Source organism: Physcomitrium patens, chromosome 1, assembly GCF_059467195.1.
Source record: "Physcomitrium patens ecotype Gransden chromosome 1, ASM5946719v1, whole genome shotgun sequence".
Taxonomy (NCBI): domain Eukaryota; kingdom Viridiplantae; phylum Streptophyta; class Bryopsida; order Funariales; family Funariaceae; genus Physcomitrium; species Physcomitrium patens.
Genome location: NC_143410.1, coordinates 12,081,289 through 12,153,377, shown reverse-complemented (window position 1 = coordinate 12,153,377; position 72,089 = coordinate 12,081,289). Strand labels below are relative to the sequence as shown.

The window sequence follows — 72,089 nt, the reverse complement described above, 5'->3', positions numbered from 1 at the left end:
TGCTTGAATATGAAAATTCAAATTGGTGATGTTGCAATGGAAGAAAATGTTTTTATATAAGATATAATATCTTATCTTCTTATTTTAAAATAACCATACATTACTCCAACATGGATCAAAATGAAGATACTTGATGATAGTTCAACTTATGAACAAATTTGTGGTGAAGACAAAAAAAGAGTGGTACAATTTCTAACAATACTTCCAAATTACAAATGATTTTGAGTATAAGGTTAAAAATACCTATTGCTAAAAAGTAAGTGAAGATTTTCAAGAGGCAAGATGGATAAATAAATATAGAAGATCTTATTAAAGGATTCAAAATTTTAGAAGAAAAATATAATATTGAAATGGATATTAATAATCATGAGAGTAGATAAAATATCAAGAATGAAGATGTGATGTGATGCAAGCCAAATTCAATAGTTTTATTCGTGCATACTAAAAGATGCATGGATTTAAAAAGAGTAGATGTCATATTGTAATACGACCATATGATAAAAATGTGAACAAATATGATATTATGACTTGTATTCTATCATCTTTGTTTAATAATTATTCTAAACATTTAAACAAGGCTTTTATGAAAGCTTTTTAGTTTATTTTTTTGTTTTAATAGCTAATAGATTAAAAATTGATTAGCAAATTTACCTTCTAAGTTATAAAAAAAATTCTAATGCCTTAGAAATGCCTTAAATTGATAAAAATGAAGTAAATTAGATAAACATTTAGTACAATCAACTCTAAGATGAAATTAAGGATGAATCTGTGCTAAAAATATTCCTAAAAAAGATTAGATTGATACTTGAGAAACAACTACTTGTGGGTTCAAGTCAAAATCAAATCTCTATCTACTAAAATAGTGACTTAAGAAAAAGTAGGAAAGATTTTTTAGATTGAAGAGTTGAATCAAAGAATTAGATTTAAACTTCTTCAAGAATTTATATTTGTGACTTTGGATTTATGTAATAAAATTAGAACTAGCACTAATAGTTGATTTGTGAGATATGTACAACACCTATAGTTCAAATTTTGTCAATATATTATTGAATAGATGTGCTAATTATTTATAAACTTTTATATTATTCTAACAATGCAATAGAGAGATATTTAGTTATTAGTGTAAGGAGGTACCAAAAGTTAGAAGTTTACGATTAAGTAGGACTTTTGTGATATTTGAAGATCTATTTATTCAAACAAAGAGAAATTTAGCATGGTTTTAGTTGACTAATATATCAAGCTATATATCAATTTAGAGTTAAATTTAATAGTTAGAGATAGAAAAATTATTGCATGAACTTCATCATCAATCTTCAAGTTGGTGGCTGAGCAACACTAGTTCAATTCTTTTGTATTTTTTCACAATTTGTAAGTTAAATTGGATTGAAATTTTTTGAATATATAGAAGATATGTTTTTTAACTAGTATTCAAAATTTTGCACCAATTGAATGATTAGATCAGGAATTATAGCTAGTTGAAGCTCACAATCTAAGATTAAAATTAGGAGAGAAAATTAGAATTTTTCAAAAAAGACAAATAACAAGACAAATATGGTTTGTATTAGCTTGAATTAATTAAGAAGATTAATTTTGAGTTTTTTTCATTGGCTTTAAATCCTTTTGCATTAGAATTCAAATTGCTTCTTTTTTAATAGTTAAAACTTAAAAAATTTCTTAGATAATTGTAATATATAACTTTACCTTTCAAAGCCAAGTGCTTGGTGCATTCTTAAACAAGAAGACATGTAATATGACAATACATAATGCTACCAACTTAATATTGTACTAGACATAAAGCTTTATATATATGCCAATATGGCAGCTATAGATATTACCAATGAAGCTCTTTTTAGAGAGATTGATAGTTTATATTATAATAGATATGAATAAAACAATAGATTAGAACAAAAAAATTATAATACGAATATAATGTCATCAAAAATAGAGCCAAAAGAAGAGTCTAATACTTGTTACAAAAATCTTATACCATAGCATAGATACAAATTTAGGAAAATAGCTTTTTGAAAAGAAAAAAATGCTTTTTTTAGTAATCCACAATAATTCATTTACTTGCTGCATTTTCCCAAAGGTATCACTTGCTTTCCATACTCAAGCACATTATTTTTACTTTTATTTTAATCCCAATAGAATATTTTACTTATTGATAAAGTATGTGGCTTTTAACCATGTAGTTGTAGATTCGAGTTCTATAATTGGGATCCATACATTATCCATTTTAAACTCTTAATTTTATAATGTAAGTCCATAAAAAATCATAACATCAATTATAATTTCGATAAATAAATTCATTATATAGTTATTTTTATTTTCTATGTTATTTAATTTATCTAATATTTTTTAGTATTTTATTTATCTATAAAAAGATTTTAAAATATGCATAAATTGAAATTGTAATAAGTTGTTATGGAATTCATAGATATGTCATTCTTTCTACAGTCAAACCCCACATTATTTTATAAGGAAAGAAAGACTAAATCTTTAGAATCTACATCATTCATATTATTTATTAACCTTTCAATATTTTATATTATTTTGTAGTATTTTATTTCCACAAGCACTACAATATTGATGGCTATCATTCATACACGTTTCTTATAAAAAATAATTAAGTGCTTATTAAGTGATAATTTTGATGGCATAATCTCCTCTTTCTAATTGCCTCTTTCACTTAAAAATATTAAATGTTAAAAGTATTCTATATATCCGGCATTCTCTATGCTATTTATTGTAATCTACAATAAATATTGTAGCTATAGTGTTTGGAATGTAGTAGAAGAAGTTGTTTATCTTCTCCCCTTTTCTTTGTATATGAAAGATAACCATATCAATATATTCTCTGTTAAGTGTGTATATGTGTGTATTTTTACATGTGTATGCACATTACTTCTAGCTATTCTTTTCTCTTTCTCTTTAAAATATTCTCAACATATTATCAATATGATTGCTCTTATGCAATTGTCTTGGTTCTTAAAAACTTATGTATACTTTATCTTTTTTTTTCTTTCATATTTTTTCCTAATTTATTGTTGTTGTTGTTGTGTTGTTGCTCTTGTATTGTTTAGCTATTGCTGTTATTATTATTATTGTTGTATTGCTATAGCTACGCTATTGTATTATTGATGTATCATTGTACCTTGTCAACAAATTATCACATCTTGTCATTGACTACCGTACCCTACCATCATCTGTTACATCTTGCCATTAACCACGACATCTTACCACAGACTACTACAATTCACTACAAACCTTTATTTTTGTGAAAAAAAAAAAAAAAAAAAAAAAAAAAAAATCCTCAAATTTTTAACATTTTTGATTTCAAGTTTCAACTTCATCATTTTATTTGGCTTTACATTTTAAGGTATAATTTATTCAAAATTTTTACTTGATCTTGTATTTTTTTTCACAAATTTATTTATAATGAGTGCTTTAATATCTTCAATTACTTCTACTACATTTCTAAATATCACTACTATATTCCAACATTTTTAAGTACTTTTATTTCTACCATTAACTGCTAATAAAAATAATTATCTATTATGGGCAAAAATAGAAAAAAAATTATTTATAAAATAATTCTCAAATTTAATTTCTTTTAAAAAATCTCTTATTGTAAGTACTTCAATTCGTCTTGCTATTTGTTGGAAAATACTTCTTTTTTTTTTTTTTTCATCATCTTGTACCTCCATTGCAACATCAATATTTGGAAACGGAAAATCTAGCTAAGTTCTAGAAGAATCTTAAATCCAAGTTTAATCATCAAAAGACCATTTTCCTTCTATATGCCCGTCATGATTGGACACATTTATGAATCTTGAATTTTCCAAATTTAAATGCTTTCAATGGTGAAATATATGATATTGTCTTATAACTATGGTTATATTGATAAAACATCTCTAGACAAGAAATGATTGACAAAACTCTCACTACATTTCCTCCTGCATCTATTGACCTTACACAACAATATAGGAACATGAAATTTTAGAGCCATCTTGATCTTATATCCTATCTATTTCTTGTGGAGAAACAAAACGAGCTATTCTTTTGTAATACAAAAGCTTATTCTATAAGAACCATGGTTCCAGAATCTCATGCACTCAATATTTCAAAGTCTAAGAAAAAATTATACAAACATAAAAAAAGTCCTCATAAGTACCAAGTCAATCATAGTCGTGACCATTTCAACCTATATGAAAAGAATAAATATTCTACAACTAATTTCAGTGGAAAAAAAAAATCAGACATGAGTTCTTACCATAAATATGGAATAATTAGATATTTGGCACATACATGCTTACTTCATAATATTTTGTCAAAATATTCTAAAAAAATAAGAAACTTTGAGCTAAGGCTTGTAAAGTTTATAACATAGATGCATCTATAGACTCAATTGGTATTGATGATTTAAAAGCTTATATAAATGATAAAATCTCTAATAATGAGTCAAATAATGCGCTCATTGATTCCATGATAATACATAATATCATGCGAGATAGATAGTTTTTATTTGAAAAATCTTCAATTGATAAATTAAAAATTTGATGATAATAGTTGGAGCAAATGCATTTTATTTTCAAAAAGAAACAACAATGGTAAAATTGCATACAGGATCCATCATAAAATATAAACATGCAATATTTGTATCCTCAGCATATTGAGTCTAATTAGCTACCGAGATGTGTATGCCAATAGTTATCACCTTTCAATTATAATTTTAGATAAGCGAGAGGTTTTAGTTCTTGAATTGAATCATAAAGCTGTAGAAAAAATCTTTATTAAGACAAATGGTTTATATTAGATTACAATCTCACCTTTTAGTATATTTAATTTTGCATCATCAATCACAAAGAATTGTATTCTTTTTTAGCATGGACTATTAGAACATTCAAGATTTATATTATTTTGAAAGATATTTTTATATATAATTGAATATAATTTAAGACCTACAAATACAGATTCAATGGAATTATATTGTGCATGTGTACAATGTAAGATGATTGCTCGGCCTTCAATTTAAAAACTCCCACAAGAGTTACTACCAATGCTTAAAAGGTTGTATGGTAATATTTGTGGTCCTATTAATCAAATATCTAGACTATTTTATTATTTTTTGGTTCTTGATGATATATTAGGCAAAAAATTATAAATTTTTTTATTATTAATTTAAAACATGGTATTTATCAATCTTCTATTTATACTTATTTGTTTTTGAAGACATTTTCCTGATTATCCTATCAAAACATTGCACATGAATAATGCAAAAGAATTTGCATCAAAGTCTTTTGAAGACTATTATAATACAATAAGAACTAACTTGACATATTATATTCTATATGAATATGTTCAAAATAAATTTATAGAGTCATTTATAAAGCATACACAATTTATTACTCGGCCACTCCTTCTTCATCTATATGGAATCATACAGTTTTGCATGTTACAATATTAATATGCTTCTATCTTTCTTCTCTTGAAATTATTATACCATAAGAACTCATTTTAGGTCGTGTTCTAAATGTATCTCACTTACAGATATTTGGTTACCATGCTTGGATTTTAATACCAAAACCTCAATGCCATATCATTGATGTGCATCAATAAAAAGACACATATGTTGATTTTGGTTCATCAATCATTATTTATATATTGATCCATTAACTGGCTTATTATTACATGTATATTTTCAAAATTGTTGTTTTGAAGAGAACATATTTCTATGTCTTCAAGAAATAGTATTTAATCAACAAAGAAATATAGGACTTGTATTTGGAGCACCAAAAATATTTACAATGAATCTTGATCTTAGAACATCTTTGGTTGAAATTGAAATTGCTAAGATTTTATATCTAAAATGGATCATAGATAAAACACTTAATGGCTTCAATGATGTACCTTGGATTATAAGAATTCTAATTTATGAGGTTCAAAATGAACTTGCTCAAATTACAATACCACTAATTAATATTCCTCAAGTTAAAACATCAAAAATTAAAAAGACTCCTAGAATCACATAAGCAACCATGAAAAAAGAAGGCTATAATATGTGATAATTCAAGTATTATTTCTATAAAAATTTCTTACTAAACCTAAAGAATCATTAATTAATGATAATATATCTATAAAAATTATACCTTCATTTCATGCAATAAATTAGGAAGAATAAAATCAAGTTGAGTATAAAATTATCTATTCTATATTGTGCTACAAATAACATTTAGAATAGACCATATATTATAATAAATGAATTATTTATATTCATGACTGGAGAAGTTCTTTCTTACAAAAAAGAGGATCCTAAATCTCAAACCATCTAGGAAGCAATGAATCACTTTGATTGATTAAAATAAAAAAACTGCCATCAAGAAAGAATATACTTCTTTGCATAAAAAAAAATCTTTGATTCAACTGTAAACACTCTTACTTCTCACTTTATAGGATATAAAATAGTATTAGTATGCAAGCAAGATACTAAGGATCAAATAATCTACTATAAAACTTGTCTTATTATCCAAGAATGTATTCAATGGTTTGGCATTGATTATAAATCTATATATTTTTCAATCATGGATTCTATTATATTTTGATATATTATTAAAATGGCAGTTCATGCTACTCTTGAGATGCATCTCATAGATGTAGTAACTACATATTTATATGGTTCTCTTAATGTAGATATTTATATGAATGTTCTACTTGATTTGAAAATATAAACTCTAAATGTATATATTTTAAGATAATATTATAGTATTAAATAACGTAAGATCCTATATACTCTAAAACAATCTTAATGCATGTGATATTAACATCTTCAAGTTTATTTAATTATAAATAAATTTGTAAGTGATCCACTAATTCCTTATTTGTTTATCAAATGAGATAAAACTCCTTTTTTGATCATCACTATATATGTTCATGATCTTAATCTAGTAGATACTGGATCTACATATGTTGCAACTACTAATCTACTTATCTATGGGATTGAATTGAAAATGCTAAGAAAAATAACTTTCTGCATTGGTTTTTAGATTGTGCATCTCACAAATGGCAGCATTTTTTTCTACCAACGTATATTAGATGAATCTTATAGAAATTCAATATGATTGATGTTTATCTATTGTCCACACCAATGGGTGGGAATTGTAATGATGGTCACAATCCATATTATTTATGCAAGGAGTAAAAGGAAATACTAGAAGAATAAGATTCATATCCTGCAACTATTATAGCACTTTTATATTTAGCTACATCTACAAGATCAGATATTACATTTGTAGTTAGTATTTGTGTAAGACACAATGCATGTTGTTATAATATAATATAATTAATAGGTCAGAAGGATACAAAAAATATTATATTATAAAAGATCTTACTTTAAATATTATAAAAAAATATCTTAGAAGATAGATAATAGTCCAAAAAAAGTAAAATTAAAGATGAAAATACTATCTTTTTACAAAATAAGCTTCTATTTATTTTATAAGGCCATAAATAAGGCAAAACAAAGTTGATTAGAAAAGTAAAGGATATAAGCATATGTAGGAAGAATTTAGGAATTTATTTGAATAAAAAATAACTCAAAAGAAAAAAGTTTATTATTCAAAAAGGACTGGTTATCAACCTGGATCAAAATCAAATCCTGAGGCATAAAACCAAGTACCTATGATAATTCTAGAGTTTTTTGGCAGTTAAAAAAGTAGAATTTGAGAGCAATCTTGATGAGGTTTTTTTGGGCATTAATTTAGAGTGATTTAAGTGCATAATGACTTTATAAGAGCTTTGCAAAGTCATAGTTGTTTTGGGTGATTTTGGATTTTCTGAAATAAAAAGGATATTATGTTTTGAAAAATTTTATAAGTTTGATAGTAGATCTATAGTTCAAAGTTTGAAAACTTATATATATAGTTGTTTGGAGTATATGCTATAAATTTGAGCTTAATCAAATAGTTGAATTGATGATTACTGAATTTCAAGTAGGTTGAGGTCATAGAAATTTGACTTTAAGAAGGAGTTAGAATTTCTAAGATCTTTAGCAATCTACTAATTGGATTAGAGTGAAATTTATGTATAATAGTAATGGAATTAATTTTCTCTACATATGTGAAATTTGAAAACAATTGAATAATTTGAAAAAGAGATATTGGCACTAAAAGTTCAACATTTAGATTGGAGTAGGAGGCTAGCCAATATCTAAGCGGATTTTAGGATTTTTCTTCCATTTAATAAATGCAATTATCTTCAAATTTTGTGTATTTGTTTCTAATTTAGTTATTGAAAAGTATATAAAATTTTAAGCAAGACTGATAATTTAATTGATAGATATTAAGGTTCTAAATTATACTAGGATTAAGTTGAGTTGGTTAGATTTTGATTAGGAATTGATTTAGGATTATGATTAGATTAAAATTTAGGATTTATTTAGGATTTATTTGGGATTATGATTAGATTAAAATTTAGGATTTATTTAGGATTTATTTAGGATTTAAGATTTAGATTTTGCATAGAATTTAGGATTTAGAATTTGCATAGAATTTAGGATTTAGAGTTTGCTTAGATTTTAGGCTTTGGCATAGAATTTGATTGAAGTCCATTAGAATTAAATTAGGACGACTGAAACTTATTTAAGATATATTTTTTATTATTTTAATATTTCTTTAGGATTTTTTAGAAATTCTTTTACATTTTATTGTAGATTTCTTTTGAACTCCTTTAAGATTTTTTATTGATTCTTTTGAAATTTTTTTAAGGTTTCTTTTGGATTTGATTAAAACTTGTTTAGTATCATTAAGGTTTAATTAAAATTTATTTAATATTCTATTAGAATTAGGATTTTATTGTTACAATTTCCATTCTACCTTCTTGTTAGGGACCATATGCAAGACAAAGATTCAAGATCAAAAAATAGAGTTAGCTCAATACTAGAACAATAATTGAATACAAACAAGGTCCTGACTAGATCACAAGAAGTAAATTTTCAATAGTGAGGATCCCCTCAATCTTGACTCTTATATATATTAGGTCTTAGGAAGCTTCTTGAGAAGTTTTCATGAGGCTTAGAAACAAAGCAAGCTTAAGATCTTTCTTCAACAACTTCCTAAATCATCTAAAACCTCTTAAAACCTTCTAAGATCTCCTATGGTCTTTTAGAACTTTCTTAGAATCTATTGGAATCTTTTAGAATCTTTTTAAAATCTACTAGAACCTTTTGGAACCTTCTAAAACCTTCTAGGATCTACAAAAATTATCTTAGAACTTTCTAGAACCTCTTAGAATCTTCTTAAATCTTCTTTAATTATATGTCCGTTGTCGTGTTGTAACACGAGTATACAGTGAAAATAAAAAGAAAGGGGAATTTTATTAATATTCAGTTACCTCGAATATTGGGAGCATCGACCAACTCCAGTACAAATACTGAGTGGTCAGGTTCAGTCACTCCGTTACAGTCAGCCGGGGCATACTGAAATGCTCCATTCGATTCCAATAACGGGAGTCAGCAGGAAGAGAAGGACCAATTCACACGACGGGTTCGAGGAGCCAATTGGATCCAATTTCGATAATCCAATCCGGGTCCTCTCATCCAATATGAGACCTGAATTGGCCGGTCAACCCAATGCAGTCTAATTACGGGAAATCCAGGTCTTACTACGGCTCTTAGCCAATCTGACGCGAGGACCAATTTGACCCAATTACGGGAACATCCAGGTTACTATGGGCATCTTTCCCAATATAGGACCTGAATTGGTCGGGCGACTCAATGTGGTCCCGATTACGGGGTTCGATTCTGTTTCAGGCTGTCCTGTTCTCTGTGCTGTTTCAGGGAACGTTGTTTTCGGTAAATGGATTTCTTAAAGGTAAAAACGGAGGAGAAAGCTTGACAGCGAGAGCCAATTTCGGATCCAAGCTTGAGGTGAGAGCCAATTCCAGATCTAAGACGGAAGATTGAAGAAATTCAGAGGATAGTTTTAGGGGGGAAGGTTTTTTTTTCGGGGGGAATCGGGGGGAGCGAGTTTTCAAGCTTTTGCAAGGTTACTAGTTCGGTTTTCATTGGAGGTTTTTGGAAGATCAAGGGAATTAGAGAGAGGAGCTTCATGCTTCGGGTCGGGGAAGGAAAGATATAGAATTTGGATTTTTCTTCTTCGTAGAGTTTTGGGACGATTGAGGCAATCGCTGCTGAAGTCAGTGTTGTAATGGTGAATCGGGATTTTTAAATGAAGTGGGTTTGAATACTCTTGACTGTTTTGTAAAATCGAGTTACGTCTGTGATTGAAGGATTAAAGGGGTGTCTATAGGATTGAGTATGCGGAGTGAATGAAATTTATTGGGTTAATCTAACAGGACAGTCAGTGGATACAAGATCGTAAGTACAAAGGGGTATTGAAGATTAACAGTTTGGGTTGTTCGGGGTTCTCTGTAACGTCTAGAGACCTACCGACTGGGGCAAAAAAAGGACTTCGACAAGCAGTCGAAGGGCATCAGTAAAGATTTACGGTGTATTCTTGCAGTCGTTTATATTCCAGCAGTCAAAAACTGATAGACTGCTTGACTATCGGCGGATCTCCATACTACCTTCTACAGCCAGACGCCCGGCGCGTTCTCGAGCAAGAAAGCACGTAATACGACATAAGTGGTGAACCCGACGTGAAAGCTTGAGGTAGAAGGTATTGGATTTTGGTTGATTTTATCTTTATTTTTATGGAAAACGAAAATAAAAATTTTGAAGGATCTTTGGGAGAAGTTTCTGGTGGGGGTTCTTCTAAAGGACAAGGTATGCACATGGATCTATCTATTGCTAGTATGTTTCAAGCCTTTTCATTGTCAATGCAGCAACAGCAAAGTAATGATCGAAAGGAAGCTTTGGCAACCAAAGCATTGCAAGCAGTGGTCAATAAAATTGATCAATTTGATGGGAGGAATATTTCAAGGTATTTAAGATGTTATGTTCGTGAAATGGAATTAAATCGGGTTTCTGAGAAGAAAATGGTTGCACTATTTGGACTTGTCACGATACCGGAGATAAGGGACCACATTACATCGATTACGGATCGTTGTGGGAATTCATGGGAGGATTTTTCACATGCATTGAAAGACGAATATTTCTTGGAAGATGTTGATCGCGTTACTAAGAAGCTGTTTCTGGGATGGATTGAACGGCCCAATACGAATTTGCAAACAACAGAGCTACTAAGGGAATTTGAGAGGCAGTACTCTCAATTATTGAAGGTAGAAAAATTGACATTGGAGCCGAACAAAGTTGATCTATTTCTTCAAGCTGCTGATGGAGAATTGCAAGAGAAATTAGAATCCCTTCTTGAAGACAAAGAAGAAGATAAAGGATTGACAACGAAGTGGAAGAACATTGAAGATGCGGTCGGGTTGCTTACAAAAAAAGAAAGGAGGAAGGATAGGAGCAATATTCCGAAAACAGTACAAGCACCCAAAGCTCCAGTACGTACAACACCACCGACAATGCCTACAGTTCAACCTTCGACATCCTTGTCAAAGAAAGCAGATATGGGTATGGAAGAAATTATACGAGGAATGCGAGATCTTCAAATCAAATTGGCAAGACTTGAAGAGAATACTTCTATAAACAATTCGAAGAATGTTTCAAAACAAGGATATGTACAAAGATGCATTTGGTGTGATGATGCTTCACACACTAGAAAAGATTGCAATGAATTTAATAATATGATACGGTAGGGAATTATTTGCTGGAAAGATGGGAAGATAGCATTGAAAGATAGGGAGGATCTTCTTCAAACCAATTTTGGCAAGAGAGGAATGAGAGCATTGGTTCAAGATTACTTAAAAGAGCATGAAACAGTAGTACGAGAAAGTGTAAGTTATGGTGCTAGAGTAGATGATGAAATTGGTGGAAGTACGGAAACTAGTGAGTTTTGGCTTTTGCCGTTTCTACAATGCAAGAAGGGAAATTACCTCGAGAAGCGTTATTGAGAACTGCAGCTACAATATGAGGAAGAACAGGTTGGGAGGATCCTATTGAGTCTCTTTCAGTTCATGCATATATTGCTAAGAGCCAACATAAAGCTTTGATGGAAGAAAAAAGACGAGGAAATTTTGATGATACTAGAGAAGGAAATTCTTTTAAGAGGCAAACTCGAGGAGACAAGGCTCGGGAGGCAGCTTCACAAGAATTGCCTGTAAAGGATACCTCAGCATCATTGGGAGAAAAAACAACGGAGACAAAAGATAAGGGCAAATCAATTGCTTATAAGCTACTTTCTGATATTGAAGCGGCAACAAATTTGAAAGGGGTGTTGAAAGAACGTATATTAAACGCTAAGGTCGAATTCACATTGAAAGAAGTCTTGAGAATTGCAAAGAAGGAGTTTCATGATGTTATCATTGACAGCATTAAGCGAAAGAGGCAATTAATGAGCAAAACTGGAATGAGTCATGTTATTGATGCAAGAATATGTAGAGATGAAGAAGAGGTTGATATTGGTTACAAGCAACCAACAAATGAAAAGAATGGGTATAATCAGCGAGTACGTTTCAAAGATTCTAGTGACAAGGAAATGGAAACTTTCAGCCATTATACTCGAAAGCATTGGGCAAGGGCAACTACTGAGGTATTGGTGAAGGTAGGAGATATAGAAGAACCAATAGTTGCTTTGGTGGACCATGGTTCTGAAATAAATCTCATGTCTAAAGATCTTTATAAGAAGCAAAAATGGCCAATTGATATGGAACATGGATGGGCAATACGAGCAGCTAATAACACACGAGGCGAATTATATGGAGCTTGTCCAGATGTCAAAATTCGGATTGGGGATGTTGCGATGGAGCAACATTTCTTCGTTCAAGATACAAAGTCTTATCCGTTGATTTTAGGACAATCTTATATCACGGCAACACGGATGGAAACAAAGGTACTTGACGATGGTTCTGCTTATGCAAGGGTACGGAGCGAAGATGGGAGGAAAGCTGTACAATTTCTAACAGTACCTCCTAACCATGAACGGAATCGAGATAGGTTGAGGGAGAAACCATTGCCAAAGATTGTTGAAGGATTTAAGGATTTTGGGGAGGTACCACTATAAAGCGAGATTATGGAGGTACAAAAGAGGAGGTACTCTCGCGAGATGAAGGTACCTTTGATGCGAGTTTTATTGATATATTGGAGAATGGAAATATTATGTATAAGAAAGTTGATGATTTTAAAAGAAAAGAAAGAAAAAGATTATATGATATTGAAGGACAGTTACGCAAGATAGGTACATTGCAAGATGATGAGAGGATTTTGGGTGTTTATGAAGAAAATGGATTGGAAGATTCATTGGAATTGATTACATCTATTGGGTTAGGGGATAATGATAAGATTGTTGAGATTCATTCGAGAGAGGTTTATACCATGCTTGAATCTTTTCAAGCACCAGAAGTCACAGTAGAGACGAGATATAAAACGACAGATAAGAAGGTAAAGCCTGTTGCCGGACCATTACCAGAGGATTCTAAAGAACAAATGGGAGAAGCATCAAAAAAAGCAAGTTTAAGAGATCCAATGAGTATTGGACATCAGTTTACTGAAGAGACTTTTGAAGAATTGAAGATTGGTTCTGATGGTTCTTTATTGCCGGAAGAAATTACTTGCTTCAAAAAGATGTTGGCTAAACAAGGTAGATCATTTGCCTTCAAATCTCATGAAATTGGGTGTGTGGATCCAAATATTATAACACCTATGGTTATCTTCACTGTACCACATGTACCTTGGAATCTAAGACCGATTCCAGTACCGAGGGCACATTTACCTAAATTGGTCGAACTATTGAAAGAAAAGATAAAGATGAAAATATTAGAACCTTCATTTGCGCCGTATTCTAGTCGATGGTTTACGGTACCTAAGAAGAATGGGTCACTACGGTTTATTCAAGATATGCAGCCGGTGAATGCTGTAACTGTTAGGAATGCAGGAATTGGACCTATTGTGGATGAATTTGCTGAGGCGTTTGCTAGAAGGGCGATCTATTCAATGGGTGATTTGTATTCAGGTTATAATCAATTTCAACTTGCCAAAGGAAGTAGAGATATGACAACGATGAGGACACCGCTTGGATTGGTTAGAATGTGCACTCTTCCTCAAGGCGCGACCAACTCGGTTGCACATATGATGAATGGGATGAATAAGGTATTGAGAGATTTTATTCCGGAAAAGACTATGCCTTTCTGGATGATGTTCCTATAAAAGGGTGCAGAGAAGGAGACAAGGATGAAACTTTACATACGAGGGGGTGTCGCAGATATGTTGTTGATCATATACAAGATTGTGAAAAGATTTTAACTCGGCTTGGAGAAGTTCATCTTACATTATCGGGTATGAAGTCCGTATTTGGAGTGCGAGAGGTTGTAATTGTTGGACATTTATGCGGATCTTACGGAAGAAAACCAGATCCGACTAAAGTTGATGCAATTGGAAGGATGAAAGAGGATTGTGGTTCTTTAACAGAGGTTCGTAGGTTTTTGGGTGCATGTGTATTTTATCGAATCTGGATCCCTCATTTTGCTCACATAGCGGATCCATTATATGAACTGTTACGCAAGGGTTACCGATTTGAATGGAAAGAAAGGCATATTCAGGCAATGCAAAGATTGAAGAAATTATTGATGTCACCTCCAATATTGAGGAAGGTTGATTATAAGTGCAATAGACCAGTGATTCTTACTGTAGACGCTAGTCCAATTACCGTTGGATGGGCGGTGGATCAAGATGATTCAAATGGGAGTAGATTTGCGGTTCGATTTGGGGCTAAGGTTTTAAGTATTTGTCAGCGTGCATATTCACAAGTGAAAAGAGAACTTTGGGGAGTCGTTTTGGCTATGAAAGCTGAAAAGGACTATTCGATTGGGGCAGTAGTAGTAATCGAAACAGATTGCTTGCCAATGCTTGGAATGATTATTAACTGTTCAACGCCAGATATTGCAATGTTGAGATGGATTGCTTATATTAAGTCACTAAATCCAGAATTTAAGCATATCACTAGAAAGGACAATTTAGTAGCAGACATGTTATCTCGAGCAAGATACGAGAGGGAGGACGAAATGGTTGAAGACATTGATGATGTCGGATTGAAATTCTATTCAATATCAAATCTCAACAGAGAAGACAAGCTATTTCTTGAAGAATCTTATGAAGGAGAATTATTGGATATTGGTCATTATTTGAATACCTTGTCTAAGCAGGGGAATTGGTCTACAGAAAAATTCAAACAAATAAGAAAAAAAGTATATGGATTTTTACTTCGAGATGGATTCTTATGGAAGAGACCAAAGAAAGGAATTGGAATGCCACAACGAGTGATAGGCAAAAGGGAAGAAAAACTAAAATTATTAAAGGAGTTTCATGATAGTTTATGGGCAGGGCATAGAGGAATCTGGGCTACTTTTGCTAAACTCAAGGAACGATATTGGTGGAAAAATATGTATCGAGATGTGCTCTCATTTGTAGAGTCATGTGAAATCTGTCAATCGTATTCTAATATCCGACATCGAGATGGTCTTCATCCTACGTATCCTCTGGCTATTCATTTTAAATGGGTTGTTGATTTGGTTATTATGCCGGTTGGGTTATGGCAGATGAGATATTTGGTTTTAGCTCGTGAAGATTTATCAAATCAAGTAGAAGGAAGAGCATTGAGGACAAAATCTACAAAGGGGATTTGTAGGTTTTTGCTTGAAGATGTCATTTGCCGTTACAGGTGCGTAGTAAAAATCACTGCAGATCGTGGAGAATTAAATGCACAAGAAGCTCGTAAGTTCTTTGAAAAATGTGGAGTTAAACTATCACTGACTACTGCTTATAATTCGGAAGGGAATGCGAAAAGCGAACGCGGTCACACGCTGATTGTGAAAGCATTGGTTAAAGCTTGTAATGGGAAGGTTAAAGAGTGGCCACGGCTTTTGTCATTTGCATTATGGGCTGATCGAACAACACATAGTTTGGTGACAAGATATATGCCAGTAGAACTTATGACAGGTCAAAAACCAATTATGCCGATTAAAGAAAAGGTACTTACTTGGAGTATGCTACCATGGGAAGATGGATTGACAAGAGAAGAACTTCTGGCTATTAGGATTCGACAATTGGAGCAAAGAACGGAAGATGTCCAGATAGCATTGGAAAGGTTAAAAAGAGCAAGGTTACAAAACAAGGCGCGATTCGATAAGCAACATCGATTGAGACCAAAAGCAATCGAGGAAGGTGACTGGGTACTTGTTTATGACAATAGTCTGGATAATCAACATAGTACTTTGCAGAAATTTTCAAAACGTTGGTTTGGACCATATGTTGTAACAACTGTTCATGATAATGCGACTTACTCATTACGGGAGTTAGATGGTACAAAATTGAAAATACCAATTGCAGGGAAGCGAGTAAAAATATTTAAACGAAGACACGCAGAGATGAATATGGAAGACCTTAATGAAGGTACAGAGATTCCGCAGCAAGAAGATGAAAGTGATTTGGATAATGAAGGTGACGAAGACGAACTAGACAAAGACGTAGGAGATATATTCTGAATCAAACCGCAATTGGATAAATTGGTGCATACCGGAGGATGCACAGGTTCAGAGGGGGTGGATGTCGTGTTGTAACACGAGTATACAGTGAAAATAAAAAGAAAGGGGAATTTTATTAATATTCAGTTACCTCGAATATTGGGAGCATCGACCAACTCCAGTACAAATACTGAGTGGTCAGGTTCAGTCACTCCGTTACAGTCAGCCGGGGCATACTGAAATGCTCCATTCGATTCCAATAACAGGAGTCAGCAGGAAGAGAAGGACCAATTCATACGACGGGTTTGAGGAGCCAATTGGATCCAATCTCGATAATCCAATCCGGGTCTTCTTATCCAATATGAGACCTGAATTGGCCGGTCAACCCAATGCAGTCTAATTACGGGAAATCCAGGTCTTATTAAGGATCTTAGCGAATCTGACGCAAGGACCAATTTGACCCAATTACGGGAACATCCAGGTTACTACGGGCATCTTTCCCAATATAGGACCTGAATTGGTCGGGCGACTCAATGTGGTCCCGATTACGGGGTTCGATTCTGTTTTAGGCTGTCCTGTTCTCTGTGCCGTTTCAAGGAACGTTGTTTTCGGTAAATGGATTTCTTAAAGGTAAAAACGGAGGAGAAAGCTTGACAGCGAGAGCCAATTTCGGATCCAAGCTTGAGGTGAGAGCCAATTCCAGATCTAAGACGGAAGATTGAAGAAATTCAGAGGATAGTTTTAGGGGGGAAGGTTTTTTTTTCGGGGGGAATCGGGGGGAGCGAGTTTTCAAGCTTTTGCAAGGTTACTAGTTCGGTTTTCATTGGAGGTTTTTGGAAGATCAAGGGAATTAGAGAGAGGAGCTTCATGCTTCGGGTCGGGGAAGGAAAGATATAGAATTTGGATTTTTCTTCTTCGTAGAGTTTTGGGACGATTGAGGCAATCGCTGCTGAAGTCAGTGTTGTAATGGTGAATCGGGATTTTTAAATGAAGTGGGTTTGAATACTCTTGACTGTTTTGTAAAATCGAGTTACGTCTGTGATTGAAGGATTAAAGGGGTGTCTATAGGATTGAGTATGCGGAGTGAATGAAATTTATTGGGTTAATCTAACAGGACAGTCAGTGGATACAAGATCGTAAGTACAAAGGGGTATTGAAGATTAACAGTTTGGGTTGTTCGGGATTCTCTGTAACGTCTAGAGACCTACCGGCTGGGGTAAAAAAAGGACTTCGACAAGCAGTCGAAGGGCATCAGTAAAGATTTATGGTGTATTCTTGTAGTCGTTTATATTCCAGCAGTAAAAATTGATAGACTGCTTGACTATCGGCGGATCTCCATACTACCTTCTACAGCCAGACGCCCGGCGCGTTCTCGAGCAGGAAAGCACGTAATACGACACCGTGACATCACATCTTCTTCTAGCTTCAAGGTCTCTGAGAAGAATTATTGCTACAAGTCAATATATGCACAAGAAGTTGAAGATCTGTTGTATGGTATCTGTTTTATATTCCAGTTGTTTTTTACATGGTAAATGATTCATAGGTCCCTATAGCCATTGATAGTGTCCCAAGCCTTCTACTTATGACCAAGCATGAACTTTGATATCTTTGTTATGGAATTATCTTACAAACACTCCTTCTGGACATCCTTCATAGGCAAGTTCTATGTCAAACTTAATTACCAACAATCTATTACTAAGTATCTTTTGACATCTTTGTGATTTAAGCAACTCTTCATCTCAAGGCCGTCTCTGCAAGCTACTTGGTTGAGATGGTATGACTAACAGGGTGTCTATCTCTTGGCTATCTATATCACATAAACTAAACAAAACCAAAAGAATATAAATAAGCTATAGTCGTGAACTTGAACTACTGACTTATATTGTTCTAAATATTTGAAAAAATTATCTCTTAAGAGAATGTCTCTTCTCCTTCTTTATGAGGCTAAGAACTAAGAATCTTCATAGTGAAGCCATCTTACCAAGCTATTGTTCTTCATTTTGCCACTTTTGATCTGGATGGATGTTATTGATAGAACATTTAAACCTTTATTTATTCATTTACAAGATTATTAATTGGTTCCTACATATGATTATTGATATCATATCTACGCCAATGGATCAGATATTTAAGCCTTTCATATCTTATCTTTGAATTTAAAACCTCTTCTACCTCAAATTCAACATGATCATTGATTTCAACTATAGGAGGTGGTAGTTATCTTTGACTTAGTAGATTTGATTCTTTATACCTTTTCAAAAGTAAAATATGAAAGACTAGATGAATCTACATGGATGAAGATAATTTCAAGTGATAAGTTACGTTATTGATCTGTTTTTGAATCACAAATGATTCCAATCTTCGGTAGTCTAACTTATCACATAGTCTATTGGTTTTTATATTGTGCCAAAGAAGTCTTACTTTGTTACCAACTTAGAATGGAGGATGTTCCTTCCTCAATTCATCTACTACTAGCTTATAACATAGTTGAGCCCTTTTTAGGTAAGACTTTATGATTGCTTGAAGTTCAGCAATCTTCATAGCAAATTCTTTTACTGCTAGATTTGCCAACTTTAAAGGCTCTATCATATCCATCTTTGGATGATGATCGTACTTTGAATAGAATGGCATTTGTTGCATAGATGCATGGATTATGTTATTATATGCAAACTTCGCCAATAACAAGTAAAAAGTCTAGTTGTCTTGTTAATAGTTGATGGTGCACCTCAAATATTCCTCAAGAATTTGTTTGACCTGCTTCATTTGGCTATCAGTTTGAGGGTGGAAGGTAAAAAAAATATTGATGTCAACCTTAAGAATCTTAAAAAGTATCTTCTAAAATCTTGATACAAATTATAGCCCATAATTCGATACAATATCATCTGACAACCAGTGGTAATGATAGACATTATCAATAAATAATCTTACTATCTGTTTAATAGTAATTGACTTCTTGCAAGGTATAAAATATGCTATCGTAGTCAATCGATCAACAACTACAAAGATAGTGTCAAATAAGCTTGATGGTAGAAGATCTGTAATAAAATCTATGGAGATAGATGACTATAGTTGTCTTGGAATAAGAAGGGATTGAAAAAGTCCATATAGCTAATGTCAAGGGTTCTTTGATCTTCAACAAATATCACATGATAATTCAAATTTCTTAACATCCTTCCACATTTTAGACTACCAAAACTCTCTAGACAGAAGTTCCAAGGTCTTGTTGAATCCAAAATGTCCGAGTTCAGGGAAGTCATGGCATGTTTGAAGAACGTGCATGTGAATTGATTCTTTAGGAATGAACAAATGTTCTTTAAAAAATAAGAGGTTGTCTTCATACTTGAATTTAGAAGATTTTTTAAGAAGTTTTTTAGCAAGACACTTGATATTAAGAACAAGAACGTCCATATTTGAGGCTTTACAATCTTGATCAAGAAATAATAAATCTACAAGCATTGATACATTGATTGCTTAAATATAAAATTCCTCAGGCTTAAGAAGGTTGTTTGTTATTGATCATATGTTGCCTTGATTTTTTTTGGTTCAAGGTAGGAACATCTTGATAATACATCTGATAATCTTTGTTGGCTCTTGGATTGATACATTGTCATATTGCATGGTTTTCTATTTGAAAAAATACTAGGTACTTAGCTATTGAGAGTTTAATTTTAACTTATTGACCAAGCTCCAATAAGTTATTGAATCTTTAAAATAGAAGAAAAATAAATACTAAAATATTAAAAAGATATTATATTAGTAAAATCTTTTATATTTAAGAAGGTTTGTACATAAGGCTTTTTAAAATATCTAGAAGTTTTTTAACATTCTTAGAAAAAATCAACTACAAAATCCATGATAAAGAGTTGCTTGCCATTGTGAATTCTTTCTAAAAATAGTACCACTTTTTTGAAGGCACCTATCATCAGGTGATTGTATATACAGGTCACAAGAATCTTGAATACTTCATGTCAATCCAAGTCTTAAATCGTCTCCAAATGCATTGGAGTATATCTTTAACATAATTTGACTTTTGCATCACCTTGTTGTATTGTGGTTCAACTACAATGTACAAATAATGTATTTATAAATTTAATACTTAATATATTAGAAAATATGGTGGAAGCCATGTTACTAGATTTTAATTGGTTGTAGAGTGTGGTTAAATTACTATTTTAAAAAAAGGTCGTTTAAAAAAATTACTATTAAAATTTTTGTAACTTTATTTTCTTTTGATAGTGACTTTTGAAGTTGATTTTATTAATAGTAACTTTATACATTTAGAGTCACCTTTTTTTGACATTGGTGACCTTTAAAGTTTTATTTTGGTTCTTTAATTTGATGTTTAAGGCATATAATATGTAAATCTTATATGAAAAGAGATTGAAGAGGGATTTTGGTAGCAAAAAAGGTAGCTAGGGCACCCATATGAATGAATGGAGATGGATGATATAAATCTCTATTCCTATTGGTCAAAAATCATGACAAATGGGCTTCAAGAAGGCTACCTAAGGCCATATTAGGGATTAGGGTTAGTCTTTTGAAAGGATTCAAATATCAAAAGCTAAGGTCATCAAGTTCAAGTTTTTGGCAATAGTTTTGGTGCAAAATTTGAGTCATTTGGAGTTTTTATGAAGAAAATATAGGCGCTTAAAGTCAAGGTATTGGTTTTGTACCTACTATCACTCTTTAGGATATAACACACGTGTATAGAAAGCAATGGAGAATAGATCTAAGATTAAAGAGAGCACTTTTTTGGCTATACTTTGTGTATATTGTTTGATGAATTATAAGCTAGAATGAAGAAGATATTAGAAGTTGAAGTCAAAGCTTGGAATCTAAGGAGTAGTAAGTGACCCAAATTACTAGTAGTTGTATTTGGAGCAATATCTTGTGTAATTTGACAAGATTTTGGCTAAAAATTTCTAAAAATATATATTTTTATGTTATTAAATTTTATACATAAGTTTTGTGACATTTGGATTTTGAATTTGTAAGATATGAAGAAAATAGTACTCGAGTACTTGTGAATTAGGATATTAGAGTACCTATTAGGTGGTTTAAGATGCTAGATGATTGGTAGCAAATTTATAATTGAATTTTTTTAAAGTAAAGATTAAGAGTAAATTCTATAATTTTTGTGAATTTGACAAAAATTGAATAGTTAGATCAAGAAATATGAATTTTTGAAGTTCAAGAAGAAATAATCCTTTACAAGAAAAATATGTTTTGAAGGGGTTTTATTATAATTTAAGCATTTTATACAAAATAAAGAGGTTTTTTGGAAGTCATGACTTTACATATATATTGAAGAAGGATATATAGAGCTTTGGTTAAATTTTGATATAAAAGTGAGCTTTTGAGAAGAGATTATGGATTTTCTTTGAAATTATTGAAAATCTAACTTACCAGCAAATGGTTAGTTTTGATTTGATATAACCAAGAGTATTTGGAAATTTTTAGATATTTTAGAAAGCCTTATATACAACCTTCTTAAATATAAAATGTTTTACTAATATAATATCTTTTTGATATTGTAGTATTTATTTGTCTTCTATAAAGGCTAAATAATTTACAAGAGCTTGGATAATAAGTTAAAATTAAACTTTTTACATCTAGATATCTAGTGTATTCTCAAATAAAAAACCACACAATACAACACTGTAATATTAGATAGTAGCATAAGACTTTATATTATAGGTCATGTTCTATAATTTTTGAAATCTAAAGCATTGACCCTCGCTTGACTCTAGATTTCAAACCTCGTAAGAGTCGATCCTTCATCTTTGCCTCCAAAATATTTTCAATTTGGAGACATAAAGACTTAAATTTAGAGTCATAATCTTGCACCAAGTTAACTTGTATAAGATTTATCAACTAAATGCATGCTATCTTTTATGCATTGATGGGCCAAAATTGATTCCTAAACTCAGTCTCAAACTCCTTCCAGTCACAAAATCCACCTTGAGCTTAATAGCTTTGAACTCAATGTCACTACCAAATGGCTGCCATTCTCTCAAATAGCTGACAGCATATATAATCTTTCAATGGTATTTGCCCTAGATATTTAGAAGTATTGTTACATATTGAAGAGCCATTAACATACATCTTCTTGTCTTGAAGTTCCAAAGTATGTACTAGACTTATTCAATTTCAACTTAGCAAATGTCAAATCTCTTATCCTCAAGGCTTTTATTTACGTGTTCAAAGTAACTATGTGACCTAAGAGGTGTTGTTTTTTAGCCTTTATCTAAGATTGCTTTACCATATCTCTTATACTATAATTTCTTTGCTGAATTCTATTATTATAATATCTTTTCATCTCTTGATTGATTTTTTAAAAGTAGCTCATGGTAGCCTCAATATAGTACCAAGTGTGACTACAATAATTGGCGTTGGATTAAATGATGACTATTGATACACTACCAAAAGTAAATAATTTAACACTCACTCTGATATTAATGAAACAGGACTAGACTATCTCAAAAATCTAAGATCCTTCTATTTCATAGCAATATAAAATATCATTATAAAATGGAACGAAACAAACCAAAACAAAATTGAACGGAAGTAAACAAAATAGGATATGAAAGACAAACTAAGCAAATGGAAACATAACAAAACTGAATTGAATAAAAGGATGTAAAATCAAATTTTACTAAGAGAAAGGATATGAAGCCTCATCTGATTAGATGCCCCAAAAGACCTTGAGAAGTCCTATTTATACCTTATTCTACCACCTTGTATTTTCTAAAATATTCTTAGGTAGTAGGCTCTACCTAAATAACCACCTTAAGTCTTTTTTTAGAAGATTCTATAATAGATTCTATCTAAATAATTACCTTAAACTCTTTTTAGAATGATCTATGATGGATCCTATTTAGTCCATTAATATAACCCTAATTCTAGAAACTTCCATGGTTCTAACTATCTATATAATTATCTTATTTATACCTTTTTACAGAAAGCCATTATAAAATATTTAAGGTGCTATGTAAAAGAAATGGAATTGAAGTATGTTCCAAAAAGAAAGATGGTTCAATTACTTAAACTACCTATTGCATCACAAATAAGAAATCAAGTAAGTTTCCTTATAAAATATTTTGGAGGTTCATAGGAGAAATTTTTTCAAGCTTTGAAAGATGAGTTTTTCTTGGAAGATAGTAAGATGATTAGAAAGAAGTCATTTTTTGAATGGATTGAAAGGCCAAAAAAAGATCTTCTAGCAACACAATTATTAAGGGAGTTTAAAAAGCAATATTCTTATTTATCAAAAAAAGATGCAATTATTAGATCTAAAAAAAGTAGAACTTTTTCTTCAAGCAGTTGATGGAGAGTTACAAGAGAAGTTGGAAATCCTACTTGAAAATAAAGAAGAAGATAAAGAATTGATAAAAAAATCGAATAAAATGGATGAGGCATTAAGATAGCTTGCAAAAAGAAAAAGAAGAAAAGATAGGATTTACTTAGGATTTAGGATTTAAGGTTTGCTTAGAATTTAAGATTTATGATTTGCTTAGGATTTAGGGTTTGGCCTAAGGTTTGATTGAAGTTCATTTGGGTTTCAACTAAGATTAAATTAAGACTTGGTTGAAATTTATTTAAGATATATTTGTGATTATTCTAATTTTTCTTAAAGATTTCTTAGGAATTCTTTTAAGATTTATTCTGGATTTCATTTGAATTCTTTTAAGATTTCTTATTTTTTCTTTTGTAATTTCTTGAAGATTTTATTTGAATTGGATTAAAGATTACTTAGAATTAATAAGGTTTAATTAGAATTTATTTAGTATTCTATTAGATTTAAGATTTTTTTATTGTAATTTCTATTATACTTTCTACAACCAAGTACTTGGTGCATTCTCAAGTAAGACTTTATATAATACAACAATGTTCAATACTACAACATTAAAATGACATCAAACATTTATTACGTTATTTAAAAGGCATTGAAGATTTGGAATTATACTACATATACTCTATAGATCAAAAATTAGTTGGATATTTTAATGTAAGATATAAATCTAATATTGAAACACCTAAATGTCAAAGAGGCTATATATTCTTTAGACATGAAGCTGCATTATCATGGAAATCAGTGAAACAAACTATAACTATAACTTCATCCAACCATGCAAAAATTATTGCCTTACATGAAGCCTCTCAGAAATATATTTGATTGGGATCAATTAATAAATTCATTCAAATAACCTGTAAACTTTCATATGATGATTTTCTAACTATCTTGTATGAAGACAATAATGCTCGTGTTGCATAAATGCAAGTTGGTTTCATTAAAGGCGATAGGACAAAGCATATTCATCCAAAGTATTTTAGTTATATCCATGACTTAGTTACTAATTAAGTACTTAAGATCAAGAAAATTGAATCTGCAAATAACCTTACTCATTTCCTCACCAAAGCTCTTCTTTTGTGCAACCATCGCCGACTTACTTATGGCATTAGCATGAAGCGACTTACTTTCCTTGAATAAAAAATTTAATGAACTCTTGAAATAATGTTGTATTCTTTTTCTTTCATCTATGGTTTTGCCCTTAAATATAATAAAATTTTCTCAGATAAGGTTTTAATGAGGTAGTAGTTGTTGATCTTGTGACATTATAAAAAAAAAAGTATAGATCATAATTCTATACATATAAATATTATGACAAGTAAAGATGAGTGTTGAAAGCATTAAATGTAGCCAGCACTCTCCACATTATTTACTATAATCTATAGTAAATATTGTAGCTACAGTGTTTGGAATATAGTAGGAAGAAATTGTTTATCTTCTTCCCTTCTCTTTGTATATGAAAGATAACCATATCAATATACTCCCTTGTGTGTGTGTGTGTGTTTTTACATGTGTGTGTACATTACTTCTAGATACTCTTTTCTCTCTCTCTTTAAAAACATTCTCAACAATAAGAAACACAATTAGTGGTCGATGTCCTGCAAGATCGTATTCGAATCATTATTCTCCACGTGGCATTCACTTTTGAGAGCTCTTCCCTGGGATGGGAACTGGCTTGGACAAAACCGTCTCAGAAGCGAAGGTCGACGAGATATCGAACCCTCCCATCGACGGCTTCGGTAATGCAATGACGGGTCCATCCGATTTGGCAAATATGTGAGCTGGCATTAAAGAATCATACACGTGTCAACATTGGATTGCTGCGACCCGATTGCGCGGGAAAGCGATTCCGTAGGGGCGGTGATTTCACGGCGATCGTCACGTCAACAGAAGGGGCCATGCACCGCTCCTGTTCAACCCTAAGAATCTTGCCTCGGATGACGCTTCGACTATTTCACTGTCACTGCATTGGATGTTCCTCCCGAAGAAAACCAACACATAATAGGATGCATGCCGAGGTCGGGACTCTCAAGTGTGGACCCGATTAGAGCAGGATTAAGGCCCTTTTTAACTGACATTGGTTACATGCCGACGTTGGCGTTACGTTGCACTAAGCTGCATGCACGTTCAAATTTCTAGCCTCGTCTTTTTCAAGATCCATATCTTCGTCACCGCAACGTCTGATGTATGGTTCAAGAAACGCAGTGGCGTGAGATTGGTTTCGAGTTCGGGAGGCACGCTTGAAGAAATAGGATATATAGAAAGCCGGACGAGGAGTGAGTGAGTGGCTGAGTGGTGCAGGCTGCTGATGACGACGGCGACGACGACCACGACGTGGCGTGACGCAACGCGACGCAATAAGGTTTACGAAGGAATGCTGAATGGTCTCGAGGAAGTGGATGTTACCGGTGGTGTGTTGTTTCCTCAAGTGCACTCCATTCACGAAGCAATACTGCGCTCTGATTGGTATGTGAAATGCTCCCACTCGAAGGTCATTAACCAATATTCTTGTGTATATGCTGGTTCTCTTAAACCACCAGAAGGTTTCGTACAGCGTGGTATGTAACGTAGAATGCGTGTGGTAGCGGTTACCCTAGAAAGATAGCATAAGATTGGCGAAGGGTTTTCAGGGTGTATCACTCCGCTCCTCTCATGGATTATCAAAACGAAGCCCTATCGATGTTCCGCATCCACACATGTGGTCTTTGCCTCTTATCATGGCCTGGCTGCACAGTTTCGAGGTCATGCATATTGTTTTCGAGGTCCTCGATCCATACAGAACCTTACAGTTTTAAGTTTTGGCAAGGGTTTAGAAGAGGATGGAAATATTCGGTTGTCCCAATGGTCACAGAGTTGTGTTCCGACTTCCTTCAGATATATATACCATGGGAAGCTTTTAGACCGATTACATTCTGCATACTCGAGGCGACTCTTATCGATTCTTTGAAATCTACACAATAGACCAGTTCGAGTTTCGTGCTCGCAAACATGCATGTCCTGCACTCGGGTGATGATTTCTTCTTTAATCAATTCATTAATCAATGTATTCCACAACCGTCTTCTGAGAAACTGTAACATGTCTCCTCAAAAGTTTTTGTCTCATATCAGCCGGAAATGCCATGAATCTTTACGTGCATAGTGTGTTCATTAATGAACTTCAGAACCTGCTGCAACCAACTCGCTGCTCATATTCTCAGCATATTCTCCATCCCTCAATATACTACTTTATATTTCATCGTTTGCGCGAATACAATGGTATTCTTCAGAACTTATCTGGATGAAATTACTAATAAAGGATTCATCCACTCATTCATTGTATGTTTTGAGTGTAAAGTTACTGAGAGCTCACTGGAATTGGGATAACTCTCGCAGATCAGCGTAGGACCTGGCACTTTTCAGCTGTATGTTTCATGCTGCTTTGCCGACTCAAAAACTGGATTTTCTAAGACACAGTTACACCTTCCTAAGTGTTGCAGTTTATTCTCACAATTTAGCTCCCAATCGCACCTCGTTTTGGAAATGTGTGAAACTTGTCGATTTACCTTCATTTCATGCGGCATAGTAATGCACAGCTGATTGAACTACTCGGATGCCTTTTGTCTTGCTTGATTGTTTTATGAAGGTTAAAGGCCGTAAATACTTTAGACTTGTGATGCCTGCTGGGCTTGTTAAAAATTAAAGACGGTCCAGCCAAGAGTGAGCGTCGGCACCTCCAAGTATTGGTTGAGAGCAAGGGGTGGCAAAAGGAATGGTGGAAAAATATTGGTTTCTATAAACTCCCGGTATAGCATTTTCAAAGAAAACCATGTGAGATCGTCGGCGAAGGTGGCAGCGCCTGCACCCTCTGCAGCCACAGTCTCCGCCATTACGGTCAGCCATTATCCGTTAGCGGATTCCTCATTAATGCCTACCATCCGCAAAAGTGGCCGCACAGTCGCACGGTTGCATCCGAGGAGGTCCGCTATACTGGCTACGAACTAAATTGAGAGAGAACAAGCGATCGCTCTTAGTGTCAGTGGAGTCACTATATCCTTCAGGTGAGAAACTGCGGCCCCCACTTCTGCATCTCTGCTCTTGTATTCCAGAGAAAACTTTTAATTTCGAATCTCAGATGTAGAACTGTAACAAGTTGTAGCTTAGTCGGTGATTATCACGTATAAATCGGCATTAATAAGTGAACGAAATCATGGGTTTGCCGATTGAATTCCAGAACAAGAAGATATCAACAAAGATGATGAGAACACAAAGCCTTGCAGCGGTTGCAGTCAGCACACCCCGCAAAGGAGGAGCGCCCGTTTGTTTGAAAAGCATGCTAACTCACTATTGAGTTGTCAGGCTGGAAGATTCACTGGTGTTCGGCCTCAGAGCTCAAAATTCAAAAGGAAGAAAAAACATATACGCTGGCTATACAAAGGCACTCCTTGGTTGTGAGACTGCTATCAATCTAAATGGGCTTTGATGAAAGAAGTAAAGGACTTAGTGTAAACTGTCATTCTGGAAGCAAAGGTATAATAAATTGCTGCTAATCCAGGTACATTTTCATAAATTCTATGTTCTCTGTACCTTCACCATTATGTATAGTCAATGCAGACTGTAAATTAGCCTTGTAGATGTCAAATTAAATTACTATTTTTCCTGTGTCAGATCATGGCACAGATACTGTCAGTCCCGCCAGTAAGCGATGTCACGGTTCTGCGAACCAGTCAGTGTTGCAGCGTCTCACTGACAGTGGGGAAGAGGACCTGATGCAGAGTATTCTACAGAAGCTACCGCCTGCCAATCTTCTTCAAGCTGCCAGGGTCATTGCACAATCTTTGTATTTGGAGATGTAATTTCTATGTTGCCTGGAATCATCGCTTTAGTCAAGAGTTACTGTACATGAACATGGATCACATAATCCATCATCCCTTCCTCTGCAAATGTGTATTATTGGGATACTATTGAAACTTGTAACATTGTGGGGTTTTATTTATACTTTTAACTTAACTATTTTCTCAAACCACCACATCACCATGTTTTGAAGTGTGCTACAATAAGTATTCATTAGGATTTTTCAATAACTGTGATATCTGAAAACGACTAGTTATCCTAATAAAATACCCCTTCATTGAAACCTAACAGTGGAATATAGATTTTTGTGAGTGGGGTCCAAATCCTGACTCATTCAGGCATAGAATTTAGTCCTTCATCAGTGTTTTGATAGCTGTGCATCAATAAATTGTTGCACATGACTAATGCCATAGTTAACAAAACAATTGACTTAAGCAGGCAACCAATCTGCTACCATATCATTAAATGCTGCAGATAGCATGTGGATTTTTTCAATTCTAATTGCTAAAGAAAAAAACATTGAAGTGTTCAAATTCACCAACTAGTTCTATAAATTCTTTTCATATTTATTAATAATCTTTCAATTACCTATTGTATCATAAATAGAAAGGAGAACCTACATGACCTCATCCCAGATTGTCATATTGACTTTGTCTTACACTGGGATAAATAATATATATTTCTGTTAATATTTTATATAGAGTTGTAGTATAAAAATTGAAAATTAAAAATGCATACGTACCTGAGAGTATGCATTTGAATATCAATTATTGGAGCATGACTTTGACTGTTTTCAAGTAAGTGCAATTATAATAGATAGAAATATCCTATAAACAGTTTAGAGACTAGTGAATATATTTAAATGTTGTACTATTTTTAGGTTAAGGTGATTTAAATATTATTACCATCAAGTACATTTGCATAAGTTTTAAAGTGTAGCTTAATTAAATGCATGGTTTATTTCCTAATTTTGAAATTTATCCAGGGTGATTGATGTGAATGAGAGTATGTTTGAACCAGCCAAAAGTGGATTCTGTGTACGGTATAAATGTTACTAATCAAGATGGATTTTTAGTACTTTTTTAAACATAAATAACTAGATATTCTGTATGTATGTATAGAAAAATATATATACACACACATACACACACACACATATATATATATATATATATATATGTATACATACATACATACATATTGGAGGTCTAGAAGAAATATAATGTTATTAACATGAGAAAGAAGTCCAGAACACCACACACAAGTCTAAAATTGGTCATTAACAAAATCGCCAATTGAGGTGATTCTATTTGGAAGAAACGTCATCTAAATTGAGAGTGATTGAAATAATATATATGTACCCCAACATTGCTAAGCACCCTCCTCTGAAGGACAGGGGAGCTATTTTGGGTCAGTTCTACCCCCATCATTTTAATTACCATTATACATGCATATACATATACATATATCTATATTTGGAGAGGCTCACCGTAATTACTTTATGAATTTTTATGATGATTTTTAGAGGTTTTTCTTTTTTCTTTTTTCTGTTTAGGTAGTAAAACTTCATTCAATAAAAAGATACAGCTTCATATAGAGTTCATTTAGTGAATATGAACGCTGAAATGAAGCTGTAACTTGAAACGAAGCTGCATCCAGAGCGCGGGGATGGGGGGGGCCTTCCAAGACAACACACCGTCCCTATAACCACGACGTGGGCTTTCAATGCCGCCTCTTCTTTCAATTCCTGCTCCGTTTCCAATCCCCGATTCAAACGCGCTACTGCATTCAATCCCTGCAGCGTCGCCATTACACCATCCAACGGTAGCAGGGCTGTCCATTCACTGGCCAGAAGGTTGGGATCGCATTCGCTGCTGTGTAGAAGCATCCGCTGCAATTGAAGAAGAGCTTCTTCGTGACGTCCATGGGATTTCAGTCATGGTTACCCAACAATTGGTGATGCTTTCTGCGACAGGGTGGCATCAATGCCGCAGAGGAGAAATTGAACCAGATAAAAAGGGCAAAAAGGAAAAATAGTTAATATTCGAGAGGGTTTTGAACCAGGTTTTGAGGTGGTGAACAGCATTATCTGCGTTGATTGCTCTCTTTATGGCCTGGAGTTATGACTACCTGGCTGGGAAAGCTTGTGACCCCCCTTTGCTCCACTACCCAGCTGCTTGTCTCTGTCTTCCGTTTACAGTCTGCTTGCAAATGCCTCTGACAGTGAATGGTCGTCAACCTAGTTGAATGCGAAGATGGTGTGTACAGCTGAAGTTGGATTCATTTCTGTCGTCGTTGATAATCACTCAAATCTGCGTAAATTTGCAACGGTTAAGTAGGTGGTCGAACTAGAAGGTAACTTGGTTCGAGAAGCATTTTGATGCGAAATCCGTTGGAGTGGGTATATGTGATTTTTAATCAGGTTTTCGCCAATTGAAGAGTGCTTGAGTCTCAGAATGTAGCTTTTCTTTTGTAATTTTCACGTACCCGCTTATTTAAAAAAAAAAAAAAAAAACAAAGTAAAAGCGGAAGAACAATCATCCTTCGAATAGGGACAGATGCACATTTTCAAAATGGTTCATTAAATTGATATGTCAGCCATCACTCCCCTCATACTATGGCGCTGCTGTCTATTGCGTGGAGGTGTAATAGATATCGCATCCATGAACTGAGTTAGGTTACAGAGGTGGTAGAAGGGTGCATCATTGTCATTCTGAGTTGAGTGACTGTTATCCTCACTAATGTAATGCAGTCATAGTTGTAGCGATCACCTGCAGTACGAGTCCGCAACTATCAAATTGTTCATGGTTTCCTTGGCTCACGCACTTCCAAGTGCTTAATCAGCAATTCCGTGGGCGCACAGTATGTGCTCTGTAGGCTGCTGCAGATCTGAGTTTCTTGCGTTTTGTCTCTATCGAACTGCAGTTTAGTCATTTAATACCGTCGTTGTATCTGTTTCTGTGACGAGGACGCGGAGTTGCGTAGCTGGCCGATGAGCTGATGTCGAATTACCAGCTTGATTTTAGTTCCACAACTGGACTGCTTGCTACACTGCGTGCATTTCTTGTCAACGAGCTTTTCGGTGGTCTTCTCCAGTTCTTATCTACAATTCCTACCGACTAAACTATGAGCACACATTTAAGAGGATTTCTCCTGCTAGTACCTATTGTTCCCAAATGAGACCCGCAGCTGAATTTGATTAGTTCCCATGAGACATTGCTGAATGCAAGTCTCCAAGTGGTCGCTGGAGAAGTGATGAAGGTACATTCTTTCTGAAAATCCGACAAATATACATCACTTTCGTAGACTCTTCGAAGCTTTGATGTGCACGGGTTCTTGTGAAGACGCATTCAGAGATCACTGAACCAGCCAAGATTTGTCGCCCTTACAATGGGTTCTACTGATGAGATCTATCTCAAAGTTGAAGTTCTTTACCTCTTTAGCCAGGGGAGCGGTCAGGCTGATCATCCGCACTTGATTCAAGTGCACTACCCTGCCCACCAACAAGCCCCTACGTTGAGAGGTATGTCTAGACGCTTACACCAAACTCAAATCAAGAATTTACTGGTGCTGGTGCAATGAAATTCACTCAGCATCCATTCTCCCTAATACTTTCAGCAGTTCTTCCTTGACATTCTGGAACTTCTACCTGCTGATGTTTCTGAACTGAAGTTTCTTCTCCATACGCAGTAAGGTGATCCTGATACATAACTTATCATTGTGAGCTCTTCTGGCTGCTATAGAAATATTCTCGGTAACATTCCATGTGGAAATGAACAGATGTGAAGTTGCGTTTGACTGCACTACGCGGAAGTGGCATGTCGGATTCTTACTCTTGGTCCTACAAAAGGTAAGTTCATTCTCTAGACTGCATATGTATTTTTCAAATTCAATGAGGTTCCTAGGTTGCCTGTAAGGTTGAATCCACAAATTCGATGATGATACTTCTAGAGGCGACGTGCGTATGCTTTGAAACAAGAACCTGGGCTTTGCAGATGCAGCTGAAAATGACACTGGAGGTGGTTTCCGGTGATCATAGATTACCAAAATTGGTTTGTTTCTAAGAACTGAGGACTGCCCCACTTCTGATTTTCAGGTGCTACAGAGGAGCCTTTGTTTGGTGTGACGTGGTTGACGATGACTTTATTCTTCCACTCAGCGAAAGTGGCGAATATGTTTTAAAGGCTCTTGAGGTTGTCGAATCTCCGAGAGGTACTTGCCCGAAACATGAATTGCCCAGAATGACCTCAACCACTCTATCCCATGGAGGCGATCAAGTTGCATGGGCAACTTAGTCATTTACGAGAAGATTTCTGTAAGTGAGATTAGATGTTTTTTTGGCCGATTAAGAAATGTGTGCTAGGCTAACCAGACATCATCCCCACGCTTGCAGATGCCTTGGGCCGAGAAGCAGTGCAGCCAAGCCGAGTGGCGGGAACAGCATTGGTGAATAATGTCCCCAGAGACATGGATCCTATCCCCAAGCTCAACGAACTCTGTAAAGTTGACAGACCCAAAGAAACTTCTACCGATTGGTCGGAATGGAAGCAAGTACCCGTGAACGGCCCCGCTGTCAGTGATACTGCAACTAATGCGTGTCGCATTGAACCCAGCGATGTTAGCAGATCCAGATCAAGTTCATTTGTACCTGAACTTTTTATTGAAAATAAGAGATGCCTGGAAAGCACGAAAGAAACTGATTCATCTACAGACGACTTTTCAACAGATGCATCCTGTGAGTTGTCCTCCGAAGAGGATTCGCACGTTGAATCTAAGGAGATGCCGGCAAGCGCGGTCATGCAGTCGACTAACCATGGTGGAATCCTCTCCTTCCCGTTGCCGTCATTAGAGGTATCCAGAAAGGAGTGCGTGAAAAGTGAAACTTGGGTGGTGGAGGAAGAGGTTAACCCTACACCAGTTAAAGGTAGGACCTCACGAAGGTCCAACGATGAATTCTATGACTGCAGTTCCACGGCCTGCATCGGCGATATACCATCTAGTCCGGTGACTCAAGCATGTTTTCCAGGGTATGCGTTCACGTTTATGCTGAAGAAAACAGCCAGGTTTCCTAGGTCACAAATCTGCAGGAGAGTGGAAGTCGTGGAAAGATTGCAAGCTGTGACGGTGGAGAAACCTATTTACTCTCGATACATACCATCAACTAGACATGGATCAGGGTCCACTATGGAACCCCGCCTGCCTCACTCAACTAAAACTGGAACCCTAAATTGGAGGCTTCAAAGGAAGCAGAGACCTGCTGTAGAACCAGGGAGAGAGGTCAGAAGCCTCTCTAAATTTCTGGAGGATACAAAGAACCAAACAATCTTACAGGTGATTGATAAAGAGGACATCAGCCGAATTCGTCGTGCTCCGCGTGTCCGAAAGGTCAGGAATGACGATTGCGACTATGCAATGTGCAGAGAAGTGGCTCTGGATGTCCCTGAAGCGCTTGTGCAGTCAGGAAGAGGCCTAGGAAAGAATGAGAAAATTGTTTCCGATCTATCACTTAAGAAGACGGATTTAAAGAGTTCCAGGGTGCTAACCCGACCAGCTGCGCGGCAGTCTTTTAGGCTTGGCGCTAAGCAGTCCTCAGCTTCATTTAGTCCAGCATCTGGAAACGTCCTTAATCCCTCTGCATTTTCCGGACCCCTGGATACATCTAAAGAGAAAGCTTACAAACATCGAAGAGCTCTCATTGCAGGAATTTCAGGCTCGCATATCACTAGTGATGAGGCCTACATTGCCAGGTACGATCACTTTACTATTTTACAGAACTCATTACAAGTCGTATTGAATTCTCACTGGCAAAAATTTCGTGCTCGGGATCTTCATGTTGGGCTCTTGGTAGTTGTAGTGACTTGATCGTAACACGAGTAACGTTGAATAATGTTTTGTCTCTTCCGCTGTTCACAGCGAAGATTCCATTTTGAACATCTCAGATAGGAAAATGCTCGCAGTCCCCCAGAACGTGAGTAAGAACTTTTGTGTCCGTAATCCTGTTCGAGGCCTAGAAAAGAGGACATCTGAAAGAAAAGTATTTCCGTGGCGAGAAAATTCTGTATTTGATCCACTTGCATTGCGCGGCGATAACTTTCATGAGGATGCGATGGTGAATCCAAAACTAAAGGTTCAGACTACTCCTTCAACTGAAACAAGAATAACTAGTATAGTTTAAGAGAGCTACGTAGAAGCTGAGGAACTTCGAAGACAGAAGCGAGGTACACAATATTTCACCTGTGACAATTGTATGACCTGATGCATTCTCTTACAGCTAGGGCTGCTGGGATCACCTCGTATATAAAAGTTGTACGGAATCAGAAACCACGAAATTTATGAGTAACGATTGTAAATTCGGAATCAACCCACCATATAGAAATTTTGTGTCTTCGTATCTCATGCAAATCTTCGCATTGGGTATTTGATCTGCTAACTTGTGGAATAGATGGTTAAATGCAGGCCGCTGACATCAGGTTTGACATAGCTTTAATGGGCGATTTTGCTTCAAGACAAATTGTGATCAAAGTTGACCTCTGAAGGGTACCTAGTTCTGCTTGCATCCTAGTATGAACCTCACGTTGAAATGTGTCAGATATCTTCTCGCTACACTATATATATATATATATATATATATATATACACTCACACACACACTTATGCGTAGATATGTGGGTGTGGGTACATGTGTACACTCTAATTGTCCTAATTCTGATAAATGATAGTTGAGTGGCAAATTAGGGGAGGTAGCGGGTATTACAGCAGACCAGATCTTCCGCTCGGTCAATAGCAATCTAGCACACTTCCAGAAGAAAACAAATGTTCTTCACGCTGATATATATATAACCACTCATCAACGATGATGCAATTTCTCGGTCCTAGTCTCAATTTTGACTGATGATGGGAGCTGCTCTGGACCAAAGGTCTTGCCCAAAGTGTATGTATGCCATGCAGAACCTTCAAACTCAATTGCAGGGCAGTCACACCTCACATGCTCAGGCCATCAGTTGGCAATCGTCAAAGACATGGCCCATGTTAGCAAAACCGCGAAACCTCATCATCACAATATAATCCTTCAACACGGCATATACTTATGAGTGTCAACCTAAAGCTGCAGTTTTCCTTCTGGTTGAAACCAACACTCTTGCAGTGCTACGTTTGACTGGATTCATGTTTTGATTCTCAAGGCAAAGAGAAATGATTTCTGTTGCACCAAAAGCGACGCCCATCGATCTGGTTTTGTGGTATTTGGTGCCAGCGTGAAGCTTTATTGAATTAGACTCATTCTGCTGTTGTGACCATTAAAAACATGTATTCCAGACGCATTTCTGCGACATGTCTTGCATTTGCGGTTAACATAGCTTGCATTTTGCGTTTTACCTGTGCTAGAAAGTTTTGAATCTTCATAGTATTGTATGAGTTTGTGACTTGCAAAATGTAGATTGTGCGGAAAAAATTTAATTGTGAGAGTATGTCTATATTCTAATATCACTTCAGGAATCTCACATCAAAGATATTCAACATTAAAAGAAATGCACATATAATTTAATCCATTTATAAGATATTTTCTAAAATGTGAATACTCCAAACATGACGTATAGTATAGACCACAATAGTTAGAATTGTCCATATCAATGCACATTCATGGTATAACTATTGATTACCTTATAACTTCAAAGTAGCCAAAGACCATCTTTCACAAACATGTTTCACAAACATGTTGAGACTCCCAATATTCAATTCTACAACATTACTCCATTTCCACTACATGGAGGATACATTAAAACAATATATGTGGAGATACCCAACCTCTTATATGACAGTAGCCAAACAATTCCAAATGAAGGAATTTCAACATATTAGCTTGAAGTAATGCACTTGCCAGGGTTCGAACAGCTGACCGATTAGCTGAGAGTAATGCTGCGCGAGATCACGAACGTCGTTCCCAACAGACCAGATAGCGTTCCCTATTTCATGGGAACCAAGCTTGGGAACGAGGCGGCCGCTAAATGTGGCGGCACTGCTTGTGAGAAGCGGCGACGGTGTCCAGTGCTTGTTGGAGTCGGTCTTCCTCACCAAATCTTCACGAAAATTATCCCCCCATCTGACGATGAGGTAGCGAAATTTTGATTAGCAGCGTTTCGCATGGCGTCGTTTCCTACGGTTGCACAATACGCACCGTGCATGGGGTTGGCTGAATCTGAAGGGTAGTGCTGTTTCGTTGCCCGGCTTCAACCGGCAGATTGCTTGGCACATTTTGAAGCCTCTTCTGGGACTGATTTCGGTGGTGTTGCCGCAGCCCTGTCGACGCCATCCTTCACGTCAAAGCTGGTAATTTTTTGGTGTCCCAGCTGGACTTTTATCAGATTTTCCGCAACATGAGAAGGCAGGCTAAGTACTTGAAAGCTGTTGAATGGGTAGTACATGTGAGGATCACAGTTTTTCGAAGCCAGTCATTCGAATGATTTGAAGACCCTTGGAAGCTGCCTCTGAAAGAAGTTTTATGTATTCTGCGACCCTCACATGGCATATTAGTTGATATAACATTCATACGTGAGGTCTCGGATGTCTGTGCAGGTGCAGCTGCTGCTCAAAGTTTTTGTACATCAGTACCGAGGCATGAGTTCCTCATTTCTGAAGACATATGTTTATGTAATGAATGTTGTGCTTTTACAAGCTAGAATATTGTGATGAATTGACATTGCGATTAGATTTGCAATTTGTGATTGCAGTAAACAAGGCAAGTGAAGTTGCTAAAGAAGACGAGCATTGTTGAATATTCAGCTTAGGTCGACTCGATTGAAGATGAAGGGAGCACTGTTGAGGCAGTTGCAGGCGACGGCAGTGACGTCGCCCGGATTTGTGCATCGGCTGCTGTCCTCTGCCACAGTCACTGACAATAGAATGGTCGTCGCCTTCAAGTAAGTACTTCTAGCTACGATCGAAGACCTTTCAAACGATTGAAAAAGTGTGTACATTCTTAATTCGTGGTCTGTTCATCTATACTTGTCGCACGTTTAAGACGTGGCATATTGCACACGCCGCCTTGTAAACTTCCACAACATCGATTTGAAGTGTGTCCATGTATAGCATTGGTACCTTCCTTAGAAAAGGAGCACTTCTCCGCTTTGGAATCTCACCACGGCAATCATGTTAGGTAATACCTGATGGTTTTTTCACGTTGCATTCGCAAATTGTGCCAAGCTATATGCCGGTTGAAAATCATGGTCGCCATCGTTGACAATCGAGTGGGATTAGAATTCTCGGCTGACATGGTAGGAATATGCAACATAGCGCGTCAACTCTACTCAACGACTCATCATTTTGGGATGGTTAAACAGTACGGTGTGTTTTTATGCAGTGATTGTGGAGTGAGGGGAATGGCGACAGGTGCCGATATCATGTGTGGAAGCACCAAGGAGCAGGAGAAAAGTTCAGAGCCCGCCTCAGAGAGTAGAATCACATCTCTAGACCTCGAGGAACTCGTGAATCGGCCCGTCGTAAGTGTTAATCCAGAGAAGGTGCATACCGTGGATCCCACACCGTCAACAAAGCAGGTGAAGTGGTGGCGGCCAGATCCAGTGACAGGGGCATGGGTGCCGGAGGGGTCTGAAGGAGGAATTACAACTAGCACAGGAACGACGAAAACGCATTCTCGTATTACTCGTATTCGTTCGGAGACGACTGCTTCTTTGGAAGATAAAAGGTGGTGGACTTCAATGGAAGAGTTGCCGGATATGGACAGGGCCCCACTTAAGTAGGTTTGCGTGAGCGTGTGAAGCCATTTTTGTGTTGGTAAATGTGTTGGAGCGTGATAGTACATAATAATTTGGAGGATTTTGATTGAGCAGTGAGTTCGAGGTACTTGGTAGGGAGATGATCTATGTTCCCGAAGGAAAATTAATACTTATCTGCATGTGTCATTTTTCCTTTAACCATACATTGCAATGTTCGTAGCACCACGCAAATGTATGGACTACAGATTCTGTAAATAGCCTCTTCATTTCTCCTGTATTATTTCCTATTTTTTAGGACAAAGCAAATAGCAACTCTTCCATATATTTTTTTTAAACGATTATACAAACACTGCATGGTAACCCAGCTGGTGCGCACACCGCTTCTTGATTACTACTGGATTGAAAGTTTACACATCAAGAGCTTGTGGAGATACACATCTCTCATCACTCATTAAGTCAGATGTGCCTGCCATTAATATACTGGTCAAGATTCCAAGTTCTCTCTAGTTTCGATCAAACAGTAAAACTTGTAATTTTTCATAAGTAACATTTTGGTTGTTTGGAATCGACATTGCATCACTGAATGAGTAAATTCTCAAAGACTGTAAAATTTAAGATCTGGTGGAGTGGGCAACTTCTAACTAAAAACTGTGACAAGAAAGAAGAGCACAATCACTTCCTGTGGACACTGTCGACAAGAGGTTAGTTATTTTCATTCCAGGATACTCTCAGTCGGTGTTGCATCTCAATAAAGTCCACCTCAAACTGAAGGTCAAATACCGCGGTTAAGAAACGGCTTACTCTGCTATGGTCTTTCAATTGCTTGCACGGTAAATATTAGGAAGGGCAGACAATGGACTTTGTCTACAATAGAAAGTTCAATGACGTGTTAGGCGGTAACGTGCCTATGCTTGCGCAAAATCATACCGAATTTAATACTAGTTCTCAAGAACCGGTGGTCCGACGTCATATCTGCCGCCAGCGATATGGGCTACATTATCCTACGCTCCTAGTGAAACTGTTTTAGTTCAGTGAGCAAGTATCGGAACCCAATACGTGTCAAACACCATGCGAGACTGACGACAAAAAGCCACCTCGTCGCACACAGAATCTCTGATAAGCAGCAGCTGCACTGCACACTCAGGAATCGTTACCTTGGGCAGATGTACGATCTCTGTTGTGTATCAAGCACCTCATGAAATTACAAAATATACACAGTTACATATCTGGAGTCTCAATCATCAAACTAACATTACATCAACCAGGAACTGAGTGTGCGCATCTAAACCAACCGTGTATCTATGGCTGATAAGAGAAGAAGACTTCGTGACCTCTCGACAAAAACCAAGAGCTCCGGCAGCAATAACTGCTTCGGATTCACCAGACGCTTCATGGCATCCACTGGCTACTCTTAAGGTATTCCCTAAACATTTTTCACCCACAGCAAGGTCAAACAATCATAAATGCTGACCATCCTGCTAGAATTCAATGAATTGCTTTGATTCCAGTCCTGGAAATGTCCATTTTCTGAGAATTAAAACATATTCTACGAGAACCCTCAACACCTCTTCTACGTACAAAACTTTAAGCAAACCTTGCTGATAAGAGCCCATTGATCACCAATGAAATAACCCTGTTAGTAAGAATGAAGCTACAGCAATCCTCTTCTGAAGGTCCTCGTTGTTGCTTGATAGGTCCGAATCATTAAGCCGACACCAATACCTACACCCAGGCACATGCCCAAGCCGATACCAACCCCTACCCTGACACCTGCGTTGAACCACGTCAACTGCCCGTTGTCCTGATCCCCGTACGGGCTCCCTTCCAAAGCATAACCGAAACTTGTGATAGCTTTATCAGCATGGTCCATAAAGAGATCTGGTTGATTTCCCTGCAAAATCACATGAATTGTCAATATGTGTGCAAAGCGCGAAGGACTTTGTAACACACCTGAAACATTCCTGTTACATCATACCGTGCACTATAATTATCTCAACAACTGATAAACTGAGACAAACATGAAAAATTTCAACTGCTCTATAACGAAAGTACACCAAATCCAAATATGATTTAATGAACAACATAAATGTTCATCTAGTACAGCAAAAATTGAACATCACAAACTGTGCTTAACTCAGTTTTCCACTGATCCGGAAATTACGTCTAAAGGAGAGAAAAAATGTGCAAGTCTCACCCGTACAGGTTGATCCACATCCATAAACCTCGGTTGATTGCATGTAACCTCTTCTGTTTCGGGAATGGCATCAAGAGTGGCTTGTCTGTTAGGTCTACGACGCGCCAATATCTGCACAGTCTGTGTCAAGATCACCGGAGTCCCTGCGAAACGCCCAACCACGCACACCTCCATGACAGGATGCGCCAGCGCCACGCTTGGATAATCATGCCTTCCTTTCAGAAAGACACATCCTGACTGGCCCACCGCACAGGCGCATTCCATCGTCCACCCAAGCTTGGTGGTCTTTTCGGGCGTGCTGATAGCTTCAGATCCTTTATACTCTTCAGCATCTGCGGCGGGTTGCGACTGCTCAAGAGCACCACAAAGTAGGACCTCTTCTTTATGTAAGACTTCGAACTTAAGTGAGCCGCTAGTGCGCAAATTATCAGTGCTCAGATAGGTCGCTTCCGAAGAATCCGTGTCAACTCTGTCTCGCTTCAACACCAAGCACACTTCCTCCGAGGGGCTAATTCGGGCCCCGTTCACTTCCAGCGCTGTACCAATACTTCTTGCAGGGAATCGAATGGTCAACGATTCCGGTGCATCGTCAAGCGGACACTCCGTAACCCTAACATAGATCACCCGCACATCAAACCAAGCCTGCCCCGGCGATGCCGCTACAGTATATCCAAACAACGCCGCTCGGCCGTTCTTCTGTGCAACCGACATCTCTCCTCCGAGCCCCATCCTGTCCTCCTCGAAATCATCCATGGCTATCACTTCCCTCCCCGCAAGGTCCAACCGTCCTTGCACCACACCGGCAAACCCACGAAAATACACTATCACTCGCTAATCCCCCCGCACATCGAAAAACAGCTGTAGCACACCAATTCTAAGATCACGGCCTGTTTCATTTCTCAATCCATGATGCCACACGAGGCGCGCCAGCCCTACCACGAGAGCTTCAATCGACCCTTATCCACCACTGTACCACCCCTACACCAAACTAAGTCACTCCAAAACTCAAAACTCTGGAACTATCTTACAATACAAACCTCCAACAACAATGAACCGTCCCGATGCTTCAGAACAGATTCGGTAAGCCGAGGCAATCCCTAACCAGCAGGCCACCGTGCTGATGATAATCCCGTGCTTTCGCTGAATTGGCTAAGAATCCCCCTCCACATCAACAACCACTTTCCCCCTAGGGTACCGAACCACGACTCCTGATCATACGACCCGACGGAATCCAAGATTTGGCGGCAGTAGGAGTGATCCGTAATACCGAGAGCCAGCCACACCCCAATCCAGCGCCATCTAAAAGACAATCGTTGCGAAACCGCAACAACGCACATAAAAATGGACTCAACACAGAGTGGCAGCAGCGAAGAAGACAACGAACAAGCCTCCTCCCCCCCCTCCCCCCCCCCCCTCGCCCCTCGTAGAATCGTGTCGCAGAACCTCGTAACTACGTGTTGCAAAAACCTCCTTGGTCAATCGACCGGATCGAGACATCTGGACCGTCGGATTCCCAGATTGAATCCTGGCCGTTACAGGGTCTATTGAGAACTCATGGGGAAAGCAGAGGGGGGGGGGGGCAGAGGATCTCGGGGGAAACTGGCAGCGCGGGCAAGGGAGCTTGCGGGAAGCGCCGAGGACGGGTAAGGCGGGGGAACTGTGGAGATAGGGATCGCGCAGGGAACGCGAGACAACTGGCTGAGCACGCGGCCCGGCAAGGGAGGGTGGCAGCGAGTCCCAGCCACCGTCTCCTCGCGCCAACCATGCACGGCGGGACAGCATGGGTGAGTGGTCTTCCACAAAATAAGTTCTCAAAAGTCGCTTAGTGGAGTAGGACGGGGGGATGGCAAATCCTACATACTATGAGGGGAGTAGTGCCCCCTCATAGAGAAAAGTGGTGGCAATCACAACAAAGGGAAAAGGAAGGGAGGGGAAAAAATTTAGCAAGTAAAAATGGGTAGTGATTGTCACCACCAAGACATGGATTTGTGTGAAAAGGATGGAAGTAATAAAAAATGGGCATGAATGGTGACCATTTTTCACCACTAAGGAGAAATTGGTGGTGAAAAATGGATGGAAAAAATTACAAATGGATATGATTAAAGACCATTTTTTTACCACTAAGGAGAAATTAGTGATGAAAACTATATTTTGTGTGGTTTGTATAGGTGAAGTATTACTCTTGCTTCAAAATGATTTTTTTGTTGCCATAAACAACAGCACTCATACATACACATGATATTTTTGCAATAGAAGAATTTTAACAATACACATTCATTAACAAATAATTTTTTTTCAAATACAAATATTTTATAAATATAGATTAATTATTGATTATATTTTTTTGAAAGAAATTAAATATAAATTGGATACATTTTAATTTAATTTATTTTTATTATATATTTAAATTAAAATAAGTTTATTAAAAATGGCATAAAATTTCTTTTAAAATATTTTACACATCATAAAATATTTTCTACAACCATTATGTATCTAAATAGTTTTATAACTAATATAAATGCAATAATTATAATATTGAGGTCATAAAAACCACCATTAAAATAAGTCTTTATTATATATAATGGTAATTATTACATATGAACTATCATCAAATTAAATCAAATCTTTATTCAAAACACCAAATTTTGCATCTTCATTCTTAATAAAAAAAAATTTAAATCTTTGAAAAAAAATTCTACATCTTGGTCAACATTGCATCCTTTTTTATGTAATGTAATATTATTATCTACTTTTACAATCATGTATTCATTCCTAAGAATATGAACTCCATTATCTCCTCCATTGCTTAGACTATCATTTGGTCCATTATTTAGACTATCATATGATACATCACTTGGGCCATCATCAAAAACAACTTTTCAGTTGAAGAAGCCACTGTCTTTGTATGCGCTTTGATAATAAATCCAATAAATATGAATATTCTTCATTGATAATCCATTTCATAATCCACATATATTTACATATTGGACCATAATCATTACATTCACACCATTCATGAGATAAACTAACAATACATTATTTTATTGAAATATCTTGACTTTAAAAGGCAAACTCCATATAGCATGTATTAAGAACTTTCAAATTTAACAATTGATCTTATTTGTAATGTTCAACCAACCACTTGTCAGGGACATACTCATGTAAGCTAGTAATTACATATACAAATATGTGGAAATAAGTAAAAATAAGTAAAAGTAAATTAATTCTATAGTATTTAATATAGAAGCTTCCTAGAAGCTTTATACACGCTGCTTTGACTTCATAGGTGTCTTTAATTGACTTTTCTGATTAAAAACGTGGTAAACAAGTTAGCCATGTGCCACACATGTTGTTAGCTTGAAGACCAAGCTAACTATGTGGCCCACACATAGAAAAACTTGCTTTGTAAGTCAAGGCATGTGTCCTACAAAGTCAACATATATTGGAGGTCCTATAGAACGTCGCCACATAGTCCCTAGTTAGATAGTGTATATAGAGACAAGAGTGAAGCCTTCTTCACTCTTGTCAATTTTTTTCTTGCTTCCAGTCTAATTTCAAGGGTCTCTAGTTTTCTTGTCTTTTGGCAATATCCATTCCAATTTCTCTTTTAATATACATACTTGTTTATTTATATTTTGTTACCTTTCTTTGAGTGAAGGCTCACTTGTCCGAATTGCTTTTTCATCGAATTCTTGTCCTTGACAGATGTCACGGACATACATATAATTACCTATATGAATAGATAAAAGTATGTAAAAGTAGATAAAAGTAAGTTAATTGTGTAATATCTTCTAGAGAAGCTTCTTAGAAGCTTCATAGACGCTGTTTTGACTTTATAGGAGTCTATAGTTGACTTTTAGGCTAGAAACTTGGTCAACAAGTTAGCCATGTGCCACACATGTTGGAAGCTTAAAGAACAAGCTAACTACGTGGTCCATCCATAGAAAACTTGCCTTGCAAGCAAAGGCATGTGGCCTAGAAAGTCAACATATATTGGAGGTCTTATAGAACATTGCCATGTGGCTTCTAGTTAGATAGTATATATAGAGGCAAGAGTGAAGCCCTCTTCACTCTTGTCAACTCCTTTCTTGCTTCTAGTCCAGGTTCAAGAGTCTTTAGTTTCTTGTCTTGTGGCAATAGCCATTCCAGTTTCCTTTTAATATACCTACTTGTTTATATTTTGACTTATTATATCGAGATAGCCTTTTGGTGTATATTTTTCCTCATCGAGTCTTTGTCCTTTGACAGATTGACAAGAGTACACTTACAATATCAGAGCTTTGTTTTTTCTTGAGTAAGAGTGGATTACCCCTTTCTCTTGACAAGACATAAGCGTATTAGAAGTTTGCGGATTACCCACTTCTAAACTGATATTGTTCTTAGTATCTTCTTTGTTATCAAGTCTTTCTTTTCTTTTGTCTTGAGCAATATCAAACAAATTTTTCTTCTTAGTGTCATTATGGCAGAACTTGTTGAAATGAAGAGTGCAATGGCACAAATGCAAGAGCAAATGAGGGAGTTAATGCTTGCGATGCATCAACTCAATTCACCAACACATGAAAGAACAAGAATAGCAGAAAGTGGAGATATAGAGATGATCGGAGCTGCTTCAACATCTACAACAAATCACGTTCCTTCTCCAATTGTGCAACACCCTATAAGCACTAGAGAACCAAGAATTGCCTTACTTGAGAAATTTGATGGTACGAGATCAAAGTTTCGAGGGTTCATCAATCAAGTACAATTGGCAATTGAACTTCAACCGCAAAGCTATCCAACTCCAGGATCACAAGTCAGGTTTATTGGCACTCTACTTTCTGGTTCTGCATTATCGTGGTTTTCGTCTTTTCTTGAACAACGAAATCCAATATTGGACAAATTGGAAGCTTTTTTGGCAGAGTTTCGATCTATGTATGGTGAACACGATGCAACTCGTGTTGCAACAAATAAGATCCGAATTCTGCGACAAGGAAATCGCTCAGTAACAGTATATGCTTCACAATTTTGACAACTTGCAATTGACATCAAGTGGGATGATGCTGCACTCATCAGTCAATTTCTTTATGGATTGCAATACGAAGTAAAGAAATTGATGCTCAACTTATCTGATCCTCAAACTTTGAGTCAAGCAATCGATTTTGCGGTAAAATGTGATAATTGACTTTTTGAATTTCGATCTGAGAATCATTCACGGGAACCTCAACGTTATTACTCAATGGCAACATCAACATCTTTGCCAAACGTACATTCGGAAGTAGAAGACATGCAAATTGACGCGGTACGTTTTAAACCCCTAACTGAGCAAGAAAAGATTCGTCGTCGTCAAGAAGGATTATGTTTATATTGCGGAGAACCTAAGCACACTGCTCAACATTGTCCAAAGAAACGACGCAACTATAAAATGAGGGATACGACGGTCAAAGAAGACAACATGTCGGAAAACGGATTTGTCCACCTACAATAGGGACCGTGCAGCTGGAACCTTGTACAATTCCTAATGAAGGTCCTATCCTCTCCTCAGAACCCTCTCCTTGTTTTATAATAGACTTATATTTAGGACCTAAGAATTACAAAGCCTCTGCTTTATAGATTTGGGAGCCTCAGCATGTTTTTTAGATGAACAATTTGTTAAAAGTCATAAAATACCCTTTGTACAGAAACCTAAACCAATACATGTAGAAGTCATAGATGGTCGTCCCTTGTCTTCTGGAGATGTCACTCATGAAACTCATCCTATAAAAGTAACAATAGACGGTCATGATAGCTACATAGCTTTTAACATAATTAAATCCCTGTCCAATCCAGTTATTTTAGGTTTATCCTGGCTAGAAAAATATAACCCTCGAATAGATTGGAATTCGCGTAAACTTGACTTTTCCAAAAGCGTTATTAATAGTTCTACAAACCAAGTAAAAAATTATAAGTCTAGTACAGTAAAACCCGTACTGATAGGTGCAAAAGCATTTATACACGCAGCAAAAGAAGGATCAACTTTTGCTATTTATGCTGCACCTATTTCTGAAAACGTAAAGACTTCAAGTGGCATTCCAAGTCAATATCAGGAGTATCAAGACGTTTTTGAGAAAAAGAATGCAGATATTTTTCCTGAGCATCGCCCATATGATTGTTCAATCGACCTCAAGGAAGGAACTCAGCCACCATTTGGACCAATTTACAGTTTATCGCAAGATGAGATGGCTGAACTCAAGACATATATTGACGAGAATTTAGCGAAGAATTTCATACGCCATTCAAAATCTCCAGCAGGAGCTCCAATTCTATTCGTAAAGAAAAAAGATGGATCTTTACGAATGTGTGTTGACTATCGAGGACTCAACAAGATCACAATCAAGAACAGGTATCCATTACCTTTGATATCAGGACTCCTTGACCAGTTGAATCAAGCTAAGATCTATACAAAAATAGATCTAAGAGGAGCATATAATCTAGTACGGATCAAAGAAGGAGATGAATGGAAGACTGCGTTTCGAACCAGGTATGGACATTTCGAATATAATGTCATGTCCTTTGGAGTCACGAATGCACCAGCTGCTTTTCAACATCTCATGAATGATGTATTTCGTGAATTCTTAGACAATTTTGTCGTCTGCTATCTAGACGATATCCTGATCTATTCCAAGAACGTCGAAGAACATGAAATACATGTTCGTCAAGTATTACAAAAACTTAGAGATGCAGGATTGTACGCCAAGATGGAAAAGTGTGTATTTCACACTACTCAAGTTGACTTTTTAGGATACATCATTTCAAATGATGGTCTCATGATGGATTCTAAGAAAGTCCAAACAATCGTGGATTGGAAGATTCCAAGGACGGTAAGAGATGTCCAATGTTTCTTGGGATTTGCCAATTACTATCGGATCTTCATCAAAGATTTCTCACGAGTTGCAGCTCCACTTACATGCTTGACTAGTAAAGATAAATTTCAATGGAATCAAGAAGCGGAAGTAGCATTTGAAGCCTTGAAGACATCGTTTGTCTCTGCACCAGTCTTATATCGTGTTGACTTTTCCAAGGCATTTTTTATGGAAACAGATGCATCAGATTTTGCCTTGGGTGCAGTTTTATCACAAATGGGAACAGATGACAAACTTCATTCGATAGCTTTTCATTCAAGAAAATTCTCAGCAGCCGAGATCAATTATGAGATCCACGATAAAGAACTTCTTGCGATCGTGGATTCCTTTCAAGAATGGCGTCATTATCTAGAAGGCGCTTCTAGTCCACTCACTGTGTATACAGATCACAAGAACCTCGAGTATTTCATGTCAGCACGCGTGTTGAATCGTCGTCAAGCTCGTTGGAGTATGTCTTTGTCAAGATTCGAGTTCATTATCACTTATCGGCCAGGAAAACAACAAGGTTTATCCGATGCCCTATCTAGACGTTCTTATTTTGCACCAAAAGAAGGAGATGCAGCTTTTGAGCAACAAAGAACGGTTTTCTTGAAACCGGAGCAATTTCATCTCCGAGCAATGAAATCAACATTGACTGTTGATTCAACTTTTCTCAAGCAAATCCAGTCCCGTATGTCCTCAGACCCTCTTGTTTATGATATCGAGAATAATTCTTCCAAGTCTCATGATCCTTCTAAGTTTGAGTTCAAGAATAATCTATTATATTTTGAAGGACGCCTATATGTTCCAGAAGGAGAAGCACGTTTACGTGTTCTTCAAGCACGTCATGACTTTCCAGCAGCAGGGCACTTTGGATATAATAAGACTTTGGAACTCATATCAAGAGATTTTTAGTGGCCACAAATGTGGAAGTCAGTCAAAGACTTTGTACAATCATGTGATATTTGTTCAAGATCAAAAATTCCTCGTCATCGACCTTACGGACTTCTTCAGCCATTACCTATACCAGAACAATCAGTGTCTTCTGTTTCTATGGATTTCATCACAGATCTTCCAAGCTCAAGATCTTATGATTCTATATTTGTGATAGTAGATCGTTTCACCTAGGTGGCACATTTTGTGCCATGTACAAAATCTATCATAGGTGAAGAAACAGCTAAGCTTTTCATTGATAATATCTATCGCTATCATGGATTACCTAAAGATATCATATCGGATAGGGGAACTCAATTTGTGTCAAGATTTTGGAGGACCCTTTTCAAGATTTTAAAAGTGGACATAAAGCTATCTTCAGCTTTCCATCCTCAAACTGATGGACAAACAGAGCGCGTAAACCAAATCTTGGAACAGTATTTAAGGTGTACCATCAACTACCAACAAGATGATTGGAGAATCCTTCTGCCATTGGCAGAGTTTGCTTATAATAATACAGTACATTCTTCCACGCAACAAACACCTTTCTTTGCCAATTATGGCTATCATCCACGACTTGATACTTTTGATATTTCAAAAGTTGATAATCTTGCAGCAGAAGATATGGCAAATCGGTTGTCAGAGTTACATGCAATAATGAAGGCGCAGTTGAAGAAAGCTCAAGAACGACAAAAGATAAATGCAGATGTATATCGTAAAGAGCAACCACAACTCAACGTGGGCGATAAGGTATGGCTACTTCGTCGCAATATCAAGACCACTCGACCTTGTGACAAGTTGGACTATCGTAGGCTTGGCCCCTTTTCTATTTCTGTACAGATCAACCCAGTTGCATATCGGTTACATCTACCGGAGTCAATGAAGATCCATCTTGTATTCCACGTGTCTCTTCTTGAACCATATAAGACAGTGGATATACAAGGAAGAAGACAAATGCCACCGCCTCCTATAGAAGTAGATAATAATGAAGAATTTGAGGTGGAAGAGATATTAGACTCAAGGCGGCGCCGAAATAAGCTGGAATATCTTGTTCATTGGCGTGGATATGATATTAGTGAACGCACATGGGAGCCATCCAAGAATCTAGGAAATGCATCAGCTAAAGTCAAAGTTTTTCATCAACGACATCCATCAAAACCAAGATGAAAACCTCTCTTATAAAAGAGACAAGATTGAGGCAAGATAACATTCAATTTCCTATCCTTGTTTGTGACTTCTTTGTATTTGTGACGCTAATTAGATGGAGAGCCAACAACCAGCGGATTCAACTCAAGAACCTTCGTTTACTGACTTACCGGATGAGACATTGCGATTGTCACAACCTTCAAGACGACGCAACCGAGATGAAGATCCTCAAGAACGACATGTTCTTCCTCGAATAGATGGTGAGATACAACGCATTTGGTATCACGACCTTGGAAGAGATTCTCGATGTTTGGTGATATTATTGGAGATAGGAACGACTCCTGATGGTGTTTCAAATGTATTATTTGAAGGAAGTTATGAAGGCCTCAACAGTGATCAAATAACAGGGTGGTCTTTTCGCCCTGGAATGGGACACTATCGATGGCTAAGAGGACCCATCAACTATCTTCGAAGAGAACAAAGATCAGAGTATGTAGCAAATACAATTCGCCGCATATTAGATTTTCTCAATATATAATCACCGCTCCTCGTGGAACTCGTCCCTAGAAGGAGGGGTAATGTCACGGACATACATATAATTACCTATATGAATAGATAAAAGTATGTAAAAGTAGATAAAAGTAGGTTAATTGTGTAATATCTTCTAGAGAAGCTTCTTAGAAGCTTCATAGACGCTGCTTTGACTTTATAGGAGTCTATAGTTGACTTTTAGGCTAGAAACTTGGTCAACAAGTTAGCCATGTGCCACACATGTTGGAAGCTTAAAGAACAAGCTAACTACGTGGTCCATCCATAGAAAACTTGCCTTGCAAGCAAAGGCATGTGGCCTAGAAAGTCAACATATATTGGAGGTCTTATAGAACATCGCCATGTGGCTTCTAGTTAGATAGTATATATAGAGGCAAGAGTGAAGCCCTCTTCACTCTTGTCAACTCCTTTCTTGCTTCTAGTCCAGGTTCAAGAGTCTTTAGTTTCTTGCCTTGTGGCAATAGCCATTCCAGTTTCCTTTTAATTTACCTACTTGTTTATATTTTGACTTATTATATCGAGATAGCCTTTTGGTGTATATTTTTCCTCATCGAGTCTTTGTCCTTTGACAACAGATTGACAAGAGTATACCTATAATATCAGAGCTTTGTCTAATCTTGATTAAAAGTGGATTACCTCTTTTTTTTGATAAGATATAAGCATATTAGAAGTTACGGATTACCTTCTTCTAAATTGATATTATCCTTAGTATTTTCTTTGTTCTCAAGTCCTCTCTTCTATTTGTCTTGAGCAATATTAGACATCTTCTCTCTTCTGAGTATTATCATGGTAGAACTTCTTGAAATGAAGAGTGCAATGGCATAAATGCAAGAGCAATTGAGAGAGTTAATGCTTGTGATGCATCAACTCAATTTACCACCATAAGGAGCAACAAGATTGGCAGGAAGTGAAGATATAGAAATGGTTGGAGCTGCTTCAATATCTGCACTAAACTATGTCTTTTCTCCTATGGTGGAACACCCTTTCAGTGTTAGAGAACCAAGAATTGCCCTACCCGAGAAGTTTGATGGCACTAGATCCAAGTTTCAAAGATTTATCAATCAAGTGCAACTTGTGATTGAACTTCAATCCCAAAGCTATCCAATTCCAGGACCGCAAGTTAATTTCATTGGTATGCTTCTTTCAGGTTCAGCACTATCGTGATTTTTATCTTTTCTTGAATGACAAGATCCAATATTGTATAATCTAGAGGCTTTTTTGGCAGAGTTTCGATCCATGTATGGAGAACATGATGCAATTCGTGTTGCAACCAATAAGATCTGTATTTTACGACAAGGAAATCGATCAATAATGTTGTATGTTTCATAATTTTGATAACTTATAACTGATATCAAGTGGGATGATGCTGCATTTATTAGCCAATTTCTCTACGGATTACAATATGAGGTAAAAAAATTAATACTCAACTTACTTGATCCTCAAACATTGAGTCAAGCAATTGACTTTGCTATGAAGTGCGACAATCACCTTTTTGAATTTTGATCTGAGAATCGTATAAGTAGACCTCAACATTACTATAATTCAATGGCAATACCAATACCTCTTCAACACATACATTCGGAAGTAGAGGATATGCAAATTGATGCAGTACGTTTCAAATCTCTTACTGAGCAAGAAAAGACTCGTCATCGTTAAGAAGGATTATGTTTATATTGTGGAGAATCTAAGCATACTGCTCAATATTATCCAAAGAAACGACCCAATCACAAAATGAGGAGTATGGTTGTGAAAGAAGATAATATGTCGAAAAACGAGTTTGTCTAGCTACAATAAGGACCGTGCGGCTGGAACCTTGCACAACATCTAGTAAAGGTCCTATTCTCTCCTCAGAGCCCTCTCCTTATTTTACATTAAATGTTATTTTAGGACCTAAATATTACAAAGCCTCTACCTTATTAAATTCAGGAGCCTCAACGTGTTTCTTAGATGAAGAATTTACTAAAAGACATAGCATATCTTTAGTAAAGAAAACTAAACTTGTTCATGTAGAAGTCATAGATGGTCGTCCATTGTCTTCTCGAGATATTATTCACGAAACCCTTCCTATAGAAGTAATAATCAATGGTCATAATAGCTTTGTAGTATTTAATATCATTAGATCTCTCTCTAATCCAGTCATTTTAGGTTTATCGTGGTTAAAAAAATACAACCCTCAAATAGATTGGATTTCTTGAACTCTTACTTTCTCTAAAAGTATAACTAATAGTGTAGTTAATGAAGTAGAGAGTCATAAGTTCAGTTCAATTAAACCCGTATTTATAGGTGTAAAAGCTTTCTTGCATGCTACTATGAAAGAATCACCATATATTATTTATGCCACACCTGTTTCTACTGGTGGAAAGACTTTAAGTGGCATTCTAAGGTAATATCAAGAATTTTAAGATGTATTCGAAAAAAAGAATGTGAATACACTCTTGGAACATCGTCCCTATGATTGCTCAATTGACCTTTAAGAAGGAGCACAATTGATATTCGGACCAATCTACAGTTTATCACAAAATGAACCGACTAAACTCAAGGAGTATATTGAAGAAAATCTAGCCAAGAATTTCATAGGGCATTCTAAATCTCCGACAGGAGCTCCAATTCTATTTGTGAAGAAAAAAGATGGATCATTGCGAATGTGTGTTGATTATCGAGGACTCAACAAGATTACCATCAAAAATAGGTATCCACTACTTTTAATATCTGGACTTCTTGATCAGCTGAATCAAGCTATGATCTTTACAAAAATAGATCTCTGGAGAACATACAATCTAGTACACATCAAAGAAGGAGATGAATAGAAGACTGCGTTTTGAACTAGGTATGGATATTTTGAATACAACGTTATGCCTTTTGGACTTACAAATGCACCAGCAACTTTTCAACATCTAATGAATGATGTTTTTTGAGAGTTTTTGGACGATTTTGTGGTCTATTATTTAGACGACATCTTGATCTATTCTAAGAATCTAGAAGAACATGAACTTCATGTTCGTCGTGTGTTACAAAAATTAAGAGATGCGGGACTCTATGCTAAGATAGAAAAGTGTGTATTCTACACTACTCAAGTCAATTTCTTAGGTTACATCATTTCAAATGATGGACTTATGATGGATCCTAAAAAAGTTCAAACTATTATAGATTGGAAGATCCCAAAAACGGTAAGAGATGTCCAATGTTTTTTGGAATTTGCCAACTACTATCGGATCTTCATCAAGGATTTCTCTTGAGTTGCAGCTCCACTTACACGTTTGACTTGTAAAGACAAATTCTAATGGAATCAAGAAGCCGAAGTTACTTTTGAATCTTTGAAGACAATGTTTGTTTCTGCACCAATCTTGTATCGTGTTGATTTTTCCAAAGTATTCTTTATGGAAACAGATGCATCACACTTTGCTCTGGGTGTGGTTTTATCACAAATGGGAACAGATGATAAACTTCATCCAGTAGCCTTTCATTCAAAAAAATTCTGAGTAGCAGAAATCAATTATGAGATCCATGATAAAGAACTTCTTACAATTGTGGATTCTTTTCAAGAATGGCATCATTATCTAAAAGGCGCTTCTAGTCTAGACATCGTGTATACAGATCACAAGAAACTCGAGTGTTTTATGTGAGCACGCGTATTAAATCATCGTCAAGCTCGTTGGAGCATATCTTTATCAAGATTCGAGTTCATCATCACTTATCGGCTAAGAAAATAACAAGGTTTGTCCAATGCCTTGTCTAGACGTTCTTATCTTGCACCAAAAGAAGGAGATGCAGCTTTTGAGCAACAAAGAATGGTTTTCTTGAAGCCGGAGTAATTTCATCTTTGAGTAATAAAATCAACATTGACTGTTGATTTAACTTTTCTTAAGTAAGTCCAGTTAAGTATGTCTTCAGACCCTCTTGTTCATGATATCAAGAATAATTCTTTTAAATCTCATGATCCCTCCAAATTTGAATTCAAAAACAATCTACTCAATTTTGAAGGATGCCTATATGTTCCAAAATGAGAAGCACGTTTACATATTCTTCAAGCTTGTCACGACTTCCGAGCAGTAGGACATTTTGGATATAATAAGACTTTGGAGCTGATATCTAGGGATTTTTGGTGGCCTCAAATGTGGAAGGCAGTCAAAGATTTTGTACAATCTTGTGATGTTTGCTCAAGATCAAAAACCCCTCGTCATCAACATTTTGGACTTCTTCAGCCATTACCCATTCTAGAACAACCATGGTCTTCTGTTTCTATGGACTTCATTATGGATCTTCCAATCTCAGGTTCTTATGACTCTATATTCGTGATAGTAGATCGTTTTACCAAGATGGCACATTTTGTACCATATACAAAATCTATCACAGGTCAAGAAACAGCTAAGCTCTTTCTTAACAATATCTATCGCTATTATGGATTACCCAATGATATTATATCAGATAGGGGAACTCAATTTGTATATAGATTTTGGCGGACTCTTTTCAAGATTCTAAAAGTAGATATAAAACTATCTTTGACATTCCATCCTCACACTGATGGACAAACGGAGCGTATTAATCAAGTTTTAGAGTAATATTTAAGATGTACCATTAACTACCAACAAGATGATTGAAAAATTCTTTTGCAATTAGGAGTGTTTACTTACAATAACACGATACATTTTTCTATAAAACAAATACCTTTCTTTGTTAATTATGGTTATCATCCACGACTTGATACTTTTAACTTTTTAAAATTATATAATCCTATTGCGAAAGATTTGGCAATTTATTTATCAGAGCTACATGAAACAATGAAGGAATAGTTAAAAGAGGCTCAAGAACAACAAAAAGTCGATACAGATGTAAATCCATCTAGTATTCCACATGTCTCTTCTTGAACCATACAAGACAGTGGACATACCAAGAAGATGACAAGCTCCACCTCTTCCTATAGAAGTGGACAATAATGAAGAGTTTGAAGTAGAAGAAGTCTTAGATTCAAGGCAGCGCTGAAATAAATTGGAATATCTTGTCCATTGGCACGGATATGATATTAGTGAACGCACATGAGAGCCAATAAAGAATCTTATAAATGCAACAAAGGCGGTGGAGGCTTTTTATCGATGACATCCATCAAAATTAAGGTGAAAACCTTCTTTATAAAAGAAACAACATCTAAGCAAGATAACATTCTATTTTCAATCCTTGTTCGTGGCTTCTTTGTAGTTGTCATGCTGAGGAGATGGAGAACCAACAACCAGCAGATTTGACTCAAGAGCCTTCATTTGCTGACCTGCCGAATGAGACATTACATTGTCACAACCTTTGAGACAACCCAATCGAGATGAAGCTCTTCAAGAACGACATGTTATTCCTCGAATAGATGGCGAGATACAATACGTTTGGTAGCACGATTTCGGAAGAAACTCCCAATGTTTGGTGATTTTACTAGAGATAGGAACAACTCCTGATGATGTTCCAAATATTCTATTTGAGGGAAGTTATGAAGGCTTCAACAATGATCAAATAACTGGGTGGTCTTCTAGCCTTGATATGGGACAATACGAATGGTTGAGAGGCCCTATCAATCATCTTCGAAGAGAACTAAGATCAGAGTATGTGGCAAATACAATTCGTCGTATCATAGATTTTCTCAACATATGATGGCAGCTCCTCGTAGAACACGTCCCTAGAAGGGGGGATAATGTCATGGACATACTCATGTAAGCTAGTAATTACATATATAAATAAGTGGAAGTAAGTAAAAATAAGTAAAAGTAAGTTAATTCTATAGTATTTAATATGAAAGCTTTCTAGAAGCTTCATAGATGCTGCTTTGATTTCATAGGTGTCTTTAATTGATTTTTCTTATTAGAAACGTGGTCAACAAGTTAGCCATGTGCCATACATGTTGTTAGCTTGAAGACCAAGCTAACTATGTGGCCCACACGTAGGAAAACTTGCTTTGTAAGTCAAGGCATGTGTCCTACAAAGTCAACACATATTGAAGGTCCTATAGAATGTTGCCACGTAGCTCCTAGTTAGATAGTATATATAGAGACAAGAGTGAAGTCTTCTTCACTCTTGTCAACTCCTTTCTTGCTTCCAGTCTAATTTCAAGGGTCTCTAGTTTTCTTGTCTTTTGGCAATAGCCATTCCAATTTCTCTTTCAATATAAATACTTGTTAATTATATTTTGTTACCTTTCTTTGAGTGAAGGTTCACTTGTTCGAATTACTTTTTTATCGAGTTCTTGTCCTTGACACTACTTAACTCTTTACAACTTTGATATTTTTTGTTTGTCTCCACCTCTTCAAGAATACTTCCTTGATTCATTCAATGTATGAACATGATTGTAGTATTGTGCCAAAGTGATTCTTCTAAAATAATGTCTTATATTTGGCTTGCCTATTAATACAATGATGAATTTTTAAGTTTTCAATTTATCTTTCTATTTAAAAGGATATATTTTACAAGATTTATTATAATGGCATATCCATAGAAATATAATATGACTTATTTTGACCTCAAAAGCTTTTATTGGCAATTGTGCTCTACTAAACCATTTTCTACATATTTAAATATCTGTTTGTTATCAACATATGTAATTTTGAATCTTTTATTTTGATTTTTTTTTTTTTTTTTTTTTTACTATTGGCTTCTAATATAGAGCACTTTATCTTGTATAAATCAAAGTGATGAATTTCAGGAAATTTAGGAAATAAATATTTAATCCATGCTTTTTTGTATAAAACCAATATAAAAGTATATGGTACTTTACTTAAATTCGACAATTTTTTTTTTAAAAAAAATCCAACATAATTAGTCTCTTTTAATAATGCTCATTAAAGCCTTATATTCTATATTATTTTTATTAATTATTATTGCATTTGAACAAATTGTATCTATATTTTGAAATATAACACATATTGTAAGATATAATATTTTTTTACTCTTAACTACTATCCTTATCAATACTACAAAGTATTAAAAAAATTGGCATCTCCAATCTCATTGTATTAGAACATATTTTAGCATATAATGGCATATTCTATTGGTTGGTCTTCAAAATTTAGTCTACAATCCATGCTAAGTTTGGTATAATATCTTTTATTCTTTTAAGAATGTCTTTTTTTTGCATTACTAATACAAATGGTTGCTTCTTTGTTATTGAATTCTTAGAATCATAAGCTTAGTAGAAAACTATTTTTTTGTTTTTTTCTTGTTTAGGAATTATTTTTCTTACCACTTTATAATCATCTTTATTGCATCTTTTTTATATTTGAAGACAATATCATTGATTTGATGCTTCTTTTGGAGCTAAAAAAATAAAATGTTTGTTGTTTATGCAATAGAGATTTTTGACTTAAAATATCTTTATAACTCTTAAAATATTCTAAGAAAAATTTGATATTATTAAGATTATCTAATATCTCAACACAATTATTAATTTTACTTTAATGAATAATTTTTTTGAAAATAAGAATCCTTCTATAATTAAGAATTGTGCCCATTATAATTTGATTTGGCATAAACTTCAATATCTTGATGTTCATCCTTTGGATTTATAATTTTTACAAAAAACTTACATCCTACATGTATTTTAGATAATGACTCTTTAAGTTTACTAATATTGTTGATTGAATTAATATCTTTGGTATGAAACTTTTGTCCTTGATGACACACAAAAATTGCCACCTTTGAAGCATAAGATGTCATTCTTTGATATTAATGGATAAACTTCAATATCAATACATATTTAGTTTTTAAATTATTCATAAATTTTTCTTCGTGAGTATGAAGAATTATATGTTATTACATAATGCATACAACAAGTTGTTGACTTTAAAGACAAATCACTCTTTTAAATCTAGATTTTTCAGATTAACACTCAATGCAAGTCTTAATGAGTTTGTGTCAAGGACATGAACCTCAAAGAACTAAAATTTCAATACACTCTTATATTACTCAAAAAGACTAAAAAATCACTCAAAGATGATATAGTATTAAACTACAGTGGCTATTGCTAAAGATAAGAAGACTAGAAAGTCTTAAAATAAGACTAAAGACTAGAAAAGCATTGACAAGAATAAAGAAGGCTTCACTCTTACCTCCATATATATTCTAAATTAAGAACTATGTGGCAATGTCCTATAGGACCTCCAAAACATATTGACTTTGTAAGGCACATATTTTAACTTGCAAGACAAGTTTTTTTTATTTGTGCACTAAATAATTAACTTGTTATGTAAGCTATCAATATGTAATTAACTTGTTGACTAAGTTTCTAACCTACCAATCAACTACAAATACATATAAAGTCAAAGCAACATCCATATAGCTTCTAGAAAGCTTCTCTAGAAAATATTATGAAATAAATCTACTTTTATTTACTTCTATTTAATTATATAAGTAAATATTATAGTATATATATATATATATATATATATATATATATATATATATATATATATATGACAATATCGTCTTTTTTAGGAATGAGTTCTACAAAGAATAGTCATCAGATGTTGAAAAAATCTAAGATGCAACAAATTATGTTTGCCACATATTTTGATCTTTGTTCTCTTCAAAGATGATTGATAAGTCTTTTCAACCACCAACAGAGTTTCATATCAAGGCAAGAAAATCAAACTGTTATTTGATTGTTGTTGAGGCTTTTATAACTTCTTTTAAATAAAATATTTGGAACAGTGACAAAAGTCATTTCTACTTCTAATAAAATCACCAAACATTAAGAGTCTTGTCTAAGGTCGTGATACTTAACACATTGTACTTTGCCATCTATTCAAGGGAGCACATATCATTCTTGAAGATCTTCATCTTGATTACACTATCTTGAAGGTTGTAACAATCATAATATCTTGTTTGATAAGTCAACAAGTAATAGCGCTTGAATTGAATGTGGTGGTTATTGGTTTTCTACCTCGTTAATATTATAAATATAAAAAAATTACAAACAAGAGTAGAGGGTAGAATGCTATCTTCTTTGGATCTTCTTTCTTTTATAATAAAGATTTTTTTATTTTTCATCTTCATTTTGATAGAATGATTAATAAAAAGCTTTAACTTTCTTTGTTATATTTACAAGATTTTTTACGAGCTCTCATGTATGCTCACTAATATCATATTCATGTTAATGAACAAGATAAACTAATCTATTTTGACCTTGCTTTGAATCTAAGATTTTTTTTATTTCAAACTCTTGATTATTATCCATTTTTATTGGAAGAAGTGTCATTTGTCTTCTTTCCAAGATATTCAGTGTCTTGTATGGCTCAAAAAGAGACACATGAAATATAATATGGATCTTTATAGAATTTGGTAGATTTAATTGATAAGCAAGAAGATTGACTTGTCTACAAATAAAAAATAAGTTTAAGCTTACAATAATTCAACTTGTTACAAGAATGAGTAATCTTAATATTGCGATGAAGTAGCCATACCTTATTACTTATGATGAATTGTGGTTGTTTCTTGCAATAGGCATCAACATTGATCTTTTGTCATTCTTCAACTATTTTTAACTGTACCTTCATTGTTGCATATAGCTTTGACAAAAAATTTGTCAAATCTTCTGCTGTAAGATTATTAATATTTGAAAAGTCAAAAGTATCAAGTCTTAGATGATAACCATAATTGGCAAAGAAAGGTATTTGTTGAACAAAAGAATGTACCATTTTATTGTATACAAAATCTATCAATGACAAAATAGTTGTCCAATCACTATGATGATAGTTGATAGTACACTTCAAATACTATTCTAGAACTTGATTCATCTTTTTGTTTACCCATCAATTTAAAGATGAAAAACTAAATAGAGCTTTATATCTTCTTTTAGAATTTAAAAAAATATTTTAAAAAATCTTGATACAAATTAAGTTTATTTATCTAATATAATATTTTTGAGCAATCCATGATAATAATAAATATTATTAAAAAAAAACATAGCCATTTCTTCACATGTGATAGATTTTATATATAGTATAAAATGTGCTATCTTGATATAACAATCTACTATCACAAATATAGAATCATACAAATCTAAGATTGAAAGATCCATAATAAAATCTATAGAAATAAAAGATTGTAGTTGTTTTGAAATAGGTAATGGTTGAAGAAGTCTATAAGGTTGATAGCAAAGTCTTTTAAATCTTGAAAAAATATCACATGATTTTACAAAGTCTTTGGCTGCCTTCCACATTTGAAGCCATAAAAAATCTCTAGATATTAGGTTCAAAGTCTTATTGTGTCTAAAATATCCAACTGCTAGAAAGTTACAACGAGCTTAAAGAACATATAATTGTGATTCACCTTTTGGAATATATAATTACCTCTCACACAATATGATTATTATTGCATAAAATTGTTGCTTTAAAATAGTATTAAACTTATTGGTAGCAATATCCACTACTAAATTCTCACATTAGTCATTGCCAATATTTTAGACTACAAGTCATAGTAGATCCTACTACGAAGTTGCTCAAATAATAACTATTTTTTATTCATTTTTCATCTATTTTCACCACCAATTTTTCCTTAATAATAAAAAATGATCTTTAACCATATCCATTTGTAATTTTCTCCATCCATTTTTCACCACCAATTTCTCCTTAGTGGTGAAAAATGGTTACCATTCATATCCATTTTTTGCCACCAATTTTCTTGAAGCAATAAAAAATGGTCACCATCTATACTTCTTTATAATTTATTCTACTCATTTTTTGCCACTAATTTCTCTTCAATGGTGAAAAATAGTGACTATTCATGCCCATTTTTTTTTTATTTTATTTTATTACTTCCATCCTTTTTACACGAGATCATGTCTTAGTGGTGACAATCACTACCTATATTTCCTTGCTATTATTTATTTCTTTATTCTTTTTTTTTTTTTTTTTTTTTTTGTGATTGACACCTTTATTCTCTCTGAAGAAGCACTACTCTCCTTATAGTACTCTCTGTAGGATTTGGCATGCCTCCTATCCCACTCCACTAAGCGACTTTCCAAACTTAGTATGTTTTGTAGAAGACCACCCATCCATATTGTTCCATCATGCAAGGAGAGGGTGGCTGAGACTTGTTGCCACACTCCCTTGAAAGACTCTGTAGTTAGCTAATTCTCTTGTGTTCCTAGCATAATCCCTATCTCCCACAATTCTTGCATGCTACTTGTCCTTGATGCTTCTTCTGCTTTTAGTTGCACTATTAGTTTCTTCAAGATCCTTCACTTGCCCTCTATGTTTCCCACGAGTTCCCAATAGACCTTGTAATGGTTAAGATTCAACCTAGATATCTGATGGCCTAGACATCTCAAGCTAGTCGATTGAATGAGGAGTCTTTTGCTACACATAGTGATGAGGCCTCCCCCCCCCCTTAACCATGAGGAAAATATAACACAAAAAATCCTTCCCTCACCTCCCCCATGGCTGATGCCTGTATCTCTGACCTACTGCTCACATCACCTCAGCTCCGCCATTTTCACACAAGCAGTGCTGCATCCCTCCAGATTTCTAACAGGATAACTGGTTTATCTTATCCTATGCTTGGGCCCACTACCTCTCCAGCTAAGCTATCCATGCCTTGCTTATTCATCCATATACCATTTTTATGATTCCACCCATATTCCATCCATCCTTACACACCATGTAAATAAAAATTTCATTATAAACCCCTATTCCCAATTGTTTTTATCTGTATTTGGCATGGGGGGCAGGCAACAATGTGCTAAGGGGGAGGATTAGGTCAGCAGGCTATTCCAAGGTGGGGACATGTGTGTGCTCCCCAAAGGCCCATTCCATAGCATGGATGGCCAGGTTTTATATGGTTTTAAATGGAGGCTCCATTTTCTTCTAAGGGAACTTGCCCTCCCTTTTGGGCATGAGAAGAACCCCAACCACATCATAAAAATTATTGTCTAGTTGGGTTGTGGTTGATGTGTCATGCTTTTGCATGGGGGGGCAGGGGCATGGAGAAACTCTATCCATTCATGAATTTTCATCTATTTGAAGTCGTGGATGACAATCATCCATGGAGGGCCCCCAACGCATTCCATCCACACGTCTCCCGTTCCAGCATCGTCGTCGTCGTCATCATCATCATCATCACCATCACCTCCTCATTCATTTGCTGCGCCGTCATCCCTCCAGTTTTTCATGCATCCATTTTTAGCCTCGGGGAAATATCTTGGGCTTGGCTCCACGTCAGCCGCCATCTTTAAGTTTGTCTACAAGCCCATTTAAAGGCTTTTATATATATATATATATATATATATATATAAAAAGCATGGGTCTTTTCAATGTATTATCTATATGTGGAAGAAGTTTATCCATTTGTTGATTGAGTCGGGAAATGAAGGCTTAAAGCTATTTTAAATAGTATTGATCTCATTCACAAGAGTCACCACTTCATCATTTTGGTAAATTTATTGTAGTATATTATTTTGCATATCCAAAGGCTTTTTATATGAAAACAATAAAAATTCATATCATACTTCAGAAAATAACACTGGTTGGTTTCATGGGGTTTTTTTTGTAAGGCATTCTTTTGCATGCTCAATTGATAATGAAATATATTCCTCTATTGATTTTAAATCTGTATCAAAAAATTTGTTGCATTTGGTTTAGTTTAATGTTACCAATTTACAGGTGTAGAAAGTCTTAAACAGCCACAACTATTCCGAAAAACTTTTAAAGAGTATAATAGACTCTTTTACCACTACATCTATTGATAAAAACATAGTAAGTGAATGCAACTTGATGTGCCATGTATCCCATTAACATAAGCATATATTAACTATACTAGTATTTTGATTATGCATATTAAAGCATAATTTGTAGTGTATTAACTATATTAATTTTCTTTACATATTAGCCATATTAGTATAATACACACATTAACTGTATTAATTTACATTCTTTTACACCAAATTTTTATGAAATAGGTTTTTTTGAGCGTATAATTTTTAAGGTTCTTGATTTTGAATAATTAATTTTCAAAGCATAAATAATGATTTATCATGCATTAATCCAGTTCTTATGCACTCTGGGTAAAATTTAACCTATTTACATTAATGGTCATCTGAAAGAAAAATACTGGCTAACAAATCTAGTTCAAAATGTAGGTGTTATGAAAAAAACAGTCAATTAAGGAACAAAACAATAATTAAATAAGAAGAGGAAGATGCAACAGGAGAAGAGAGTAGTTCAAGCAGTTGAAATTAAATCCACCATTCACTTGTTGCAGCACGAACAGAACATCGTATCCTCGCATTTCGGCCGTTGACGAACACATATAGCACAAAGATTTTTGATCCGACTTGTGGGGTATTCAAAAACAGACCTGTAATGGAAGTCAAAAGAAGCTGGCTCGGGTGTCAAGCCTCAGGTACTAGACTACCCACCTGGGCTGTATTGAAGGTTCTACGACAGCAAAGATTTGCAGTAACACAATACAAGCTGGTTCATGATTAGGACACACTGAGTGGAGTAAGAAAGCATGCAATCCTGGTGATGACCACTCTAGACTAACAAAACGAACTGAACAAGACAGAACCCGATCTCCACGTAATCCTTTCACAGAGTGCTTTGGGAGGACGCTGGCCTTGAATTTCGCATCCTTTGACGATGTTCCTGAGAAACACATTGAAGCGACTCTTGAGAAGTTTCAATTGTAAACTAGTGGCCTACTCTTTCGAGGGTAGCCCTTCACATGATTGCTGATTCTATTTTTATACCAAATATGGATATGTTGGCGAACGTATGAACTTGCAGAAGGTTCAAAAACATCAAGTGACACTGATAACGACGGTGCAAGCCGTGCATAATGCCTATAAATAAAACGTGAATTCATGAATCAATACAATCTCATCCTCAGTTAAATAATGATTCTACAAGTGTTGAGTAGATCAAACCAACTTGGGTGAGATTGCAGTGGAGTCATTACCAAGTCCAGCTGAAGAGCTTTTTTGCGCCTTTGGATGACCTTCAGGCGACTTTCAGGGTCTTTGGCCATGACCACGGGCAAATAGTTATCCTGAGTGGTCTTTGAAGTCGATTCTGACATCTCTGCTTGACTCGACCATTGCTCTGTCACCTGCCGGCTCTTGGGAATAGACGTGGTTCTTCTTTTATTCCTTTCTGGAGAGATCTTTCCACCTGGATAATCTCTTCTTTTAGGTGACAAACTACCAATCTGTGCTGCATTAGGATGGTCACTGGAAGACCGGCGGACATCCACACCCCTTACCACTGGTTTTGACTTCCTCAAGTTCTCAAGGGCCTGGCTCTTCAATGTACCCAAGTTTGGCGCAGATACAAGTCCTTGAACGGAACCAGAGTTGGTATTGAAAGAGTAATTCCCATTTGGCACCGCATCTTCGCGAACGGGCTTCTGATCAAATGATTTTCTTAATTTTGGGACCGATTTAGACCTGAAACCAGTAAAATATTTAGTTAGTCAACTTGCCGTAAGCCAGTAGGGAAAGTCTGTTTTCATGCGCGGTAAGTCATTTTTACATCTTGGCAAATATTCAGACTAAAAGACATTTCTTTTCCTCGGACTCTTCGAATCAAGGCTTTCTGATAGTGAAAGGGAAGCTAAATGAACTACTCAACGCAGTAGTCCAATAGAAAGATTACCTTTGATTTTTGGATACCAGACTTCCATTGCTTGATAAATCCTCTGCAATACGAGTAGATGACTTGCTGCCATTCCTATCCTTAACTGCAACGTGAGAGGTTTCAATACACGAGAGCCTTTCATTGTTCCGAATTGAGAAATCGACTGACTGAGAAATGGGTACTTGGTCTTCTACTGCATCCAAATCCAAGTCTCCTTTCGTCCAACTTTTATAGAAATGAGGGGATCCTGCTTCCCACAATGAACATTCTGTAAGCAAAAGAGCCAGTGATTGATTTATAAAGCATTCATATCAGTGATATTAATCCATTTTCTAGATTCTTCATCATATTTTTACTTTCAAGGCCATAAATTAATTGACACTTTTTCTTTACACACCACATCCGCGGTGACAGTAAGTTCTCAAGAGAATAGTTGTTTAAACTAACCTGGCTTCCTGTATCTGAGCCTTTCTCTTTCATTCAAATGTTCTGAATACCTAGTTTGATCTTTCACTTGATGTACTGGTCGTCTACGCATTGAATTTCCCATGCTATTAATATGCCCATTGCTTCGAGGGCCTCCTGGTCGAACAACCTCACCCGAAACCTTATTTACTGCAGGCTTACAATTTTCTACCACCTGCTGAAGCATCCATGGCTGATCAGCTTCATTGTGCGCAATTCCATTTCTGTCAAGCTCCCCATTAGAATGGATCTGCTGAGCAGGAAATTCCTGACCATCCTCTCTCTGCCTGAATGGAGTTTCGTTTCCAATTTCATAGTTGCAAGTCTTCCACTCTCTCTCAGGAATCACTACACCTTTTCTGACGATTCCATTACCATTAATCTCCGGAGAATGTAAGCGATTTTTAACTCCTCCCTTCACTAAATGTTCTCTAAGCACCGCATGACCATCGTCTAAAACTTGATTGGGAGCGCAGTCCATAGTCTCAGCAGTCCTCTGAAATCTCTCTTGCGTTCCTTTGCGTACATTTTCTGCAGACTGTTGTTGAACCCATTTATTCTGCGGTAACCGCTTCTCCAACACTCGTTTCACTTTATCGTGTGCTATGAAACCATTCTCTTGACGCAAGTTCCTCTTTTCGTATTTATTAGTTTTACTGCTGTCCTTCACTTTATAATCTATTTCTGATACCGGATAAGCTACTCTTTCCCTCCCATCCTGCGTCCTTGAGTTACCGTTTCCATAACACCTGTAATGCATTGCCTTATGATCTAGCTGATCGTCAGAACTTGTCTTCACAATATCTTGTACATTGTGCAGTTCTATTTCTCGCTCTGCGTTTCGCGTGATCATGGAAGAGACGGCGGCAAGCTCTAATTTTCTAAGAGGGATTTGATTAGATTCACTACTAATTTCTCTCAATAATTTCTTGAGCTCATCCATGTATGTCCTCGCTGATGCTGGCCTTTCTGTATGTCTAAAGGCGGAATCAACCTGCTGATGTCGAGTGTTGCCGTTTGAATAAACTCTTGAAATATTTCCAGCTGGTGAACCATGACTGATTTTTTGTGAATGCCTCTCTGGAGACGAGGCGACAGAAGAGAATGGGCTACTCCGGTCCTGCAAAATATGACCATTATATTTCATGAACTACAACACTTTACCAACAAGGTTCTCTTCTTGGAAGTAATATCTAGGGCTTAATCTACTCTGCTTTCGTAACACAGATCAACAGCAAGATATTTCAACAAAATTAGGCAATCAAAGAATAGCTGGTGATAAATTATACAAGCCAGACTTTAGTTCTTCATGCCCTGATTGTCCAGTAGAGAACGTTTCTTTTATTTAACTATATTAAAGAATGCCACAAAACCAAATGAATCTAGACAAGGGCACGTCGTCTTGAGAGGACCGCGCTGTATTTACCTTGGAAAGCTCATCAAGCGGCCTCAAGCAGGGCTGGTTATTGCTCTGATTATCTCCATTTAAGTAGAGTCCTCTGCTAGTAATGATTGATGAAGAGCTCGAAGCTGGTGAAGAGATCGTGGCACCACGCAGTCGTTCGTCAAGCTCCCTCACCTAAACATTCAGGAGAAATTGTTTACTTCAGCTGAGTGTTTTGGTTGTAAAAATTTTCACCCTTTGCTAATGATTTGGGGCTTATGAATGCTATCATAGTTTAGGTAGGAATCGAGTGAGATAATTCCAAAAGAACCTTAAAATGATTGAACTCTCCACCTTAAGATTGTATGCAGTTTTAAAAAGTTCAACAATCCATATATGCAGAAAATTAACTAAAAATAATCGATATCAAGACAGCAAGTTGCTGCACCAACAAAATATTACAAATTAGTAGCTAGTTTTTACAAAACAAGATATGAAGATGGTTCAGATCAAAGTCTGCAATGCAGGGATCACGCACCTGCTCTGCCAGAGATCCAAGGACATAGTCAAGAGACTGTCGTCCCGAAGTATCATTGGTCGAATCCTTGTTCTCATCACTGCTGATCAATAGTGATGATTTACTTACCTCGGAACTGCGGGGCGATCGAATGGTCCGATTCGAACACTCAGATAACTTGGTAGCACGTTTAGAACGGGCTTCTGGACAATTTTTACTAGTTTTTAAATCAGAAGAACTACTTCGATGACTTGGCTCGTGGTAATCTTGTTCATCCACGATGCGGTCTGGACTTATTGATGGCGGATGTGATAGACAAGGCTTGTTGCCAGAGCAGATCATTCGGCTTTTATGACTTGCCCTAAAGCGCGCAAGGTCAATTCTCTGCTTGTGTACGTGATCATCCTGAAAATCGTCGTTCTTATTCCGATTGGGGCTCCTTCGGAAAGGCGTTCTTGACTGCCAGGGCTTGATAAGATCTCGGTTTGAATAAACCTTAGACAATCCTGACGAACTTGATTCTTTAATAAGCTCAGTTGCTCGTTTCATGACTTTTACATGATCGCGTGAAAAGGTCCCACTTTTCCCTGCAGTCATCAGCGTGTCACCAACATTCCTAGCAGACTTGGACCCAGCATCTTTGCTAACACTTCTTTCTTTTTCTCCTAAATTTCCCATGGGACGCAATGCTACCACATCAAAAGATGACGTTGATTCTCCGGATCTTCGCAGCTTCTCCTTCATTGTTAAAAATTCATTAGTCCAGCAGTTTTTCTCCTTGGATTTTAACTCCTCCGTGTTGACTCTTGTAGAACGAAACACTTGACGTACCTGCCGAAAATAAATTACATACAGTTCCTGTAACTTTGAATTTTTTTAATAAATACGAATCGATGTCTCGCCTATAGTACTCAAATGGTGACTTTTATTATTCTCAATGAAAGGCGAAGATTCCAATAGTATCTTCTCACTTCATGCAGAAGTAATGTAATCGAAAGAGGATAATTCCCACAGATTCCACAAAGTACAGAATACATGGCCAAATGCACAAGCACATACCTGATTAACAGGTGACTGAAACCGCTGAGCTGATTGGAGTCTGATTTTTGTGCCAATCTTTTCCGAAGCATCCTTTTCATTCCCATTCGAATCTAATTGAGAAAATTTCCAAGATCGTGGAACTGAATTGTCTCTTAAGTTTCTTGCACTTTGATCGGGATGATTTTTGGCTCCAGCTGCTGAAGTGCAGCAGTTTCGAGGAGTATTGCGTAACACTGGCTGTTCCGGACTATCTTTTGATTGGTGATCGGTGTGTAGTTCTGTCGGTCTCTTAGCTCTTGAATTGGCCTTTCTGTCGGTTGATGCGGGAGGAGAGCTAGGTTCCGACTTAATTGAAGTCCTCCCTCTAGGGGCCTCTAGCTTCTTTCTAATAGCTTGAACGTTTTGTTTTTTCTCATCGATGTAGCTTTTCCAAACAGCTTTATTTCTGGGTTTTGCCCCCTGAACATGTTTTTCCTGAGGTTCAGAACCTTCGCCCTTCCTTGAGTTTTCTTCTCTGGGTTTACCGGTTCCACGAATTATCTGTACAAACACAGAAAAAGGAATGCTCATTACATAACAGCTGAATTGAAAACTTTGCCACCTTCGCGTCAGCACGGATATTTACAAACGTAACTACCATTCACATAGATTTAAGAGTACACATTATTCCCACCTTGACATGGGTTGCTCACGTACGAGACCTGAAAAATATTAGTGACTGTCAAAATACTTGAATCGTTGCGTCATTCATGCTGTTTCGTTCGTCCAGCATGATGACTCCAATTTTTACAGGAATTTTTTTAAGGTGACGAATAATTTACATGATCATCGGCAACACATCTCCACGTCGCTGTTTCATATCTGATGTCTTTTCTCCTACTCTTCGGGGACCCTGGGTCTCTACCAACCCCCCTTGAAGCAGAATCCTTCCAAAGCCCATGCTCCTCGTTCATCTGGTCTTCATGAGCTGCCAATTTCTGTGATCTACCAAAATGTTTTAGTATTTTGCGCTGTTCTTGGGGAATCGGAGTTCCAGTCCGAGGACTTAAAGTACAAGCAGAGCATCTGGTGGTCTGCAAACAATTGTTGATTATTCTGGACACGCCTTTTGTGGATGCATCAGACAACAGCCGATGTCTTTCTCTTAGAGGAGAAACATGAGCATTTGCTTCCATGATTTTCTGCTCACTGTCCAATTCTGACCCTCTGCGGACGTTAGGAAGTTGAGCTTTGAAGCTCTCCCTCACACTTTGAATAAGTGGATCCTTGTCTTTGTCGGTACCTCCTTTGCTCTCGCTTTCTATACCTGTTGGCTTGCAAGGCCGAGCCTGCATCATCGGTCCGGTGACTAATTTCTTGTACCCTAACGTTCCAGATGATATGAAGGGAGGTCGGGTGACAGTTGGAGAATCATGTCGTTGACATGATCTCTTTGTCTCAAGATGCTCGTTGACGTCTTGCGTAGAGCTATGTTGCCTTGCTCTTCTGCAGCGAAAGGCAATTCCTTCGTTGTAAACTTCCATTTGCTTTTCAACTTCGGCAGCCTCTTGGATTAATAGCATACGATGGCGGATTTTACTTGGAGAAGCATTAGTGCGATTCTCATTCACAATTCCCTTTTCCCTTGTGCTCCATCTCCGTGCGATATCGTCATCATCTGATACATTATATTGTCGCTTTGCTGTTTTCTTATCACTACCGACATTTTGTTTTAACGTCCAGCACTTGTTGGGGGACTTCAAACGCTGCTGTTTCAAAACACCTCCTTCATTACTGGTAGTGTTGAGCTCCGCGCGCTCAAAGGAGTCTCTAACAGGCGATATTCCTTTTCGCTTCGTTTGAACTGGAAAAAGATGTGTAGACTTAGTTACCCCAGGTCCGAGACTAATCGGACCAGATACATCAGCTGCATTCTGCTGCTGAGTAATGCGTAGAATGTCTCTCCTATTAGCACATGTTTGACTACGTGCGTTCCGACCACTTTCGTTACGCCCTGTTTCTTGAGGTAACAAAACCCCATGCTGGGACTGAAAAGGAACATGGTTCGCTAATTGTGTTCTTTCCCCTCGGATGTCGATTTTTGCCAGTCCCTGCTTCTTTGGACTTCCCACAGCACTGCCTTGAAGTGATTTCGACTTTATCTCGATGCTACCAGTCGCAGATTCGGTGGTGGTTACTCGTTCTTGTTGATGATCAAGATACCCAGTGGTCACTGAACCTGAGCAGAAATCCATCACAAAAGAACTGAAGCTTAGAGATGTAACACGTTAGTACAATCTTTGATTAAACTTGAAAACTTGGTAGAGAATTTTCACACAACATCCGTGTCTAACTAAAGATAGGTGACTCAAAGAGATAAAGACCAAGCATGATCCACCTGTCTCGGATAACAACGGATGACCACATCTGCTTAGCATTCAACAGATTTGCTTATTTTTAATTAATCTCTGCCACATGGAGTGCATGAATTCGAAACTTAAATTACCATCACCCATGCATAGTATGAGCTTTAGCGTGAAGGTTGGGCGACAAGAACTCCTGAAGAGAAACAAGTTGATGAACACAGCCTGGGAACGTTGCCAACATGAATTGGGTGCTGACAATAACTACAAAAGTGGGATGTTCAATCACACATTAATTAGTCTAGGTTTGAGGCAAGACTTCTAACTCGCGCTCTCTTGGTTTCCTACTCTTTCTAGGACATACCGATGTGGTAAGTCCTGTTTCACCATCAGGTTTGCACTGAACGATAATTAATTTGGTGTTCGTTCGTTTTCAATTGGCTTTGGCTTAGGCGCGGGCGACGTTAACTCTATGTAACTCCTACAATTGGAGCATGTGAGACTGGTGTGTGGCAAACCTGCAGAAAGCACCCCACAACAACCCCACAGTTCAGTCATGTCATTATAGAGGTTCCACTAACTCTTCTCTTGAACTTTACGAGGATATAGGGTTAACGATGGGATGCGATTCATGTCACAGTCCCACAGGTCACCACAATTTTTGAACCAAAACGTGCAAGCCCCAGATGAAGAAAATTCAGCAGCAATATTGTTCACACACAGCATAGACAATAAAAGGAAATCTGAGTCCTTTTCCAAGCCAGAATGCACGAATATTGTTAAGATCTGCGATGGCCACTTAAAGTTTTACCCAATTCAAGGAGTAGGACCGCCCTATCATTCTAGTCTGTAATGCATTTTCATCTCTTTTAAGATAGTCTGCGTTGGTGACTCAGGAAAGATGTGGATTCGTGTATCTTACCTACTACAAGTTCCTCGTAGAAATTGAATACTGCATTGTGATATGAAGTGCTTTCTTTCCATGGTTCCTATTACTTCCCCAAGGCGGAAATAGAGTTGCAGAAAAGTTGAGACTTCCCCTCCACCTAGCAACAGGAGACGTGATCTACTGGATGACAGGGGTTGAAAACCACGCAGATTCTCATGATACAGTCCCGACGGGCCAGTGTAAATAATCTGATGCACCTAATGGTGTGCCTTTTTCTAAAATTTTATTACATTTCACCATTCAATAACATTATTCTGGCTCTTGGTGAGAGTATGGTTGATGCATCGTTCCAAGTCGGAACTTTAATGCACTCTTTAGACTCTAGAAAAATCTACCATACCTGCTTTGTAAAGTCCAGAGTAGAGTGGGCTACAGTAGAGTATTCCTTGAATTTTTGTACTAGAATTTCCCTTTCCATTGGAGACCGACGTGTGGAAATTCGTCGAGTAGCTTAGGTTTGTAGTTATTTTAAGTACAAATTGTGAAACGCCGATGAGGTTGCACAGGTGAGGTTCTTTACATATTATTAGTTTGATCGCATCATTGTGCAGGTCATTGTCCAACGACTCGATTCAACCATATCATTTGGATACAACGAGATGTATTGCAGTTACCCATGGTTTCAACACTTAAACCAGAACTTCAGAACCACTAGTTTTAAATC

At 36.3% G+C, this 72,089-nt stretch overlaps 4 protein-coding genes and 1 long non-coding RNA gene across 14 annotated transcripts in view; 3 read left to right on the top strand and 2 right to left on the bottom strand.

Moving 5' to 3' along the window:
* The first annotated feature begins 25,801 nt into the window (after positions 1 to 25,801).
* LOC149989877 (uncharacterized) lies at positions 25,802 to 29,002 on the top strand. 5 transcript variants are annotated; one of them, XR_016502843.1, is made up of 5 exons: positions 25,802 to 26,350; positions 27,257 to 27,285; positions 27,507 to 27,921; positions 28,095 to 28,390; positions 28,529 to 29,002. It is a non-coding gene; the product is annotated as an uncharacterized LOC149989877 (long non-coding RNA). The 5 variants fall into 5 exon arrangements; XR_016502847.1 differs by lacking the exon at positions 27,257 to 27,285 and having other exon boundaries at positions 28,636 to 29,002; XR_016502842.1 differs by lacking the exon at positions 27,257 to 27,285.
* Positions 29,003 to 31,376: 2,374 nt separating this feature from the next.
* On the top strand, positions 31,377 to 35,569 carry LOC112280952 (protein SOSEKI 2-like). 3 transcript variants are annotated; one of them, XM_024516928.3, is made up of 6 exons: positions 31,377 to 32,237; positions 32,495 to 32,564; positions 32,811 to 32,926; positions 33,108 to 34,461; positions 34,628 to 34,932; positions 35,157 to 35,569. In XM_024516928.3, exons 1-5 carry the CDS (start codon positions 32,105 to 32,107, stop codon positions 34,887 to 34,889), a joined length of 1,935 nt encoding a protein of 644 aa, XP_024372696.1. In that variant the 5' UTR covers positions 31,377 to 32,104; the 3' UTR covers positions 34,890 to 34,932; positions 35,157 to 35,569. The 3 variants fall into 3 exon arrangements, with proteins under 3 accessions (XP_024372696.1, XP_024372706.1, XP_090106367.1); XM_024516938.3 differs by having other exon boundaries at positions 31,962 to 32,237; positions 35,171 to 35,569; XM_090250241.1 differs by having other exon boundaries at positions 31,962 to 32,237; positions 34,628 to 34,841; positions 35,171 to 35,387.
* Positions 35,570 to 36,625: 1,056 nt separating this feature from the next.
* On the top strand, positions 36,626 to 38,834 carry LOC112286098 (uncharacterized). Its single transcript, XM_024527678.3, has 5 exons — positions 36,626 to 36,763; positions 36,846 to 37,039; positions 37,286 to 37,325; positions 37,493 to 37,629; positions 38,070 to 38,834. Exons 1-5 carry the CDS (start codon positions 36,626 to 36,628, stop codon positions 38,467 to 38,469), a joined length of 909 nt encoding a protein of 302 aa, XP_024383446.3. The 3' UTR covers positions 38,470 to 38,834.
* Positions 38,835 to 39,620: 786 nt separating this feature from the next.
* LOC112286094 (uncharacterized protein At1g01500) lies at positions 39,621 to 41,970 on the bottom strand. The gene is made up of 2 exons (XM_024527663.3): positions 40,640 to 41,970; positions 39,621 to 40,336 (listed from the first exon to the last, which is right to left on the bottom strand). Exons 1-2 carry the CDS (start codon positions 41,390 to 41,392, stop codon positions 40,097 to 40,099), a joined length of 993 nt encoding a protein of 330 aa, XP_024383431.1. The 5' UTR covers positions 41,393 to 41,970; the 3' UTR covers positions 39,621 to 40,096.
* A 21,179-nt stretch (positions 41,971 to 63,149) lies between these two features.
* LOC112281239 (uncharacterized) overlaps positions 63,150 to 72,089 on the bottom strand; it is a 13,702-nt gene continuing 4,762 nt past the window's right edge. For all 4 annotated transcript variants that reach the window (XM_073534042.2, XM_073534041.2, XM_073534045.1 and 1 more), the window contains 8 exons: positions 68,956 to 70,352; positions 68,153 to 68,674; positions 67,115 to 67,924; positions 66,619 to 66,771; positions 65,175 to 66,312; positions 64,746 to 64,974; positions 64,051 to 64,537; positions 63,150 to 63,737 (listed from right to left, as the gene is read on the bottom strand). In XM_073534042.2, coding sequence (XP_073390143.1) covers positions 63,681 to 63,737; positions 64,051 to 64,537; positions 64,746 to 64,974; positions 65,175 to 66,312; positions 66,619 to 66,771; positions 67,115 to 67,924; positions 68,153 to 68,674; positions 68,956 to 70,352 — 4,793 coding nt within the window. In that variant the 3' untranslated portion in view covers positions 63,150 to 63,680. The remainder of the gene's footprint in view (positions 63,738 to 64,050; positions 64,538 to 64,745; positions 64,975 to 65,174; positions 66,313 to 66,618; positions 66,772 to 67,114; positions 67,925 to 68,152; positions 68,675 to 68,955; positions 70,353 to 72,089) is intronic.

Coding starts and splice junctions, on each gene's coding strand:
- LOC112280952 (XM_090250241.1), top strand. CDS start 32,105: ATGGGTTCTACTGATGAGATCTATCTCAAAGTTGAAGTTCTTTACCTC. Junction 32,238..32,494: donor ACAAGCCCCTACGTTGAGAG/GTATGTCTAGAC, acceptor GGAAATGAACAG/ATGTGAAGTTGCGTTTGACT. Junction 32,927..33,107: donor GGTTGTCGAATCTCCGAGAG/GTACTTGCCCGA, acceptor CCACGCTTGCAG/ATGCCTTGGGCCGAGAAGCA.
- LOC112286098 (XM_024527678.3), top strand. CDS start 36,626: ATGCTGCGCGAGATCACGAACGTCGTTCCCAACAGACCAGATAGCGTT. Junction 37,040..37,285: donor CATCCTTCACGTCAAAGCTG/GTAATTTTTTGG, acceptor ATGTCTGTGCAG/GTGCAGCTGCTGCTCAAAGT. Junction 37,326..37,492: donor TTTTGTACATCAGTACCGAG/GCATGAGTTCCT, acceptor TTGAATATTCAG/CTTAGGTCGACTCGATTGAA.
- LOC112286094 (XM_024527663.3), bottom strand. CDS start 41,392: ATGGATGATTTCGAGGAGGACAGGATGGGGCTCGGAGGAGAGATGTCG. Junction 40,337..40,639: donor ATGTGGATCAACCTGTACGG/GTGAGACTTGCA, acceptor GTGATTTTGCAG/GGAAATCAACCAGATCTCTT.